General features: G+C 44.4%; 3 protein-coding genes across 5 annotated transcripts; all 3 read left to right on the top strand.

Annotated features, from left to right (window-relative positions):
- The first annotated feature begins 2,098 nt into the window (after positions 1-2,098).
- Positions 2,099-24,013, top strand: LOC117354487 (zinc finger protein 184-like). Its single transcript, XM_033932125.1, has 4 exons — positions 2,099-2,343; positions 9,204-9,330; positions 17,542-17,661; positions 22,211-24,013. The coding sequence occupies exons 1-4, from the start codon at positions 2,320-2,322 to the stop codon at positions 23,557-23,559; spliced, it is 1,620 nt and encodes a 539-aa protein (XP_033788016.1). The 5' UTR covers positions 2,099-2,319; the 3' UTR covers positions 23,560-24,013.
- An 8,769-nt stretch (positions 24,014-32,782) lies between these two features.
- Positions 32,783-40,594, top strand: LOC117354485 (gastrula zinc finger protein XlCGF57.1-like). 2 transcript variants are annotated; one of them, XM_033932122.1, is made up of 4 exons: positions 32,783-32,925; positions 35,374-35,500; positions 36,984-37,097; positions 38,340-40,594. In XM_033932122.1, exons 1-4 carry the CDS (start codon positions 32,902-32,904, stop codon positions 39,815-39,817), a joined length of 1,743 nt encoding a protein of 580 aa, XP_033788013.1. In that variant the 5' UTR covers positions 32,783-32,901; the 3' UTR covers positions 39,818-40,594. The 2 variants fall into 2 exon arrangements, with proteins under 2 accessions (XP_033788013.1, XP_033788012.1); XM_033932121.1 differs by having other exon boundaries at positions 36,978-37,097.
- A 6,065-nt stretch (positions 40,595-46,659) lies between these two features.
- On the top strand, positions 46,660-68,647 carry LOC117354486 (gastrula zinc finger protein XlCGF57.1-like). Of its 2 annotated transcripts, none has more exons than XM_033932124.1 (4): positions 46,660-47,149; positions 52,810-52,936; positions 63,202-63,315; positions 66,977-68,647. In XM_033932124.1, exons 1-4 carry the CDS (start codon positions 47,126-47,128, stop codon positions 68,374-68,376), a joined length of 1,665 nt encoding a protein of 554 aa, XP_033788015.1. In that variant the 5' UTR covers positions 46,660-47,125; the 3' UTR covers positions 68,377-68,647. The 2 variants fall into 2 exon arrangements, with proteins under 2 accessions (XP_033788015.1, XP_033788014.1); XM_033932123.1 differs by having other exon boundaries at positions 46,661-47,149; positions 63,196-63,315; positions 66,977-68,646.
- The last annotated feature ends 2,653 nt before the right edge of the window (positions 68,648-71,300 follow it).

Here is a 71,300-nt window from a genome sequence, read left to right as displayed (position 1 = left end):
TTCCATACCACGTTGCCCCACCACCCTTCTGTACCATCCTTCTCACAACCCTTCCATACCACCCTGCCCCCTTTCTCTTCCTCCACCACCCTTCCATACTACCCTGCCCCCTTTCTCTCCCTCCACCACCCTTCCATGCTCCTTTCTCTCTCCCCCTCCAAACACTGCAGCTGCTGGCTCTGCCCTCCTTTGCAGAAGGCAAAAGGTTATCAAGTAATTTAATGTAAAAAAAAAGTTGACCGATGAGGGAGAGAGAAACTGGGGCAGGGACAGCAGAAAGGTAGTGGAAGGATACTGATTATTAGGGCGACAAAGTTTCTTCTCTGCGAAGTGCTCTGTAATGGTGATCAAGATAAGAACTTACATAGCTGATGCACCGCGAGCATGAATGAACAAGTATAGAGGGGCGTGTGATTAGACTTGGCACGAGCCCCAGAACGTAGGCACAGCACTTACAGACGCAGCTGGATCTGTTACAGGAAGGACCCGCGATGACTGCATTGCCGGTCCAGCCCCCTCCGACATCACTTCTTTCGGAGCAAGTAAGTGACATCGGAGGGGGATGGACCGACATACGTAGTCATCCCGGGTCCTTCCTGTAACAGAGCCAACCGCATTGCCGTCGATGTGGGGTGGGCCGTTACTGTTGATGCCGGGGGGGAGGGATTACCGTTGATGCCGTGGGGGGGGGGGGGCGTTACCATTGATTCCAGGGGGGGGAGGCCATTGCTGTTTAAAAAAGATGGCAAGGTGAGTTGTCCTCCTTCAGCGGGCCCCCCTCACAGTTTCGGGCCCTAGGCATGTGCCTACTGGGCCTATTGATTAATCCGGCCCTCCAAACACCAGGACTTCTGGAATAGTGTTCAATGGACAGATGAGTCTAAAATTGAATTTGGACACCAGAAAAGAGGACATGTTTGGCATACACCAAATGCAGCTTTCCAGGGAAAGAATCTCATACCAACTGTGAAGCATAGAAGTGGAAGTGTCATGGTTTGGGGATGCTTTGCTGCAGCAGGACTTGGCCAGCTCACTATCATAGAATCCACCATGAATTTTACCATGTATCAGAGGGTGCTTGAGGAACATGTGTGAGACCATCTGTAAGAAAATTAAAGCTGAAGCAGAACTGAACCCTGCAACATGACAATGACCCAAACAAACCAGTACATTCACCGAGGACTGGCTGAAAACTAAGAAATGGAGAGTCTTGGAATAGCTGAGTCAAAGCCCTGATCTTAATCCCATTGAGATGCTGTGGGGTGATTTGAAACAGGCTGTATATGCAAGAAACCCCTCTAACATCTCACAGAAGAAAGAATTCTGCATTGAGGAGTGGGCCAAACTTTCCTTAAACCGATGTCAGATTGGTAGATGGCTACAAAAAGCGTCTCACTGCAGTCATTTCAGCCAAAGGGGGTAACACTAGCTATTAGGGTGTCCTAATTTATTCCTTGGTTAGAATACACATTTTTGTGGATATCTTTTGTTTCATGAGTAAATCAAGGAACGGTTTTGTTGTTTACCTGCAATTACATCACTTTCTTTTCCAGAGATAAATAAAAAAAGATTTGATATCAATATGACATTTCTTAAGAAAGAACTGAATATTTCATGGGGTGTCCTAATTTTTTCACATTACTGTATATTGATGATTCCTTTGAGTTTGGTTGGCTGTCTACAGCTGCTATTTGTTAACCCCCCACCCCTACCCCCCAAAAAAAAAACCCTGCTTCCCTAGGCTATTTTGTCCAATGGTTGTGCCAGCAATGGGGGGTCAACCTTAACAGATCAGTCTGGAGCCAACTGGAAACCCGAGAGAGAGAGGGAGATGCAGAGATTAAGGGAGAAAATTGTCTTTTTGCCCTGCAACCTCGCACAACCCACCTAGTAGCAGAGATCTCGGAATCTATAAAACCAATAAGTATAAAAATGATAGGAAATCATACAAGAGCGGAGGAGAAGCATAAGCGTCCCCTTTTTTGCGCACTTAAACCTCCCCACGAGCAACTCAGAACCTGCAGTCCACTCAAAGCAACGCCCCGCAGCGTGAAGCCCCGCCTCCGAGTGATGTCATCAATCTGCGTCGAGGAAGCAGGGGCATCGATGACACGTGATTGAGACGGGCGGAAACAAAGGGGCTCGTCCTTTAACCTGCAGAGAAAGAGCGAGAGGAGCAGTTGCAGTTTTGGAAGCCAGAAAATCTCGATCCGCCGCAGCCTCTGCCTTTACTCATGTGACTGTTTCTGGGCTGTCGTCTTCAACAGCTGGAGAAAGGGCTATCGGTTCATTTTTGAATCCTGCAGAGCAGAGTGGGAAATGCCTGCAGGAGCTTCTGCGCAGGTACGAAACTGCCCTCTGTGTACTAGAGAGATGCGCGGAGACAGAAATCCCAACCGTCCCCGCCAGGATCTTCTCCGTTCCCATCAGGATCCTCTCCGTCCCCACCCATCCCCATCAGGATCCTCTCCGTCCCCGTCAGGATCCTCTCCATCCCCGTCAGGATCCTCTCCAACCCCGCCAGGATCTTCTCCGTTCCCATCAGGATCCTCTCCGTCCCCACCCATCCCCATCAGGATCCTCTCCGTCCCCGTCAGGATCCTCTCCATCCCCGCCAGGATCTTCTCCGTTCCCATCAGGATCCTCTCCGTCCCCACCCATCCCCGTCAGGATCCTCTCCGTCCCCGTCAGGATCCTCTCCATCCCCGCCAGGATCTTCTCCGTTCCCATCAGGATCCTCTCCGTCCCCACCCATCCCCGTCATAGAAACATAGAAACATAGAAAGATGACAGCAGATAAGGGCTATAGCCCATCAAGTCTGCCCACACTATTTACCCACCCTCTTAAGTCTACTGACCCCCTAAAGTATAATTGTAATTATAATTGTAATTATACTGTCACTCTACTGACCCGCTCATTCAAGTCCTAGTGACCCTATCCCTTAGCATGACCTCGTAGGGATCCCACATAGGTATCCCATTTGTTCTTGAAGTCTAGGATGCTGCGTGCCTCGACCACCTGCACTGGAAGCTTGTTCCAATGCTCAATCACTCTCTCCATGAAGAAGTACTTCCTGGCGTCTCCACGAAACTTCCCTCGAGTTTGAGCGGATGTCCACTTGTGGTCGAGGGTCCCTTGAGAAGAAAGATATCATCTTCCACCTCGATCCGTCCCGTGATGTACTTAAATGTCTCAATCATGTCTCCCCTCTCCCTACTCTCTTCGAGAGTGTAGAGCTGCAATTTGCTCAGTCTTTCTTCGTACGGGAGACCCTTTAGCCCCGAGACCATCCTGGTGGCCATCCGCTGAACCGATTCAATTCTGAGCACATCCTTACGGTAATGTGGCCTCCAGAATTGCACACAGTATTCCAGATGAGGTCTCACCATGGCTCTGTACAATGGCATCATGACTTCAGGTTTCCTGTTGATGAAGCTTCTCTTGATACAACCTATCATCTGCCGTGCTTTAGATGAAGCCTTCTCCACTTGAGTGGCTGCTTTCATGTCAGCACTGATGATTACTCCTAAGTCTCGTTCTGCCGTAGTCCTGGTTAAAGTTTCTCCATTCAGGGTGTAAGTTCTGCAAGGATTTCTGTTACCGAGATGCATGACCTTACATTTCTTGGCGTTGAAGCCCAGCTGCCAGTTCAAGGACCAACTTTCTAAAGTATGCAGGTCTTGCTCCATAGCATCCTGTAGATTATAGCCGTTTACTATATTGCATAGTTTGGCGTCATCAGCGAATAAGGTTACTTTGCCTTGAAGCCCTTGAGTCAGATCCCCAATGAATATGTTGAAGAGGAGTGGGCCCAGGACTGAACCCTGTGGCACTCCGCTAGTCACCTCCGACATTTTAGAGAGGGTACCGTTAACCACCACCCTCTGAAGTCTGCCACTAAGCCAATCTTTAACCCATGCAGTTAGAGTCTCTCCTAATCCCATCGATTTCATCTTGTTCAGCAGCCTGCAGTGTGGGACGCTGTCAAACGCTTTGCTGAAGTCCAGGTACACGACGTCCAAGGACTCTCCTGAGTCCAGTCTTCTTGTTACCCAGTCAAAGAAGCTGATTAGATTGGACTGGCATGACCTACCCTTGGTGAATCCATGTTGGCTGGGATCCCGGAGATCTTCCTCGTTCAGGATGGTATCTAATTTATACTTAATTAGTGTTTCCATGAGTTTACACACTATTGAGGTGAGGCATACTGGTCTATAGTTCGCAGCCTCAGCCTTGCAACCCTTTTTATGTAGAGGAACGACGTTGGCTGTTTTCCAGTCTAACGGAACTTTCCCCGTACTTAGTGAGAGATTGAAGAGCATTGCCAACGGTTCCGCCAGAACATCTCTCAATTCTCTGAGCACTCTTGGGTGTAAATTGTCCAGTCCCATGGCCTTGTTTACCTTTAGCCTTGCCAGTTCGTTGTAGATGTCCCCAGGTGTGAACACAAAATTCTGAAATGGGTCATCCACGTCTTGTTTTATCATCAACTGTGGTCCGTGTCCCGGTGCTTCGCAGGTGAAAACTGAGCAGAAATATTCATTTAGTAGTTCTGCTTTTTCTGAATCCGCCATCGCGTAGTTTCCGCCCGGTTGTCTAAGGTGTACTATACCGTCTGTGTTCCTTTTCCTATCGCTGATATACCTAAAGAAGGATTTGTCCTCTTTTTAATGTTTTTTGCCAGAGTTTCTTCCACTCGAAGTTTGGCCTCCCTAACTGCTGTTTTAACTGCTGCAGATCTGGTCTTATATTCTACTTTAGTTTCTCTTCTCTGTGTACGTTTGTAGGAAAGAAATGCTTTTTTCTTCTCCTTAATGAGGTGCGAGATCTCTTCAGTGAACCATTGGGGTTTGTCGTTTATATACTGATTTTATGTAGCGATTAGTTGCTTCGTGTATGGATGATTTCAGGTACGACCACATAGTTTCCACATTGCCGGTCTCTGCTTGGTCCTGCAGCGTCTGATGAACGAAATCTCCCATGCGTGCGAAGTCGGTGCCCCGGAATTTGAGCACCTTTGTTTTTGTAATTGATTTAGGGGACCCTTTCCCAAGGTTGAACCATACCATGTTATGGTCGCTGGAGGCTAGCGTATCTCCTGCCGAGACCTCTGAGACGCTTTCCCCGTTGGTGAGTACCAGGTCTAGGATCGCCTGGGCCCTAGTGGGCTCCTTTACCATCTGTCTGAGATGTACTCCTTTTATGGAGGTCAAAAGCCTCCTGCTCGTAGAGTTATATTCTCTATGTCTTCAATTAATTCTGCGTCCATGTCTTCCGGTTGTCTTGGAGGTCTGTATACCACATCAAGATACAGGCATTTTTTGCCACCTCTTGCCAGGTTTACCCAGAGGGACTCCCCGGTATACTTGACATCAGTGATCCTGGTGGTTTTGATGTCCTCTTTAATGTATAGTGCTACCCCTCCACCTAACCTGCCCTCTCTGTCCTGACGAAGTAGATTGTACCCAGGTATAGCCATATCCCACCCATGTGTGTCCGTGAACCAAGTCTCGGATATTGCCACTATGTCCAGGTTGGCATCCCTTATTTCAGTTTCCAGTTCTAGAATTTTATTGCCTAAACTGTGTGCATTAACATACATGGCCCTCCACACTTTGTGTTTGTGTTTGCTGAGTCCCTGTAAGGCTATTCCTGACTGAGTCTGTGTGGCTCCTAGAGAACTGTTTGCAAATTGGGTCCTTACTTCGGAAACAGAGTATCGACTCGTCCCATCAGGATAGTTCCTTTCCACACCAGTATATGAGTAGGTCCCCTCCCCCAACTTACCTAGTTTAAAGCCCTGCGAAGCAGGCGGGCTAGTCGGTGTCCGAAGATGTTCTTACCTCTGCTGGTCAAATGGAGTCCGTCTGGTCCCTGTAGTCCCTGTAGCGCCTCTCTATGATCCAGGAATCTGAAGTTCATATCTCGACACCATCCTTGTAGTCATTCGTTCGTTCTCAGGATGCATTCATCTCTGGCTCTTCCCTTGCCTCTAACTGGGAGGATTGATGAGAAGACTACCTGCGCACTTGTCTGCTTCAGCCTCTCACCCAAGGCTCCGAAGTCTCTGGTGATGGTCTCCGGGGTGTTCCTGGCAGTGTCATTCGTACCTATATGGATAAGAAGCATAGGAAAATGGTCATGAGGTGTAAGTAGTTTACCCAGGCTGGTGGTGACGTCCCGTATTTTGGCTCCAGGCAGACAGCAAACCTCTCTTGATTGTGCATCCGGTCTGCAGATTGGTCCCTCGGTGCCCCGTCAGGATCCTCTCCGTCCCCACCTGTCCCCGTCAGGATCCTCTCCATCCCCGCCAGGATCTTCTCCGTTCCCATCAGGATCCTCTCCGTCCCCACCCATCCCCGTCAGGATCCTCTCCGTCCCCACCCGTCCCCGTCAGGATCCTCTCAGTCCCGGTCAGGATCCTCTCCATCCCCGCCAGGATCTTCTCCGTTCCCATCAGGATCCTCTCCGTCCCCACCCATCCCCGTCAGGATCCTCTCCGTCCCGGTCAGGATCCTCTCCATCCCCGCCAGGATCTTCTCCGTTCCCATCAGGATCCTCTCCGTCCCCGTCAGGATCCTCTCCGTCCCCACCCGTCCCTGTCAGGATCCTCTCCGTCCCCGTCAGGATCCTCTCCATCCCCGCCAGGATCTTCTCCGTTCCCATCAGGATCCTCACATTCCCCACCCATCCCCGTCAGGATCCTCTCCGTCCCCACCCGTCCCCATCAGGATCCTCTCCGTCCCCGTCAGGATCTTCTCCGTTCCCATCAGGATCCTCTCCGTCCCCACCCATCCCCGTCAGGATCCTCTCCATCCCCGCCAGGATCTTCTCCATTCCCATCAGGATCCTCTCCGTCCCCACCCATCCCCGTCAGGATCCTATCCGTCCCCACCCGTCCCCGTCAGGATCCTTTCCATCCCCGCCAGGATCTTCTCCGTTCCCATCAGGATCCTCTCCGTCCCCACCCGTCCCCGTCAGGATCCTCTCCGTCAGGATCCTCTCCATCCCTGCCAGGATCTTCTCCGTTCCCATCAGGATCCTCTCCGTCCCCACCCGTCCCCGTCAGGATCCTCTCCGTCCCCACCCGTCCCCGTCAGGATCCTCTCCATCCCCGCCAGGATCTTCTCCGTTCCCATCAGGATCCTCTCCGTCCCCACCCATCCACATCAGGATCCTCTCTGTCCCCACCCGTCCCCGTCAGGATCCTCTCCATCCCCGCCAGGATCTTCTCCGTTCCCATCAGGATCCTCTCCGTCCCCACCCATCCACATCAGGATCCTCTCTGTCCCCACCCGTCCCCGTCAGGATCCTCTCCATCCCCGCCAGGATCTTCTCCGTTCCCATCAGGATCCTCTCTGTCCCCACCCATCCCCGTCAGGATCCTCTCCGTCCCCGCCAGGATCTTCTCCGTTCCCATCAGGATCCTCTCCGTCCCCACCCATCCCCGTCAGGATCCTCTCTGTCCCCACCCGTCCCCGTCAGGATCCTCTCCGTCCCCGTCAGGATCCTCTCCATCCCCGCCAGGATCTTCTCCGTTCCCATCAGGATCCTCTCCGTCCCCACCCATCCCCATCAGGATCCTCTCTGTCCCCACCTGTCCCCGTCAGGATCCTCTCTGTCCCCGCCAGGATCTTCTCCGTTCCCATCAGGATCCTCTCCGTCCCCACCCGTCCCCGTCATGATCCTCTCCGTCCCCACCCGTCCCTGCAAGGAATCACCTCCATCTCCGCCCGTCCCCATAAAAAGCAGCAATTACTTCTGACAGGATCATCAATTCCACAGTTTATTTTGTTTTGCGCTGCTGTTTTCCTTGTGGAATGTCTTTGGTGGAATCCTTTTTTTTTGTTTTCTGTTCAGATAATTAACTTATAAACCCCCTCTTTTACTAAGGCTGACGTGTCCATTATATTATATGGATGAACCCTGCTTCCAAAGCCTTCCATTCCCGTGGGAGTTCCAGGGGCCAGAGGGGGGTCCCCATGGGAGTCCCGTGGGTTAGGGGGGATTCCTGCGGGACCCCCGCAGGAGCCGCGGGATTCCCACGATCCCTTTTCCTGTGCAGTGTGTACAAATACTGCTGCAGCTGGCCTTAATAAGACCCTGAGCTGACCTGGGGCTGAGAAAAGGAGAGAGTTCAGGCATCTCAAGGAGCGATTTGTTTGTGTCTGAGGTTCTTTTCTGTGTGTAATTAGTTTATCGGTGATATTAATTTAACTTGAAGTAATAATTATTGCACGCTTCTATAGATCTGAGGTGGGCTATAGCACATAAAAATATAACATTTACAAAAATAAAAATGAATGCCTTTTTAACGTGTAATAGACTATAATATATAATAGACAAATATAATTCTGCTTTAGGGTTACCATATTCCTGAAGACAAAAAAGAGGACAGGTTACCAGATGTCCAGGTTTCCCCAGACATGTCCTCTTTTTGAGGACTCTGTTGGGAGTCAGGGTGGCTTTTCAATTTTACAATCACTTTTCTGGGGAAACTGGACATCTAGTAACCCTACAGCAGCTGGTGCACCTATCCGGAGTCCTCCCCCCCCCCCCTGCAGGATCCTGTGTTTGCTCATCCAGTACTACTGTAACTCTTCATGCCGTCGGCGGCATGAATGAACTAAACACGCTGCCTTCGGCGACCCGGAAACTTTCTCTCTGCGGAGGAAAAGAGAACATGTCCAGGTTTTCCCAGATGTCTGATAACCCTAGCTTTAAGATTGATTTTTATCATGAAATATGAGTGAAATGGTGTGGTGGCTGCGTTAGTCCACTTTCCAAGGTAGTGTAAAGAAATAAAACAAAGGAAATATCTTTTTTATTGGACTAACTCAATGCATTTTATGATGAGCTTTCGAAGGTAACCCTTCTTCAGATCAGAAAAAAGCAAATGTTGACAAATATCAGTATATATAAGGAAAACATGAAAGCATTTTGGGGATAGGAAGAGGAATGGGTGGGCAGGAGACAGAAAGGTAGTAGAAAAAGAAGGGTTACCTTTGAAAGCTCATCATAAAATCCATTGAGTTAGTCCAATAAAAAAAGGTATCTCCTTATTTCCTTTGTTTTTTTTCTTTATATTATCATGAAATATAAAATCCCCAAAACTTTCCGCTTTCCCTGATGCTAAGCCCCAGCCTCGAGGGCTCTCCTGCTACATGTAATACCAAAAGTGCTGAAAGCATTTGTGTTTTAGGTTTCAGTAACCTTTGAGGACATCGCCATCTATTTCTCCCAAGAAGAGTGGGAGGATTTAGAAAAATGGCAGAAGGAGCTTTACAAGGATGTGATGAAGGAGAATTATGAGATCCTGATCTCGCTGGGTAGGAGATAATTTTATATATCATATGCTATGAGTTTATCTTGTTAGGCAGACTGAATGGACTATATAGCTCTTTTTCTGCCATCATCTGTTAATTTAATTATCATATTTTATGCTCCATAAGACGCACCTGACCATAAGACGCACCCTAGATTTAGAGGAGGAATCAAGAAAAAACCCATTCTGCACCCTGTCTCCCCTCCCTGCCAGGCTCTCTATCTTGTCCCCCTCCGAAGAAGGAAGGCTGCGTGATTTGGTGGTGGGCGAGCTCACCGGTTTGATGGGAGGAGGGGGAGGGTGTTTTAAAAAGGTACCGGGGGGGGGGGGGGGTAAAAATTTGTATCTTCGCTGCATAAGACACACTGATATTTCCACCCACTTTTGGGTGAAAAAAAGTGCACCTTAAGGAACAAAAAATACAGTAATAGATTTACGTCATTATGAAACAAGACAATGTTGAATGTCAGGGATTCTGACTGTGATTTGGTTTAAAAAAATAATGATATGGGTACTTTTTATTGGACCAACTTAATACATTTATATGTAGTTTTTATGAGCTTAACAGTCACATCTTAGATCACAAACAGCAAATGTAACTTGACTAGAGAGTAATATGTTTATTGAAAGCTTCTATACCACTACTAATTACTGGGGAGTCAATTCACAGCAGTTTACATGAGCTTCTGTAAAGATGTTACAAAACAAGAGTTAGCATGTTTTTGAGATGGTTTTCATTACATACCCATTTATACCATAGTCAATCAACCTACGTATATACACATACAACACTAATATTGTGTACTAAGTTTATATGAAATCCTATTTATTTGCACACATAATACCTGTATCGTGTTCTGTGTTGTGTCCCTAATGGGGACTAGCCAGCTATCTCCTCTATGTTGCTTTATTAGTTAAACCAATCTGTGAAGAGGATTTTCTTTATTCCTAATTCACCTTGGAGCCATTCTTGTCCCAACACTTCGGTATTTGATGTCTCTGAAGAAGGGTATTTTTGGCTTGAGTGCACATGCTGGTGTATGGTAACGCAGTCTGGCCGCTAGATATTGCGGTTCTGAGAGATGAATGATTTTTGTGCTAATAGGCAGACTGGATGGACCATTCAGGTCGTTATCTGCCGTCATTTACTACGGTACTATGTGCGTTGGCAATAAGATCTTGAATTTCACCCTGTTTTCAATCAGGATTGTTGAGCTGATAGAATGGATGTCGTTCAGGGCAGTGTCTGTGGGCTCTAAAGAGAATGGATATCACATGGAGTGAATCTAGAAAGGGTAGAATACACATCATATAGGATATATATTGGTCAAAGAGCAGGTAGAATGGATGTCACGCAGGGTGGTGGAGATTAGGGGTCGCCTCACATTTTGTGTTTCAAATTGCAGAACGGGGCCAGTAAGCTAGGAAAGGCTGGACACAGGTATAGTGGGTATAATGTATAAAATACATCTTTACTACTGCTGGTTAGGAGGGAGTGTAGGGCACTGAAGAGGAGAAGTGACGGAGAATTGCACTTTGGAAAGAACGAGAGGATATGGGGTTAGGACTGGTAGGAGGAATAGAGTGGGGATTGAGTAGATGGAATAGGTGGAGAGAGAAAAGTAGCAGCTAGGCTTTTGGGGAAGGAAAGGCAAGAGAATAATGAGGTTAATCTACTAGGAAGGGAAGGGTGAACATGTTGGATGGGCAGATAAGACTCAGGAGGGGTCCAAAGTGCCTCTTTGCAGTCAATATAAAGATAAGCTGCAATCTAGAGAATGACATGGGGAAAAAATGTATCCCTGTCTCTGCCCCGTCCTCGCAAACTTGGTCCCTGTGAGCTCAGGCCCTGTGCCAGCGAGCTCGGGTCCCATCCCCGCAAACCATCTGATTCCATCTGCACAAGCCTCAAATGGTTTTATACTGAACTTATTTTAATAAAGTATAAAAAAGAAACAACATTCTGTACAATTGTTTTATAAATCAGAGTTCTGGCTGCTGAACTAGAGGAAGAGATCTTCAGCTGACAGGGCTTTGTTCATAAACGTTTATCAACACAGCTACAATACTACTTTATCCTAGAGCAAAAAAGAAATAGAAATTTTTTTTCTACCTTTGTTGTCTGGTTTCTGCTTTCCTCATGATCTCGTCATTCTCTTCCTTCCATCCACTGTCTGCCTTCTCTCTGCCTCTTCCATATGGCATCTACTCTATTTCTATATCTCTACCAGAAACTGTTTGCCTCTCCCATCCATCTCTCCTTCCCCCATTGGTCTGGCACCCATCTTCTTCCCTTCCCTCCCCCCATGGTCTGGCATCTCTGTCTTCTTCCCTTCAGATCTGGTATCTGTCTCCTCCTCCTCCAATGCTCTGGTATCTCTCTCTCCTCTCCCTTTCCCTTCCTTTTATTTTTTGCTCTTCCTTCTCAATTTGTTTTCCACGTCTTGACTACTTACTTTCCAGTCCTCAATTTCCCTTTCCTTATGTCTACCTACAGCTTGCCACCTCTTTCCCTCACTCCTTCCAGTATCTCACTAAATCTATCCTCTTTCCCCCAATCCAGCATGTGCTCTTTTTCTTTATCCCCTCCTTCCATCCAGTATGTGCTCTCTCTTCTCTCCGGAGTCTGCTACCCTTTCTCTCCTCTCCCATCCAGAATCTGCTCCCCTGTCTCTCTCCCATCCCATCCAGTGTCTGATCTCCTTTCTCTCCTGCCCACTTTCTTCTACCGTCTGCTCCCTCCCTCTCTCACTCTCCCCTTCCAACCAGCATCTTCTCCCCTCCCCACTTCCATTCAGTTTCTTGCTCTTCCCTCTCTCTCCCCTCCTCACTTCCTTTCAGTGTTTGTTACTCTTCCCCCTCTCCCTCTACTTCCCTTCAGCACCACTCAACCTCTTCCCCTCTTCGGGCCACCTGCCTCCCTTCCCTTAACCTTCGCGGGTACTCTTCAGAGTTTTCTCTTTCTGAGGTGTCTGGGTGCGCAATGTTCTCACAAGTCCCGCACAACTGCCCCAAAGCTCTCGCAAGTCCCGCACAACTGCCCTAAAGCTTCTTCTCTGACTCAAGACGCCTAGGCAGAAACAGGAAGTGTGTCGGAGGAGAAGCTTTGGGACAGTCGCGTGGGAATTGTGAGAATGGTTACCATGTCTGGACACTTCAGAAAGAGAAAATTCTGAAGAGCGCCCACGAAGGTGAGGGGAAGGGAGGGAGATGGCTAGACGAGGGGAAGAAGTGCCCGGATGTTTTGTTTTGTTTTTTGTTGCCGGCAGAAGGGAGCAAGTGTTACGATCAAGAGTAGGGCTGCTGACTAGGAGGGGTGGGAAGGGAAGCAACGCGGCAGATACTTTACTGCAGAAACAAGGTCATTCACCGCTCCACAGAGCGGTGAATGACCTTGTCCCCGTACCTGTGGCGACCAGTTTATTTTCCTCTTCCTTTCCACGGATTACCCGTGGCTAGGCACAGGTAACAGTTACCATGTCATTCTCTAGTCTGACATTCCTCAAAATGAGCATATTTATTAAGATGATTTCCAAATCTTTTTCCGAATGTCAAGTCCCAACATCATGGAAAACTGCACTAGTTTTCCCTAAAATCAAACAATATAACGCTGATCCCTCTTTACCTAATAACTATCGTCCAATCGCAAATCTGTCTCTAATCTCTAAAGTTACTGAAAAAATTGTTCACACTCAACTATCCGATTATTTTGATCAAACACATGCCCTTCATCCATATCAGACAGGCTTCCGCTCTTCACATTCCACCGAGCTATCATTACTAGGTCTCATCTCAACCATACATTACTTTCACGACCACTTAAAATCAGTCATATTAATCTCTCTCGACTTATCTGCGGCATTTGATACCATCGACCATTCTCTATTACTATCTAGACTGTCAGAATGTAACATCACAGGACACGCTCTTAATTGGTTCATATCCTATTTTCATCAGCGAAACTCCAAAGTTTATGCAAAAAACCAAATCTTCTCTTCAGTAACTCAAAATTTCGGAGTCCCTCAGGGCTCCATCTTATCTCCACTATTATTCAATATCTTTCTATCCCCTCTTCTTTCCCTCGCACAATCACTAGGTTTCTCCATTTTCGCCTACGCTGACGATATACAGTTGCTTTACCCGATTAACACCTCAAACCTTTTAGATATTACCGATCTAAATGCCAAACTGGTTACCTTAAGCGATTGGCTCTTCTCTAACAAACTCTCACTCAATGTCGACAAAACTTGCGGCCTTCTTCTCCCCATTAAAAAATCTAAAATAATACCTGGAACAATTTACATCAAATCTACACCATTACGTATGGAGACTAAAATAAAATTATTAGGCGTCTTCCTAGATAGTGAACTTACATTTCACGACCACATCAGCTCCGTTGTAAAAACTTGTTTCTTCAAACTACGTATCATTCGTTCCCTCAGACCTATTTTAACTTCCGACTCGATTAACATACTAATTCATTCCCTAGTCATCTCACACCTAGACTATAGTAATTCTCTTCTCTATGGACTCCCCCAAAAAGAACTTCGACGGCTTCAACTTATTCAAAATACCGCTATTAAACTCATTTACAATGTCGGCAAGTTTGAACATGTCACTCCTCTTTTTAAAGAGGCTCATTGGCTCCCCGTCACTCATCGGATACTTTATAAAATCATACTACTTACTTTCAAAATCAAACACTCTCACCTGCCCCTATTTCTTGATAAACTTTTAATCCCCCAAAGTTCTTCTCGTTCTCTAAGATCATCTGATCAAAAACTCCTTTTCATTCCTTCTCTAAAAGAATCCTTTTACACCAGGAATACTAACTTCGCCATAACTGCACCCACATTATGGAACTCTCTACCCCAAATTCTTCGGGATGAAAGCCAATTACCAAAATTCAAGACTATTCTTAAAACTTATCTATTTAAAGACGCCTATACCATTTCTTAATCTTTTCCTCGTTCACTTGTCGTTTTCTTTTTCAATCCAATTATCATCCTAAGAGCATATCACTCATACCAGGCACCCCCGCCCCCTGTGTTATATCCCTTCCCTCTATCTCATTTCTCCTAAGATTATGTAACTTTCTCCCAACCTTCCCACTCACCCTCACTGTCAGGTCTGTCCATACGTCTTAAATGTTTCCATTTTTCTCACTAATTTCTCTAAACACATTTAAATACTTCTTTCTTTCCTATCTAAATTTTATTGTTAACCGGTCAGATATTTGTTTTATGATCAGGGTATAAAAAACCAATAAACTTGAACTTGAAGAAGATACGTATTTCTTACGAAGTGGGATTTTTTCCCCCTCATCTTGTATGGGTATTTCCTATATGTCGTAGAGTTCCTTTCTTACCTCTATTGAATATATGTTTTAATTATTAGCCATAGAGAACTTGTAAGCATCTGTGAGGTACCAAATTTTAATAAACATAATCAATTCAAATGTGCTTGCATCTCTTTCAAAATTTTACATGGCATTTTTATTCCCCTCATTCCCTTACTATGGAAGGCTTACAGATTTTCCTTTGCAAGAGGCAACCAACAATTCAAACTCTCCCTTCCTTCTAGAAAAGGAATTAAAGGAGTTAAGATCTTCAGTCAATCTCTGGCTTTCAAATTTTCTCAACTTTGGAATGAATTCCCCTTAATTCTGAGGAGCTTGTTCCAATCCTTCCGTAAATCTCTAAAAACTCTTCTGTTCACCAAACATTTTGGAAAGCAATCTCTTTGAAACTTCGCGGTTACCTTCTCTAGTTTTTATTTAATCATTGTAAATTTGTTTCACCTTCATCCAATTGCTGTACACTGAGTCGAGCTTTTTCAGAATGATGGCCCGGTATATAAAGTTAAGCTTTAGTTTAGTTTAGTAAAGGATTGATACCTAGTGGCTGGACCTAGGGCCCACGATTGCAGGTTCAGGAAGAAGCCCCTGGTGGAAGACCCTGTTAAAATGACTCAGGGGGAGATGCTCAAAGGTTATAGCCAGTCTTACTTATTCCACCTCCAATGCTCAAAAGGGTTCTCAGGGGCTTTTACCAATTGCGGTAGTAGCCACCGAGAACCCTATGCAAATTCATTACAGGCAGCAAATTGGTATTTTAAGTGAGCACTCCTGGTAGTGCACAGGAGGGAAATGCCCACCTCTTAGCATGCTAAATTTTCCGGTAGGTCTGGAACTATTTGTTCTTATTGTATGTATGTCCCATGCCTAACAGCTGCAATCTGACCGCAAGCACGGGACTCGCACATAAAACGAGCACAACGGCTGCATCCAAATCACATGTGGAACAAAAAGAAATACATAAACTTGCTCGAGAATTCCGGCGATCACAGGAACTGTTCTGGACCTGCACACAAGACTTGTGCCTACCGCGCAGCTCTTGTGCGCGGGCACTAGAGAATGACACGGGGAAAAAATCTGTCCCCGTCACTGCCCTATCACCGGACCACCGTCTCCTTCACCGCCCCGTCCCCGCAGCATCTACCCTTCCCTCTCGCCACCTCACTGCCCTTCAGCGGCCCGAGAATCTTCCTCCCTCCCCCTTACTTTCGCAGCGCATTAGTAAATAATTGAAACTTAAGGGAGGGAAGGCGCGCGGTCACCGATCACGCGTGGCCCCCTCCCTCCCTATTGACAAATCTATCTCCCTCCCTCCCCCTTACCTTCATGGCGCTTTCGTAAAAAAACTTACCGAAGCCAGCAAAGCCTGCCTGCCTGCAGTCGCGTGTGTGTGGGCGGAAGCTTCTCCTCTGATGCAACTTCCGCCCACACACACACGCAACTGCAGGCAGGCAGGCTTTGCCGGCTTCAGTAAGTTTTTTTACGAAAGCACCATGAAGGTAAGGGGGAAGGAGGGAGGGAGATAGATTTAGCCAGAGGGAGGGGGCCGCGCGCGATCGGTGACTGCGCACCTTCCCTCCCTTAACTGCGAGGACAAGGCCATTCACCGCTTCATGGGGCGGTGGATGGCCTTGTCCCCGTGCCCACAATGAGAACTTCTCCTCTCCCACCATTTCGGCGGGTTACCTGCGGCTGCCCGCAGGTAACTGCCACCATGTCATTCTCTAGCGGGCACCAGGTACAGTTCCTCCCCTTTTCACTGGGGGTACTCGGCACAAATGGCGTGCATATAATTTGCATGCTATTTGCGCTGAGCATATCCCGGCTAAAGAAAACCACTCCCAACCCGGTGATTTCTACTAGGTTGCCAGAGCTTTGTGCATCCTGCCCTCAGTTAACTGAATTAGAAAGTTGTAAATGAAGGCTCGTAGCACCAAAGTTTAACGGAGGCTTCTGTCGACTGAGCTATTCACTTAAAAGAGCCGGAGAAACGTGTTGGGCCTAAATTAAAGATTCCAAGCCATCAGCGTGTCACGCTGATTCACTCGGCATGAGTCAGTTACTTGATCCCGTTCATTTGCGAGCAGGGAGTGGACTAGACAGATGCTGGGTTGCATCTGGAGAAGTTTCGTCAGCCGTAAGCCCGAAGTGGTGATGCCGCTTTACAGGTCAACGGTGAGACCACATCTGGAATACTTTGTTCAATTTTGGAGGCCACATTATCGAAAGGATGTGCTGAGAATAGAGTCGGTTCAGAGATTGGCTACTAGGATGGTCTCGGGACTCAAGGATCTCCCATATGAAGAACGTCTAGGTAAGTTGCAGCTATACTCTCTCGAGGAACGCAGAGAGAGGGGAGACATGATAGAGACGTTCAAATACGTTACTGGCCGTATTGAGGTGCAAGAAGACATCTTTTTCCTTACAGGACCTACGGCGACAAGAGGGCACCCGCTAAAAATCAGGGGTGGGAGATTTCATGGGGACATTAGGAAGTATTTTTTCACCGAAAGGGTGGTTGATCATTGGAATGATCTTCCACTTCAGGTAGTAAAGGCCAACAACGTGCTCGATTTTAAGAATAAATGGGATAAACGTGGGTTCACTTCGAGGAAGTGCTCAGGGGGGTGGGTTATTCGAGTGGGCAGACTTGTTGGGCCAACGGCCCTTTTCTGCCGTCATACTCTGTTTCTATGACTAATCACAATTCGTAAAAATAGTTTGTACAACTTTACTGATGTACTTGTGGCTGTTAAGCCAATGATCTGAACAATTTGTTCCATGCATTTCATGAATATTGTTATGCAGAAAAAATTTGAAAGCCTATAGGAAACTTAATGCATTGTTCTTAACCCCCAGGAACCAGCTCTGTGACTGTCACCCCTGATATCATATCCCACATTGAACAAGGGGAAGAGCTGAACATTAGGAATGAGCCGGGATCAGAGGAAAGAGAAACTGGGAAAAGCAGCTGCTCAGGTGAGTCCAATAATAAGAGCGGCCGATAAAAAAACAACAGCTAAGCACAGGAAGGGGGATGTTTGATAGAGATACCTTCTGCACACTTATTCATTCTCTGTTTATGACCAAGATGGATTAGTGCAACATCATTTATGCTGGAATTTCACAAACTCTGATTTGCAAATTATAAACTGGGGTATTTTGGTTTTTTTAAATAATTATCGTGCCCAGCAGTCCGCTCATACAGGGGCCCCAGGTCAAAGATCATTGCCCTAACAGACTAGCTTTACCTGCATTCATTCAGGTTCAGCAGGAACTTGTCTAACTTTGTCTTGAATCCCTGGAGGGTGTTTTCCCCTATAACAGACTCCAGAAGAGCGTTCCAGTTTTCTACCACTCTCTGGGTGAAGAAGAACTTCCTTACGTTCGTATGGATCTTCCACATTTCTACAAGAAACAAAAAAAGACATGGAGGATAATAATAATAATTTTATTCTTTTATACCGCCATTACCAGGAGTTCTAGGAGGTTAATAACAATAAGAGCTGGACAATCAGCAAAGTAAAATCATTACCATAGAAATACAAATAGTAAAATAAAATATAGTCAGTCAGAGAATCCCAGTGTTAAGTAATAAATTTGTCAAAGAGAGTGGTCTTAACTAATTTACGGAAAGAACAGTAATTCGATGCTTGATGAATACATTCACCTAACCATACATCATTAACAATACTCGATCTCTATTTAGTCCACGTTGCCAATCGATGCTGGAGGGGCCCATCGCCGTTTGGAATAGAGAGCTGCACGGGAACGGGGATGACGGGAATCCTGCGGGTTCCCCCTTTGGGTCACGGGGATCCCGTGGGGATGCCCCCTAGGGTCGCGGGGATCCCGTGGGGACACCCCCTAGGGTTGCGGGGATCCCGTGGGGACGCCTCCGAGGGTCGCGGGGTTCCTGCGGGGTTGGATCGCAGTGCACTCGAGCTGCGAGGGTAGTCTCCTTCTCCTTACCTGCCCTATCACAGCACACAGCTGAACGGAAATCTTCCCGATGTCAGCGCTGACGTCGGAGGGAGGGCTTAAGCAAAGCCCTCCCTTCCTCCGACGTCAGCGCTGACATCAGGAAGACTTCCAGTCGGCTGTGTGCGGCAGGGCAGGTAGGGAGAAGGCAATGGCGTACGAAAGAGGGGGGAGGGGGCGGTCCGCCCCAGAGAATGTGCACAGCCGGTCAGGTCCCCCGATCGGCCGACAACAGGCCCAGCCGACAAATCTCCCTGCCCTGTAGCCGCAAATCTAAATTACCTCTTACAGCAGCTTCACTACTCCAGCTGCTGTAAGAAGGTAATTTAGATTCGCGGCTACAGGACAGGGAGATTTGTCCGACCGGGCCTGTTCTGTTGTCGGTCCGGTGCAAAAGCGCCACAAAGGTGGAGGCAGGGAGGGAGGAAAGGTGGAGTGGAGAAGAAAAGACGCTTAAGGGGGGAGAAGGCCGCTGAAAGCACTGGGGAAGACAAAGGGGTGGAAAAGAACGCTGAAAGGACATGGGGTAAACGGGAGGAGGGGGGGGAAGGACCCTGAAAGCACTGGGGAAGACAAAGGGGTGGAGAAGGCCGCTGAAAGGACATGGGGAAAACAGGGGTGGAGAAGGACGCTGAAAGGACATGGGGAAGACAGAGGGGGGAGAAGGACGCTGAAAGGACATGGGGAAGACAGAGGGGGGAGAAGGACGCTGAAAGGACATGGGGAAGACAGAGGGGGGAGAAGGACGCTGAAAGGACATGGGGAAGGCAGAGGGGGGAGAAGGATGCTGCCCGACAGGACATGGGGAAGATGGTGGGGGAGAAGGACACTGAAAGGAAATGGGGAAGAGGGAATGGGAAGAAGACGCTGGCAGGGAAGAAGGCAGAGGTGCCAGATTATGGGGGGAGCGGAGGGAAAAAGATGGGTGCCAGACAAATTTGGGAGGGGGAGAAAGGGAGAGGAACAGTAACAGAGCAAATGGAAGACACAGAGAGAAGAGAGGCAGTGGATGGAAGGAATTGAATGATAACATGAAGAAAGCAGAAACCAGGCAATAAAGGTAGGAAAAAAATTATTTTTTTTTTTTATTTTTTTGCTTAAGGATAAAGTAGTATATTAGTTGTGTTGATAAAAATTTATAAACATTAGAGGCTCTGGTAGAAATCCGTTTACAAAGTATGTATTCTTCCCAATTAATATTTCCAAATTAATAAAGTCTTTTTGCTTATTTTTAAATGGGTTTCTACCAGAGCCTTTAATTCAGTAGCATAATTAAATGAAATAACTATTTCTGTAGTTTATAGGGACGGGCGGGGACGTAGGGGATACCTCGCGGGGACGTAGGGGACGGAGGGGATTCCTCGCGGGGACGGGTGGGGACGGAGGGATTCCTCACAGGGACGGGTGGGGACGGGTGGGAGTCCTCACGGGGACGGGTGGGGACGGGTGGGATTTCTGTCCCCGCGTAACTCTCTAGTTTGGAAAAAACAATGTTGATGCCCTCCTTCATCGGGCCCCCCCCTGACCATTTCGGGCCCTAGGCATGTGCTTACTTGGCCTATTGGTAAATCCTGCCCTGACAATTATAGCAAGTTTATACAAGTACACTGCCTTATCTCTGAGCAGAGGAAAATACTGAATTCTGCCCCCAAAATCACTCAGGGAGACCATTCCAACTCAGTGCTACAATAATCAAATAAAGTCACTGAGGCTAAATTAAGGCCTAATTAGTTCTTTATTAATTTGCAAATGCATCAGAAGAATTTTGATTACAAATCCTTTTCATGTCTAATTTCAAAATGTGAAAGCGATACAGGCAGGTTAAGAACGAGTTAGGTTTTTAAAGTGTCACACCCCACAAGCTCCTGTTCACAGCAGCAAGCTGTGGACCCCGTGACTGTAATTGTCCAAACGTGTACCCTTTGACCAGGGTATCCTTCAGGCCTTCTTAGGCGCATGCCTAAGGTACAATAACAGGTTCTGTGTCATTACAGAAACCAGGCAAGGGAAAAGAAATTCACACAAGATTAGCAGAATAATAAAGTTGAGTTTTATTCTTATGTTTCCGGATTATTTTGTACAGTTATTCATAGCATCTTGCAACAATTCTCACACAGGTTGTAGAAAACATAAAACTTTAGGTTAAGTTGAACACTCTGGTTTTATGCATACCAGCCTGACTCTCATGTCCAGCAGATAAACTCAAAATAAACCCTTTAGGCTGGACTCTAGTCTTTGTAACATAGTCCTCTTCACCAGCCTTTTGTGTGTCAAGGATGGCCTCAGCAAAATTCCTTCTCCATGCAAAGGCAGAAAAAACCCCCAAAACTACTCCTGCAGTCCAGGCAAAATAAAGCTTTTACAAAAAAAAAGTCAAAAAGAAAACAGCTAACGTTGCAGCACTGCCACGGAGTGTCTGCAGATAAGGACCCCTCCTTAAAAGAAGCTCCCCTGTGCTTGCCGTTCCAGCAAAGCTTTATCTTCCTTAATTAACCTCCAGCTGGGCTGAGAGGGAACCAACAAAGTGCTATAGTGAAATTCCACAGTTCAATTATATCAGTGCTTCTGAAGATAAGCTTTGCTAAGCTCCCCAGCGTTTGGCATACAAGCACTTTTCACTCAAACCTTTAAGCAAAAAACAAAGCCATTCACTTCCCACCTTTTCTCAGTTTGTGTCCATTGCCTCCAAGCATTCACTAGGCAGACTAGATATTCCAATGTCCATGGGTTCATAGCTTTGAACTTGTTCCTCTGCTTCAATCTCCAGCACCTCAGACAGCTTCACAATTAGGGCTAAGTTCCCCACACCTCCGTGGAGGAGCAGTGTGCCCTCCTGGGCTCCCGGGCTACCCACTCTGTCTCAGCTGCTCACTTTTAACCCCAATCAACTCGCCCCTCCCTGCTCTGAAGAGGGGGGAAGGGAGAGAAAACTTTCTGCAGCTGAGCTTGCCTCAGTGACAACTTCCTGTGCTGAGGCTGGCCTTCTGGGAGCTGTAGTTTCTTAACCCCCTGAGCTAGCCCGAGTGAAGTCAGCGCTTTCAGTAAACCGTGGAGCCCACCTGGACAACTCTCCTGCCTCAGGGTCTCCTGCTCTTCTTCCCTAAATCCTGTGCCAAAACTAGGAAGAGAGCTAGATTTGTCACAAAAGCTGTTCTCGAGTCGGAATTGTATGCAACTCGGAACTTGTAGATTTTTAAGATTCTTGCTGCTTACCTCTGCTCCCAGCTGACAAAAGGGCCGACTGGCCCTACCACTGTTTCCTCTAAGGTACAGCCTGCACAACCACACACTGTTGTTAATGCGGCCATGCATCATTCCTGAATCTGCTACAGGAGAAGTGTAGGAGTCTATGCCACTGGAAAGAATGCTCAGTGAAATCAAATGAAGACACAAGCTCATTCTTAAGTATGAGTCATACTTAAGTCGTGCGTCTAACTTGGGGACTGTCTATACTCAATGATTTTTTAAAATTGTGTTATATCAAGACCTTAAATTTGTATGGGATGCCATTCTATGCCTAACATGTGTCTGTTTTCTTCTTATCTAGAAACTGTTGCATCCAAGAATAAGAATACACAAGTGCATCACTGGGAGCTCAGGAAGAATACAAAAGGGAACAAGATCTTAGAGGAAGAGGATATTTCTTTGTGTTGTGACAGAGGAAAAAATGGTACAGATGGACGCATGCCCAAAAAGAAGCAAATAAATTCAACAGAAAGCTCAGGTGAAAATGTTTGCGAGCAAAGTGCCAGCAATGTCCTACTTATAGGAGCAGGACAGACAAAGCAAACAGCAAAACAAAGATGTTTATGTGAGATGTGTGAAATTTATTTCAAAGATGCCGTAACTCTGAAATTACACCAGAGATCGCATGTGAGAAAGAAAGCGTCTATGTGTACAGATTATGAGAAAACCTTTAGCCAGAAGGGAGTCGTACAGAAAGAAGAGAAAATTCGAACAGGAGAGATGCCTTTTACGTGTTCTGAATGCGGAGATGGTTTCACTACTAATGGACATTTGGTACAGCACCAGGCGGTCCACACCCGCGAGAGACTCTACTCTTGTGCTGAATGTCGTAAAATCTTTCAGAAGGAAAGTCTCGTAATGTACCAGACAGACCACACCGATGAGAGACCGGTGTCATGTTCCGAGTGTGATAAACATTTCTGGCAACCTCAAGTAAAGCCTTTCCAGTGTACTGAATGTAAAAAGCGTTTCTTTTGCGAGCAGTCCTTGGTAGAACACCAAACAATACACCAGAATATGCAGGCAGGAGAAAGCACGTTTTCATGTTTTGAAAATGGGAGAAGATTTTTACATGAAAAAGTACACAAAGAGAAGCTGCTTGTATCAGCCGAGTATAAAAATAATTTTACTCAGTTTTCACCGCTGAAAAAGCACTCGTGGAGCCACAGAAAATCATTTAGAGACCCTACCCCAAGACAGAGAACTTTTACATGTGCTGAGTGCAATAAAAACTTCAAAAGATTGACATATTTGAAAATCCATCAACGAATACACACTGGAGAAAAACCATTTAAGTGTTCTGAGTGTAATAAAAGCTTCAATCAGTCATCTTCCTTGAAAATCCACGAATGGCTTCATACGGGAAAGAAACCCTTTACATGTCCTGAGTGCAATAAAAGCTTCTCTCTGGTAACAAATCTTAAAACACATCAAAGAATCCACACAGGGGAGAAATCTTTCACGTGTGTTAAGTGTAATAAAAGCTTTAGTCAGTCTTCATATTTAAAAATCCATCAACGTATCCACACAGAAGAGAAACCATTTTCATGTATTGTGTGTGATAAGAGCTTCACTGTATTTCGCTACTTGGAAAGGCATAGAAGGATCCACACAAACACACTCGCAGATCAAAAATCTAGCCAGGAATGACTAAAGAAAGAGAACTTAAACCAAAGATATTAGATGGATAATTGAAACACAGGCCAATGTTGTACATTCGGGCCTCGAACCACCCCACTGGGGCATCTGTCACTCTTCCTCAAACTGAAACAGTTATACTTGGTATATCTTTTACCCTTTGCTTATGCTTAACTCCTTTTATGCTTGCGATCTATATTTTCACTCTATTTTAAACTGATAATGTTATTGTACATTTAGCCATTATATTTTTAATTTAAGGATAAAGCAACTGCCGTACTGGAACAGACCAAAGATCCATAAATTCCAATATCCTGTTTGCAGCAATGGCTAATCCCAGTGACTAGTACCTTGCAGGATCTCCAAAAGTAGCAGGATTCCATACAATTTACCCCCCCCTCCCCCAATCTCTCTTGATAACAGTTTATGGACTTGAATTTGTCCAATTCCTTTTTTTTTTTTTTTAAACCAAATACACCAGGAGGAGCTCGAAAGAGAAAAACATCCAAAAACCGGCCTGTCAGCACTTGGATGAACATTTCCCAAATATGTCCAAGTGCCGATAATGAAAACGGGTTTTGAATGTATTTCTAAACGACCTAGGCCTTCATAGTGCCGCTGAACGACCAAAGCTAAACGGGGCGTTTCGGGAGGAGTATCGAGGGCGGGAGTTGGGCGGGACGTAGGCCGGCTTAGACTTAGTCGTACAGCATGCATAACCAAAAGTGATACAGCCCACGATCGACGGAACTTGGACGTTGTGACTTAGACCATGTAAAACATGGTCTAAGTCACAAAAAACCACCTAAAGTCACCAGATAAGCACTGCAAACACATAAAACAGACTCCCACACACTACCCCAGTGATCACTGACCCCCCCATAAAAATATTAATCGTACCTTTAAAATTCAGCCTCCAGACCATCATCACCTGGCAGCCTGACACAGGAAAGCCTAGTCGTCCAGTACAGAGGCGGCTTAAGCCGTCTTGAGGATGGGTTAGGGACTCATGGAGAGGAGGACCCATGCCCATAAGCCCCTGTAATCACTGCATTGATACTTAAACATGTGCACTCCCCTGTATACCCCCAAAACCCTTTTGTACTGGCATATAAGTGACTCCTGCAGCCATAAGGGCTATTGGGGTGATAGATAAGTGTGTCTAGGGGATTCTGGAGGTGGTTTTGGGGGTTCACCATGACCTATAAGGGAGCTGTAGTGAGGAGAAGACATGGCACCCTTTTTGTGAAATTCACAGCAGTGCCATGTAAGGTACCCCACTATTTAGGTGCCATGTCTGAGTGTTCAGTCCATCACTTTGCAGACTCCTCCCACGTCCAACAGGGCTTTTTCTAGGCATTTTGAACTTGGACGAAAATGTGCAACAAGTTATAAAGTTTAACTATACACTGAGTGAAAAATATTTTCTCCATTTTGTTTTAAAAGTATTACTATGTAACTTCATGGAGTGCCCCTAGGCTTTGTACTTTTTGAAAGAGTAAATAATTGATTTTCAAATTTACTTAGAGAATGACAAGGGGACAGATTTTTCCTCGTCTCCGCGGGAACTCGTTTTCCCGTCCCGGTGAGTTCTTTTCCTGTCCCTGTCTTATTCTTGCAAGCTCCATCCTCATCTGCACAAGCCTCAAACACTTGAAAATCATAAGTGTTCGAGGCTTGTGTGGTTAAGGGCACAGCTTACAGGAGTAGGACAGGGACAGCAATAAAACTCACGGGGCGGGATGAGGAAATTGAGTTTCCTTGGGGACGGGGTCAAATTCATCCCCATGTCACTCTAAATTTACCTGTACCACATCTTTCTCTTCTCTTTTGGTTTATGTTTTTCCATTGTTATTTTATGTGACGTCGCCTCATTTATTTTGTACACGGCTTTGATATTTCTGATGAAAGATGGTTAATCGGTCACGAAACCTTGAAATGCAAAAGGTGTGTTACAGCAACTGATAAGTAAAATAATAACTTTAAAATCTGTATCATTTTTATATAGCGTTTGATACGAACTGCGAGCCACCAGCTCGTGCTTCTCTTTGTATTTCCTCCGATATGTTCACATAACCCACTCAGACTTTCAGAAGGATCAGATAAAGAACTTAGCTTTATTGCACACTGGTCTGGTGAAGCAGATAAGAACAGCTGTCAATGATCACCTAAGCATTTTTTTTTTTTTTAGTTCAATAATTTTATTGAATATTATAAGTAATATACAGAAAGCAGTTCAAATACATAAAAATTGAATAAGATATAGTGATGTAGAACAAAAGAAATCATAATTGCAGTCATTTGCATATAATAGATTAGTAAGAAGAATTCAGAGTATTTGAAACTGCTAAGAAAAGAAATAGAGAAGATAGAGAAGCAAAGAGGATGAGGTAAAAAGAAAAAAAGAGAGATGAAGAAAGAGAGAGAGAAAAAGAGAGAGAAGCAAAGGATGAGGTAAAAAGAAAAAAGAGAGATGAAGAAAGAGAGAGAGAAAAAGAGAGAGAAGCAAAGAGGATGAGGTAAAAAGAAAAAAGAGAGATGAAGAAAGAGAGAAAAAGAGAGAGAAGCAAAGAGGATGAGGTAAAAAGAAAAAAGAGAGATGAAGAAAGAGAGAGAGAAGCAAAGAGGATGAGGTAAAAAGAAAAAAGAGAGATGAAGAAAGAGAGAGAGAAAAAGAGAGAAGCAAAGAGGATGAGGTAAAAAGAAAAAAGAGATGAAGAAAGAGAGAGAAGCAAAGAGGATGAGGTAAAAAGAAAAAAGAGATGAAGAAAGAGAGAGAAGCAAAGAGGATGAGGTAAAAAGAAAAAAGAGAGATGAAGAAAGAGAGAAAAAGAGAGAGAAGCAAAGAGGATGAGGTAAAAAGAAAAAAGAGAGATGAAGAAAGAGAGAGAGAAAAAGAGAGAGAAGCAAAGAGGATGAGGTAAAAAGAGAAATGAAGAAAGAGAGAGAGAAAAAGAGAGAGAGGCAAAAGTGTCTACAAGGCAGAATGAACATATGAATCTAAGAATGACCAAGGTGATTTATTTCGCACCAAATTTGTAGAATAACGGGATATCATGTTCTTTTCATATGCATATGATTCGAATTTGTGGTACATGCTCAAGGAGTTCACCTAAGCATAAACACTGCACTAAGGTACATTTTGCTTTCTGATCTTTTCTTATTTGGAAAGGTAGATATGAGAAAGAATGTACAAATTGGAACTGTCAATGGGTCGGTGCTTGTCAAATTCCAGCTTGGGGGACTAGAGCCCGATACTGGACAGTCTGTGTGCCCCACAAGTCACGAGAGGCAGGTGAAGGTTTGATAACACTAGTGGGTTGATCATCTTCTTTTCACATACTGTGAGTGAGAGAACGGTGCAGCTTAGGAGTTAGGCGGACACATCTTGACTGGTAAGTTGAATATTGTCAGCAATATACCATGTATCATCCCCAATAATATTTGGCTGCCTATAGGAATGGAATGGTGCTGACTTCACAATCAGCATTTAAACATGGGTGACCTGCGCCTACATGGAGTGGTGGTGAGGCTCTGGTCACCTTGGATGGACCGTGAGGGTTTTTTTCTGCTGTCATTTACTATGTTTATTTTAGAAAAGGATGTGCCTTTTCTAAAATATCCACACTTCATACCCATAAACATATCTATATCTATGGTTCAAACAATTTTTATTGATGCAAAACAGAGTAAGCAAAACAGTGGCATAGAAGGGTTCTCATCAAAAACAAAGCATCGTCCTCAACACTAAAACAGGCATCAACAGTTTAGGATTAACATCAACAGACACCCCCCCCCCCCGCCAACTCTGCCCAAGGGCAAGCGAGGCAAGAGTCAGTGGCATGGCGCCCCGAGGCCTTGGACCCATAAACATATCTAATCTAATTTTCAGTTTATATACCGCGTCATCTCCCAGAGGAGCTTGACTCATTTTACAGTTCATTAAATTAGAATAACATAAGAGCAAGCCTATAAAGTAGAAACCTAAGAGTAGAATACCCATTTTCTCACTCCCAAGTTAAAAAGCAGGGCTTTGAAAATGGGTATGTATATATACACACACGTATTGGGAGTGAGAAAATGGGTGTATATATATATATATATACACACACACACATATGAAGTGTGATATCTTTGAACCCCAAGATAAGAATTGTGCCAGAATTGAAGGTTTTCTAAAATATCTACCTAAGAACATAGGTCTATCAAGTCCAGTATCCTGTTTCCAACAGTGGCCAACCCAGGTCCCAAGTACCTGTCAGAAATCCAAAGAGTTGCAACATTCCAGAAGTGAGATTGTGATGTCATAAAGCCTCATTCAACCAATGCCTAAGACTCAACCTCATCAGTGATGTCACAATGGCTTGATTATCTTATACTTGGCTCACATAAAAACATAAGAATTGTCCCATAGAGCTAGAAGTTTTGTTTTGAACTTTAGACACGGGAGGGGGGGGGGTCTTTTGGTGAGGGATTTGGATCCTTTAGGTCTTCGTGAAGGATTAACACGGAAGACCTTACTGGTTCTGCTATTGTCTTTGCGTTTGTTCTTGATGTGTTGTATGTATTTTACAGAACATTTAATAAAAATTATACAAACCCCCCCCCCCCAGCAACATAATTGTCATACTGGGACAGACTGAAGGTCCATCAAGCATAGTATCCTGTTTCCAATTGTGCGTCAAAATTGTTAGCTGAATGAGAAGCATAGCACACCAAGTATTTCAGGATCAGCATTCTTAAATAAACATTGATAAACAGGAAAATCTTAAGTGAAAATGGTTCCAAAGGAGCTCACCAATGAACAAAAGCAAAGGAGAGTCGAAGTTTGCCAAGACCTTTTGGATAGGCAAGACGATGTTTTAGTCCGTGTTATCACTAGTGATGAAACATGGTTGTACCAATACAACCCTCAAACAAAGCATCAAAGTGCACAACAGAAGTCGATCAATTCTCCACTACCAAAAAAAGTTCCATTAGTTCAAAGCAAGAGTCAACACTTGCTAACCTTTTTTTTATATCAGAGGGGTTATTCATTATGAATTTGTACCATCTGGACAAACAACCAAGTTTACTATTTGGAAGTGCTGAAAAGGCTGTGTGAAAAAGTTAGACAAGAACGATCTGAACATTTCGCCAACAACTCTTCAAAGTCTCAACCATGTAAACAGCTCCCTAAATTGTAATTCTCCTGGAAATGTCCAGTTATCTTTTTTGTAATCCTAAATTGTAATTTTCCTGGAAATGTCCAGTTAGTTTCTTATGTAATCCGCCTAGAACTGCAAGGTACGGGCGGAACAGAAGTCACTAATGTAATGTAATGTAATGTAACTCATGACTCTTGCATCACGACAATACACCAGCTCACATGGCACTGTCTGTGAAGGAGGTTTTAGCCAGTAAACAAATAACTATATAGGAACATCCTCCCTACTCACCTATGGCACCTGCGGTTTCGATTATTTGTGGTTTTTGGTGCCAGGACCCTCCCCCATAGTGAATCGCCCTCACCTGGTGGTCTAGCGGTGACGCGGGGCAGGAGCGATCTCATGAAGCTACAACGGGAACTCATAGCAGCCATTTTTGATGACGGCTCTGCACGGGGCAGGAGTGTAGGAAGATCGCTCCTGCCCCACGTCACCGCTAGACCACCAGGTAAGATTCAGGACGGAGGTGGGGATGGGTCAGAGTCGGCCCAAAAGTTATTCTTGAATTTTCTATAGTTGCAGGTCGGCTCTGCCCCTAACCCCCGCGAATACGGAGGGAAGAGTGTATTACAAAGCATGGCTAATATAGTATGACATGACTAGTAAAAATGGTTAGGCAAACATCCATGATGAAACATAGCATGGAAGACATGGAACGGCAAATGTGTGGCAAAAATGGTATGAGAGATCGTAGCGGGGCCAACATAGTATGGTAAATATGGCGTATAGTAGAACACAGATAGCTTCATAATTTATTAAAATTTTGATTCAATGCAAATCATAACTTGTCAGGAGAGAGGTTCCTGCTCAGTTAAACCATGGGGGGTGGGGTAATTGAAGCGCATAATTAAGCAGTACCCCTGAATATTTTCTCTGACCACTGTGGCGTTGTCCAGGGCAGAGCCAAGATTGGCCCAGTTGGCAGCAATATCCAGTTTGTTAACCAGACAAGTAAATAGATAAAGTTAGGATGTCAAAAAGACTATTTGACACCACTCTGAATGTTGCTGGTGTCTGGGTAACTTCCAGGTAGCTTCTGGACATGGCCTAATATTGGATATTTAAGCTTAATTCAGCCTCTGGCTGTCAATGGCTTAAAAAAATCACTGACTACCGTGAGCCGATTCTATATATAACGCCTAAAGAAATTTGGCACCAATCATAATGGGGCTTAGTGAAATTCTGTAAAAGGCACATGCCATATATAGAGTCACACTTAGCGGCCACTTCAAACCAAGCCACTGGAATTGACTGTCCCCGCAGCTCAGATCCCTGGAAGGGCATACACATGTTAGCAACCTATGTTATAAAATGGGCCTAATAAAATTTTCATGTTGAACAGCTGGATTTTTGTCATAAGAACATAAGAAGTTGCCTCTGCTGGGTCAGACCAGAGGTCCATCGTGCCCAGCAGTCCGCACCCGCGGCGGCCCATCAGGTCCATGACCTGTCAAGTGGTCCCTGAACTCATCCTATAACCTATTACTACTTCTATCTGTACCCCTCAGCTGATTTGGCTTTTTCTTTGCATAATGATCTCTGCGTCAGGTGGAACATATTAGCCAACCTAAGACATTGGTACTTAACCATAAATGTTTTGCATGAACAAACTTAAAAGAATGTATTTTAAGATACATAGTTTCATTATTTTTTTGTAGATTTTTAATTTCATGGTGGAAAATCGCACCGAGAGAGACCCTGCCTTGCCCTGCCCCACCCAATCTGGGTGTTCCAGATTTGCAAAACAACAACCTAGTAACTTTAAAGCTTTGCGTTTATATTGCTGCTGCTACTACTGCTATTAATTATTTCTAGAACACTATCAGAGTACACAGCACTGTAGAGTCATAAAGGAGACAGTCCCTGCTCAAATGAGCTTACATAGGGTTACCAGACGTCTGAGAAAACCTGGACATGTCCTATTTTTTGAGGACTGTCTGGGTTCCTGGATGGTTTAGCCAGCTCTCTTGACTCCTCCACCTATCTTCTCCTCAGGCCCAGCCACTGTGATTGAGCCTGCTAATGCCAGCCTGTCCTGGAAGTCGCCTCTCTGCAGTGATGTCCTGTTCCTGCACAGGCGGGACTTGCAGAGATGTGGCTTTCAGGACAAGTTGGTGATAGCAGGCTCACCTTGCTGCTGCCAGCTGCCTGAATATTCAATCACAGCAGCCTGAAGGAGATAGGTAGGTGAGTTGGGAGCAGAGAGGTTGTGAGGAGCAGCATTGAAAGAAGGAGCGGGAGAGGACTGGAGAAACAGCATGAAGGAAGGGAGGGAGGGCTGGAGAAACAGCATGGATGAAGAAAGAGAGGAAGGGAGAAACAGCATGAAGGGAAGGAGGGATGGAGAAACAGCACAGAGGGATGGAGAAACAGCATGGAGGAGGGCTGGAGAAACAGCAGGAAGGGAGGGAGAACTAGAGAAACAGCATGAATGAAGAGAGAGGGAGGGAGATACAGCATGGAAGGAGGGGGGGAATGGAGGGATGGCTGGCGAAACACTATGGATGAAGAGGGAGAAAAAGAATGGAGAGACGAGGAGGAAGGAAGGGACTGGAGAAACACCATGGATGAAGAGAGAAACAGCATGGATAGAGGGATGAAGAAACAGCACAGATGGAGGGAGAGAAACAGCATGGAAGGAGAGGGAGAAAGGGAGGGAAGGCTGGAGAAACAGTATGGAGAGAGAGAGGGAGGAGAATCATTATAGAAAGAATGCTAGAGAAAAGAGCATGGAGTAGAGTAGTGCTGGATGGGAGGGGAGAAACAGCAGAAGAGGTTTGGAAGAAAAGAAAGAAGCACCCGTGGGGGAGGAGGGTTGGAGGAAGGGGGAGAGTGAGAAGCACTAAAAGTGTACAGAGCGCTGGGAAGGGAGATCAAGGAAGTGGGCGGGGTTGTGTTGTGTCCTCTTTTTTTTTTTGTCTTCACTAATATGGTAACCCTAAGTTTATAATCTATTCTAAACAATCAAGACAAAACTGCTGACTAGGGTGATGAGTTGAAGGCTGCCTCAAAAGTGGGTTTTCTGCCTACTTGTGCTCATGTAAATACATTACATTACATTAGTGATTTTTATTCCGCTTGTACCTTGCGGTGCAAAGCGGATTACATAAGAAGAGAGCTGGATATTTCCAGGAGGGTACATGACATTAGAGAATACAGATTGAGGGTGTAGACTTAATAACAGAATGAGTGTGTAGACATAATAACATTGGAAGATAAATCAGGTTACATTACATTACATTACATAGCAAATTGTCTGTTTCCATACGTTGGTAGGTAATCGGTTTCGGTAGGATGAATTAGGTTCCAGGTAGTATTTTTTTTTTTATTGGTTGATTGAGGGTATGGTGCCAGGGAGTGCGCAGAACCTGGTCGGTGTAAGTGGAAGAGGAGAGGGAGATTAGGAAGATTGTAGTAGTATTGAACTGTAGTGTTTTGATTTCTAGGGGAAGAGGAGAGGGAGATTAGGTAGATTGTATATACTTTTTGAATAGTAGCGTTTTGATTTCTTTACAGACTGCTTTGAAGTCTGATGTTGAGGTTAACAATCTGGTGATGGAGGGTTCGAGTTTTGCTACATGCGTTGCATATAAATACCATTTATATGCATATAAATACCATTTATATGCATAATTAGTGTGTAAATATTAACACTCATATTAGAATTCCCCTTGTGACCTGGGACAAGCTAATCCTCTTTTGCATGTAAAACATTTCTGGCTTCTTTGCTTTATTGTAGAGGCTTATACATCCCCTTCCCCACATTCATTTTTGAAGGGGGTTGTTTGTTTGTTTTTTTAACATTGCTTCTTCTTGACTTTATTAACTTTTCTGACATAACCACAGGACAGGGTGGAAAACAGTGAAACTTTGTTCCCTTTTGAGTAGATCTCAGCACAGAATCTACAGTAGTGCTTCTGTTCAGAAGCAACACAGAACACATTTCCAGGACCTTTTCTGACGTCATCTGTATGCGTCAGGGAGAGGGGGGGGGGAGGGAAGGAGGAGCTGCTCTGCTTCCAGGGAGTGGAAGGGTAAAACAGAGTCTCTCTCCTGGCTGCAGTCTTCCAGCTGGAGTTCCCTCTCCCAAACGCTCAGCCTGAGATAGAGCCCACAGGTCATTTCTAATACTGCAAAGCAGAGAAAAATGCCTGCAGGAGCTGTTACTCAGGTAGGAGATTGCCTGCCCATAATATTTTTAGGGTAAAATCAGCTATTGAGGCTTTATTCTGGAAACAGCTTGATTTCTTTTATTATTGAGACCCCTCCCAGAAGAATACCTCTAGTACAGAGCAGGAGGGGAGAGATTCTTCTGGTAAGGTTACCATATGGCTCCAGAAAAATGAGACATCCAGGTTTTACTTCCATGGAAAGCAATAGAAGTAAAACCCAGACGTCTAAAATTTAAATCCATCCTCCTTTTTCTGGAGATGGAGTCACTAAGAGAAGTGCATGTTGGAGTGTTTAAGTGGGTGGAATTGGAGGACCCAGCCTACAGAGGAAGGATGGAAAAGGAAATAAAAAGGGTTGTGCTAAGAGAGAACTAGGCTTTTGGTTATCTGGATCTCCTGCCAGAGTTTCAAGTACTGAGGGAGACTCCGGGAGCTATCAACTGCCTGTGGGGGCCAGTGTGCAATACTGTGGTATGATTAAATCAGCTTGGCAGGGAAGAAGTGGCCAAGAGAAAAGTTAAGGGGACTTTAAGCGAGCAGCCCCAAGCTCGGAACACCCGCACTATTCTATGCAGTGCAAGCGAATATCACAGGTGTAGTGCTGAAAAATAACGTCCTAATGCTTGCTATTAGTGTTGAGCATTGGGACGTTATTTTTCGGAACCTGCTTGGCTCATGCACACAAGATGCTGCGCAGTTAGCAAAACTCTTGTGTGCATACCCAGGTGGTGGTAGGGGGCGGAGAGCGAGCTCGTATGGCAATGATGCTGCCACCATGTCAGCCAAACCCTTCAGTCCTGGCCTTTTGCTCCACCATCCCCTTTACGGCACTCCTTCACTTCAGTCCTGCATGGCCCAGACTGACCAGGATCAAAGGAGACCGGGTCGCTGCAAAGGGAGGAGGGCTCGGGGGCGCAATGAAGTTTCTGGCACTGGCTACAAGCACACAGGATGAGCCGGAGAGCATCCGATTCTGTTTGCCAGAAGTTAGACAAATGCCTAACACCAGCTCCAGGCTAGCGTTAGGTTTCCTGCAGGAGGACAGAGTTTTGTAAGGATGCTGTTTCTGAGCATTGGGAAGGAATGGCTAAGTAGCTCATGTTTTGATTTATTTATTAAATCAAAAAGCAGTTCTTAAATGGCTAAACCATGTCATACCTATTTGATACAATGCCATTGCACATAAACACAACCAGCAACCCCCTCCCCCCCTGCATAACACAAACAAGGGTTGTAGATGGCTAAGTAGCTTGTTTGATTGCATTTACATGCTCTTTGCGCTGATCTTCAGCACTCATGTGCTCATGCCTTTGAACATATGTGCAGTCTAGTGTCATAGAAACATAGAAAGATGACGGCAGAAAAGGGCTATAGCCCATCAAGTCTGCCCACTCTACTGCGCTAGTCCAACGCTAATTGCCTCTACAACCGGTGTTAGGTTCTGAACATTGACCTGCAAGTCTGTTGCCAGGAGGGGACAGAAGACACTGTGTGGATACTAATCTCTGTGGGTCAAAGAGAGTGATTGTGACTGCTTCCAGCTGAGCCCAGACCAAGGGTTTCAGCTTGGCATGGAAGTAGTGACCCCGGGCTGAGGAACAAGGGTGGATCTGGAGTGGCTCACCACAGGTACAAAATGGTTTTGTGTGAAGAGATTGGGAACACAAAGAGGGATTTGTTGAAATTGACTTTATCACTGGAAGAAATGCGTTGAAAGACCTTGTAAATTGCTTTGAAAGTTGGAACTGCGACTCAGATTTTCAAGTAAAGTTCAGGTTTTTTTTATTTTAAAACATATTTTATTGAAAAATAGCACAGCACAACAAAGAGAATACCACAGCAATCACATCATTGTAGCCATGAATACACATAAGTCCACTCAGATACCAACCCAGCTTTTCAAATTCAGAAACAATCGCTACCTGGATAGTCACAAGTTCAACAATCTACTCCGAGCAACCGGAGTTAGGGAATTCCAAAATGGTTCCCACATGTCTTGCAGTTTTCGCCCTTTAGGAGTGTCTAAGTCAGGGATCCGTAGTCGTTCATTTGGAGATGTTGAATAACCAGAGCCCTCCACTGAGCCAGCGTAGGGAACTGCGAGTCAAGTTCAGGTTTTTAATTTTTCATCAGTCTGTTTGATTTCATTTTAATTAAGTAAAAAAAGACTGTACGAAGTGATTGCATACTAAGGAAAATTATCCTTTGACTTACCGGAGTAAGTTCAAAATCTGAACCTTGTTTTGTAGCTCCTGGTCAGGGTACCTGACCCAAAGAACTAGTTGGTGCACCAAAGGCATTTTAAGTGAGAACAGGGTTACATTATTATTACATTAAGGGTGATAATGATGGAGGTGATTTAAGGGGAAGTAGGGACACTTTTCAGGGAGATCTCCTGAAAGAGATGATGGAGAAGGTGCTGACTACGGAAGGGTTTGTGTTTTCAGATCCCAGTAACCTTTGAGGACACCGCCATCTATTTCTCCCAAGAGGAATGGGATGATTTAGAAGAATGGCAGAAGGAACTTTACAAAGATGTGATGAAGGAGAATTATGAGATCCTGATCTCACTAGGTAAAGGACAGTCTTATATTTTTATTAGCACCCTGAATGTGAGGAATTTGGGCATAAACTGAAAACCAAAACAAAACAAAACACGAGAAGCTTGAATGAGTGTTGTAATGATCACTCATTCCTCTCAGCCATAAATAGGCAACAGATGCAAAAAGACAAGGAAATAAAAAAATAATGCTTAGACATTAGAGTGAAGGGAGAAGGAGGTTGGAATGGATTTCACACAGGCCTATGGCAGTGGGATTATAGTTAGGGGAGAATGGAGGTCCCATGTGGCTGCGGTCAGTGAGGTTACAATGAGGGGAGAATGGATGTTGCACGGGACTGGAACTCATCTCATAAGGAAAGGCTAAAGAGGTTGGGACTCTTCAGCTTGGAAAAGAGATGGCTGAGAGGGATCTACAAAATCCTGAATGGTGTAGAATGGGTAAAAGGGAATCAATTTTTTTTTTTTTTTTTTTTTACTCTTTCAAAAATTATGAAGACTAGGGGTCACGCAATGAAGTTACATGGAAATACTTTTAAAATAGGAGGAAATATTTTTTCACTCAAAGAATAGTTAAGCCCTGGAACTCATTGCCAAAGGGTGTGGTGACAGCGGTTAGCACATCTGGGTTTAAGAAAGGTATGGACAAGTTCCTGGAGGAAAAGTTCATAGTCTGCTATTGAGACAGACATGAGAGAAGCTACTGCTTGCCCTGGATCAGTAGTATAGGATTTTGCTATTGTTTGGGTTTCTGTCAGGTACTTATGACCTGGATTGGCCACTGTGGAAAAAAAGATACTGGGCTAAATGGACCATTGGTCTGACCCAGTATAACTCTTCTTTATGTTCTTAGTAAAAGTAGGAGAAAACTACAGGGTCTCGCAAGCTTACTAAATCCAGTGCCCTGGCTAGAAGGCACCTGGAAGTACGCGGAAGCCGATCTGGCATGACCTGCTTCGGTGGAGGGATCTCGGAGGTGTGGGGTGAGGGGGAGAGATGCCAGCCTGGAAGAGAGTCATCTGCACTGGCTGACTTCTGATAGGATGTGCCTCTCGCCGAGAGAAGCACGTCCTGTAGGCAGTCGGCCAGCATGGACGATTCTCCTCCTCATCAGTGTGTCGTGGCACACCTGAAATCTCAGAAGGCCCACAGTTTGCGATACACTGGTCTAAACTAAAGGAAATCCCACAGTGCTACGTAGCATAAGGGGCTGTTTGACTGAACACAACATAGCGATGGTCCTCCTAAACATGGTTCTTATTAAAGACTGAAGGAGATTTGTATCTTTTTATAGAGGTTGATAATGCATTGCAGCATTTCAAGAAAAGGGTGAAATCAACATGATATGCAAAGTGGATATATATGATTTTCTTGAGGTATTTTGAGCTGCTTCCCCCTTAACTAAGGGGTCAACTATTTCCTTTTGCTCAATTCTTAAAAGTTCTGAATTTGGGCGATTTGGGGAACCTAATGCATTGTTCTTATCCCCAAGAGCAGGATCTCCAGCTGTTACCCCTGATATTATATCTTACATTGAACGCGTGAAAGAGCTGTACATCGGAGATGAGCTGGGATCAGAGGAAAGAGAGACTCGGAAAAGCAGCTGCTCAGGTGGGTTCCGTACTAAGAGGGACTAAGGTGAAACTGCTGAAAAGAAGACTGGAATGAGTAGCAGGGAACTGCAGAGACCCCTTCAGAAGCTACTCTGGAGAGAGCTCTCTCATCCCTCACAGAGTTCCTGACTGTCATAAGTACTGTGCATACAGGTTTCATTTTCCAAAGTCCTTAGACCAGTGGTTCTTAACCTGGGTTCGACTGAACCCCAGGGGTTCGGTGAGTCAGTCTCGCGGGTTCAGCGGAGGTTAAAACACACCTCCGACTCTTATAGCGCTTCGGTCACGTTCAATCATCTATCAGTTATTCAGTGATTTTGATCAAGACTGATCGTGTACTCGGTTTCTTGATCTATCAATCAACAGCAGAAGTCACACTGATTTGCAGTAAATTTCATTATTATGTTATTATTATTTGAAATATAGGAGAACTTTTTTGTTTTCAAAATTGATATTATTTTTTCCCTCACTGTATACCTATGTTTTGAATTTGTAAAAATCATATTTTATTTTTCCAATAAAGAAGGGTTCGGTGAACACGCATATGAAACTGGTGGGGTTCAGTACCTCCAACAAGGTTAAGAACCATTGCCTTAGACCATCACTGTGCCATGTAATGTATCTCACTTACTTTGGGTCTAATTTTAACTTCTCTGACCTTTCCATTTTGGCCTCTGATCCTCTATTGACTTATCTTCTTAACAGCTCTTCTCTTGGGCCTGCTTCCTTGGTACTGGATCCATAATTAGTAAGAACTTAGCTTTGTTCACTTTCCTACCCCTTGTAGGCAAGCTGTAGTACGTCCACAGATTAATACTTAATTCTGTCAAAGAAACAACAACTGTTTAGTGGAATTAGAAAAGGTACTATTGCTTTAATTTATTACTGCTCTTTACATTATATTCTAAACTGTTATGGATGACAGTATAACAAAAATTACATGTAAAATAATTTAGATGTTTTGTTAAATGCAAAATCATCAATCCAACTGTGTTCGCGAATCTTTTCATGTCAGTGTTACAAGTGTGAGTGGATCAGCAATTCTCCTACATCCTGTAATGAAAAATTAAAAATATCGTCTCATGAGATCAGTGAATTTCTGTTTCATTCATTGTGGGCCAGATTCTTCAAAAGCTGCCAGAAGTTAACCCGTTTTGTAGGTGCCTGCCACAGTGTGCGCCACTTACAGAATCAGGGCTTTTGTGTCTAACATTTGTCCATTTTCTCTTACTTTATCCAGAAACTGAAGCACCTGAGAATAAAAATACAGACACACGTCACCATGATGTCATCAAGACTCATGAAAAGAGCAAGATATTATTAGCAAGAGATGGAGAGGATATGTCATGTTCTGACAGGGGAAGAAATATATATACCTCCGAAAAGAAGCAAAGAAATTCAACAGGAGACTCAGCTGAGGATTCCAGTGTATGTGAGCAAAGTGCTAGTGATATCACATACAGAGGAGAAGAGTTGAATAACCACATAACGGAACAAAGGTGTGCTTGCGATATATGTGAAATATACCTCAGGGATCTTGTAACTCTGAGATCACATCAGAACTATACTGAAGAGAGACCATTTAAGTGTACAGATTACGGGACAGCCTTCAACCATAATGGAAACATATGGGAACAAGAGAAAACCCACACAGGACAAATGCCATTTATATGTTCTCAATGTGGGGATGGTTTTACTAGGAAGGTAAATTTAGTACAACACCAGGCAATTCACACCCGAGAGAGGTTGTCTTCTTGCACTGAATGTCGTAAAATCTTTCAGAAAGATAGTGTTATAATGTACCAGGCAAGCCATGCCAATAAGAAACTATTTTCATGTTCTGAGTGTGACAAAAGTTTCTGGCAAACTCATGAGAATCCTTTTCAATGTGCTGATTGTAAGAAACGTTTCTTTTGCAAGGAATCCTTAATAATGCATCAAAAAATACACCAGAAAATGGTGACAGAAGAGAGAACATTTTTATTTTCTGAACGTGGAAATAACTTCCTTCATAAGGAAGACCCACTACAGCAAAAAACACTCAAAAAAGAGAAGCGATTTACATGCACTCAATGTAATAAAAGTTTTTCTCAGCAAGGGAACCTGAAAACACATGAAAGAACACATACAGGGGAGAAACCTTTTGCATGTACTGAATGTAATAAATGCTTCAATCATTTTTCATATCTGAAAATCCACCAAAGCATCCACAGAGGAGATAAGCCTTTTAAATGTATGGAATGTAACAAAAGATTCAATCAGCTATCTTATCTGAAAATTCACCAGACTATACACACTGGGAAGAAACCTTTCACATGTAATAAGTGTGATAAAAGTTTTGGCCAGAAATCAAATTTAACAAAACACCAGAGAGTCCACATGACAGAGAAACCATTTATATGTACAGAGTGTAATAAAAGTTTCAAAGAGTCGTCATCCCTTAAAATTCACCAAAGACTTCACACGGGAGAAAAACTTTTTACGTGTTTTGAGTGTAATAAAAGCTTCACTCTGCAAAAAAATCTGAAAACACACCAACGGATCCATATGACAGAGAAATCATTCACATGTGATGTGTGTAATAAAAGCTTCAACCTGTTAGCATATCTGAAAATCCACCAAAGGATTCATGCTGAAGAGAAACCATTTTCTTGTGCTGTGTGTAACAAGAGTTTCACTCTAGGTCGATACCTAAAAATTCATAGACGGATCCATTAAAACCTGTTTGGAGACACTTCCCCAAGAAAGAAATTAGCTACTTCAATAACCATAAAACCAGACCAGAACTGTATAAAGAGAAGGAATTAAAACCTGAAGGTGGTATGTTTATAATCATACTTCTATTTGAAAAAACTTTTATAAAGGTAAATTTGTTAAATACAACTTCAAAAATCAATTTCAATCTTGACAAACTTCCCACACTGTGCTGGAAAAGGCACAAGCCAAAATCTTAAATATTACTGAAAATGAGCCTCAGAAACCAAGGTGAAGTAAATCAAACTCTCACCAGGCCTCATTCAGCCATCATGGCTGCACAGGCCACAAGATGTTAATCAAAGGCTCCTCGTGCAGCCGAGAGCCACAGCAATAAAAAACTCAAACTTGAGAAAAACCTGCGTTTGTCTCAGTTATAGAGCAAAACTACACTGCACCTTAGCACAGCACAGTGTGGAAAAACGTGGTCACTCAAAAAACACAATACATACACACAAAAAGCAAAAAACAAACAAAAATCCACATAATTAAGCCAAGTACTTAGCTGAAGCCTGTTGGAGTGCACTCCCATAGAACCCTGCAGGCAAGCTTGCCTCTCCCAAGTAGATTCCACCATTCAGAGCACAAACACTCCTATAAGATTTCCTCTAATATAGTCTAGAAACATAGAAACAGACGGCAGATAAAGGGCCACGGCCCATCTAGTCTGCCCACCCCAATAAGCCTCCCCTACCTTTCTCTGTGAAGAGATCCCACGTGACGATCCCATTTTGTCTTAAAATCAGGCACGCTGCTGGCCTCAGTTACCTGTAGTGGAAGACTATTTCAGCGATCAACCACCCTTTCGGTGAAGAAGTATTTCCTGGTGTCACCGTGCAGTTTCCCGCCCCTGATTTTCCACGGATGCCCTCTTGTTGCCGTGGGACCTTTGAAAAAGAAATCCTCTTCCACCTCGATACGGCCCGTGAGATATTTGAACGTCTCGATCATGTCTCCCCTCTCTCTGCATTCCTCGAATGAGTATAGCTGCAATTTATCCAGCCGTTCCTCATACGGGAGATCCTTGAGTCCCGAGACCATCCGGGTGGCCATTCGCTTGACCGACTCAAGTCTCAGCACATCTTTGCGGTAATGCGGCCTCCAGAATTGTACACAGTATTCCAGATGGGGTCTCACCATGGATCTGTACAATGGCATAATGACTTCGGGCTTACGGCTGACGAAACTCCTACGTATACAACCTATGATTTGTCTAGCCTTAGATGAAGCTTTCTCCACTTGCTTGGCAGTCTTCATGTCCTCACTGATGATCACCCCTAAGTCTCGTTCTGCTACAGTCCTCGCTAGGATCTCACCATTAAGAGTGTAAGTCTTGCATGGATTTTGGCTGCCAAGGTGCATGACATTACATTTTTTGGCATTGAAACTTAGTTGCCAAGTCCTGGACCAGCGCTCCAGTAGGAGTAGGTCGTGCACCATACTGTCGGGCATTGAGTTTTCATCAGGCACTGTGCTTTTGTCTGATTAGTTCTTGCCTACTACATTGCATAGTTTGGCGGCGTCGGTGAATAGTGTTATTTTACCTCGAAGCCCCTCAGCCAAGTCCCTTATGAAGATGTTGAACAGGATCGGGCCCAAGACCGAGCCCTGCGGCACTTCACTGACCCCCTCGTTTCGGAGGGGGTGCCGTTCACCACCACCCTCTGAAACCTACCTCCAAGCCAGTCCCTAACCCATGTTGTCAATGTATCTCCCAATCCAGTCTGGTAGGTATAGTTCCGCAAGTTAACTCTTGCTGCTTTACCCCCAACAAAAGGGATTCCAATCCATACCGGCAACAAGTCACACCTCTTGCACTCCAACACATGCTACAGCAGCAAAAGTACTTCCTGGCTCCTGGTACAGAAAAACAGCCAACAAACAGCCCTTCCTCGACAAGAGTCTTGTTTCACATCATCATGCTGCTTCAGGAGAAAAGGGCTTAAAGCTCAAAACAAAAATTAGCACACAAGCATTTCCCATATCACCACGACAACGGCTACAGGCAGACTTAAATACACCCCCCTTGGAGCATATGCAGCGTAATAGCAGGCACAAGTTCAAAATCAAAAACTTTATTTAGAGGCATACCAGCACCACAGGCATTAATAGGAAGCAATGCCATTCAATGGCATTGTTCAAATGGTCCTCAGAAATCATTTCTACAAAATAATACCATAGCTTTGCATAGTAAAGATCATGAATAGTTCATCAACTCTGCCCAAGAGGAAAATTATTGGCTAGAGAAAGGCATCGACAAATAACTACGTCTTAAGTAATTTTCTAAAACATGCCCTTTTCACGGCAGTTTCATATCTGACCCACCAAGGAGTCCCATATCAAAAAGTCATTTTACCTGTCTCAACAAGCCTTGGATTCACAGTCGTCTCCAATCTCCCATCCCCAATTGTGGACCTCTGTAGCACCCAGGAGCACTGATTTGCATGCAGGAACGCAAGGATATATGTTAGTAGAGCAAAGAGAATGATAGACAGACCTGGAGGGCTAATATTAAATTTTACAATTCAACATTAAAAAAAGCCAGGAAAAACTTCTTTGGAGACAAGATCTCCAGATCCAACAACCAGATCAGTGCGCTGTTCAACATCTGGCGCTCCCTAACTATAAAAAAAGACCCGTCTTTGCTTCCGCCATCTCTATCAGCCGAGGCCCTTGCAAATTTCTTTAATGAAAAGATTACCACCCTAAGATGCTCCTTCCCCCCCTCAGTCTCCTACAATTCCCTGACCTCTATGGTTCCCAACTCTACCTTACCGGTATCCATCCCTGCCGACAGATCCTGGACCACCTTCGAGCTTGTCTCTGAACCGCAAGTCTCCAAACTCTGCCTCAAACTAAAAACTTGCAAGTGCATTTTGGACCCTTTCCCCTCCTACCTATTCGAGAATATCCCTACACAGGCCATCGCTTCCCTCACCGAACTTATAAACTCTGCCCTAACATCAGGCCTTTTCTCCCCCGACATGGGACACATTTCACTGTCCCCTCTACTGAAAAAGGCCGACCTCGATCCCTCCATTCCATCAAATTACCGTCCTATAGCAAATATCCCTCTCCTAACCAAGCTACTAGAATCCATCATATCCACCCAACTCTCATCCTACCTAGAACGATTCTCTATCCTCCTACCCCACCAATTCGGCTTCAGACCCAACTTTAGCACCGAATCCCTCTTGGCCTCACTAATCTCTAAGGTGCAACAACTCCATTCTCGCAACAAATTTGCTGTTCTTCTTCAATTCGACCTCTCCGCAGCCTTTGATGTCGTTCACCACGACATCCTAATCTTCCAACTCTCCGAAATAGGCATAAGCTCCACAGTTCTGGATTGGTTCTCGAAATTCCTACGCTTCCGCTCCTACACCGTTAACACAAACGGTTCCTCATCCCCCGCCTGGAAGCCAAAATGTGGAGTCCCTCAAGGCTCACCCCTCTCCCCTATCCTTTTCAACATCTACATGTCCTCTCTGAAACTCCTTCATTTATCCCCACTAGAAACTCTCTACTCCTACGCCGATGACATCCTCATCCTCCTCGAAACCGACTCGAACCTCTCGAACCTCGCTGAGAACATTTCCACATGTATCACGAACCTCCAATCCTGGGCCCAATCTGTACAAATGAAACTGAATGAGTCCAAAACCAAACTACTTTGGCTCGGCCCAACCTTAGACCATTTACCCACCTCCATCCCTCTATCTTCCGGCCCCACTCTTCAGCTTGAGTTTTCAAGCAAAGTCCTTGGCATCATCTTAGATTCCTCTCTCTCCTTCAACGATCACCTCAACTCCCTAGTAAAAAAATGCTTCTTTAGCCTCCATATGTTGAGGAAAGTAAGATCCTGCTTTCATCATTCTCATTTCGCCATCCTCGTTCAATCCACCATCCTTTCTAGACTGGACTACTGCAACTCCATCTATATAAGCCTAACAAAGAAAAACCTCCATAGACTTCAGCTAATTCAAAACGCCGCGGCCAAGCTTATTTTCGCAAAAGGCAAGTTCGACCACGTTTCCCCACTCCTCTCCAAGCTTCACTGGCTCCCAGTATACTCCAGAGTCCTCTATAAATGTGCCTGCATAGCCTTCAAGATTCTACATGGCGTCCTTCCTCCTGTTATCCCACTCTTCTGGAATTCCTCAAACCCGCTCTCGACTAGATCCTCCCAAAAATTGAAACTATCTTTCCCTTCTATAAAAGGTATATCCCGCGCAGGAAAACTTGGAACATCCCTCCCCTTTAGAACCACAGAACTCTGGAACAACCTTTCTTCCCCGCTCAGAAATTCTAGCTCCTTCCAATCCTTCCGTAAACACTTGAAAACTTGGCTCTTTTCAAAAATCTAATCACCTCCCGTGCTCTAGTATCCTGTCCCCCTCTATCTCCTCAGTCCCTCTCCTATTTCCTTTCCTTGTAGTTCCTTTCCTCTCAACCTCTGTAAACCGTGCCGAGCTCTGCGCATGCGGAGATGGTGTGGTATACAAACCTAAGGTTTAGTTTAGTTTAGTTTAGTTTAGTTAGAGGCTAGGGCTTGCTGATAAAGAATAGTTTTGGGATTGTGAAGATTGTTTCATCTTCTGCTGGAATTGACTGTTAAGACTGATTAAGTCCCAGATATTGTTTTGAAATGTGTTTTCTTTTGCCTGTATGAAACCTATAAGGCAGCCCGATTATTTTTACTGGTGATTTCAGTGGGTGGGGAACCTAAAGTTCAGGTTCCTTTATGGGAGGTGAAATCCCAAGCTTGGGGAAGAGTTTTTTTCTTTGTCCCCCCCCCCCCCCCCCAAAGCACTGGCAATTAAACCCTGGGCACAGAAGCTGAGCTTCAAGCAACTTATGTTTTGTTTTGGGAATGTTTATGACTTACCTGGTTTAAATTATGTGGCAAAGCCAGAAGCAGCAGAAGGAAAAGAACTGTTTGTTCTTGTTTTTGCACCATTATTGAACCTTGTGAAGCTGTAACAAGTGCTGAACTGTTTATGCAAATAAAGCACATTTTCTTTTTCACCTTAACACCTGTGTGTTTGCTGCATTTTCCTCCACTTCACACACCCCAAGCCTCGCCTTACCGCTCGGCCGAGGTCTGTGTGCTCCAGGCAAGGCCCTTCCTATGGCCACGCCCAGTCACAATATACTTGCCTCTGGAACATCACCCTAGTAGGGCTACACAGAGGTGGCTGAAGTAGTCTGGGGAGTGGGCTAGTGAAACAGAGAGGAGGACCTAGGCCCATAAGCCACTCTAACCACTACATTCATGGTGGAAAATGTGAGGCCACCAAAACCGCATTCTACTGCCATATAGATGGCACCTGCAGCCATAAGGGCTTTTGGGGTTGTAGACAGTTGGGTATAGTGGGTTTTGGGGGTGTTCTGGGGGCTCACCATAACCTATAAGGGAGTTCTGATAGATGTTCACAGCAGTGCCTTCTAAGGCGCCCCACTGCTCTGTTGCCATGTCTGGGTGGCCAGTCCATCACAATGCTGGCCCCTCCCACATCCAAATGGTCTTGTTCTGGGCGTTTGGGACTTGGATGAAATTTTGGTTGAGAATGTGGCATAAAGATAGACGTCCCTTCCCATGTCCTTGGTGCCTCCAGTGCCTCCTTCCTATGTCCTTAGTGCCCCTTCCTGTGTCCTTAGTGCCCTCAGTGCCTCCTTCCTATGTCCTTAGTGCCCCTTCCTAAGTCCTTAGTGCCCCCAGTGCCTCCTTCCCATGTCCCCCTCACTGCCTTTCCGACGTTGTCTCATCCCCACCCCTGAAGCCAGCCTGCCTGCCTCCCTCCCTGCCGCGCCAAAGCCAGCCTGCTTGCCTACCTCTATCCCTCCTGTGCAAAAAAAAAAAAGCCTCCCTCCTTCCTCCCCCCCCCCCCCACCGGGTCTGCAACCACCACTGCTCTCCTTACCTCTCTACTGCTAATCGCCATCCAGTAGCCTTCTTCCTGACATCAATTCTGACATCAGGAAGAAGGCTTCTGGGCGGCGATTAGAAGTAGGGAGGTATGGAGAGCTGGGGAGGTGTTTAAATTGGGCGCTGGAGGGAGGCTTTTTTTTTTTTTTTTGCGCGGCAGGGAGGTACAGGAAGCGATTACCTGTCCCGTTGTCCCCACGCACAGCTTTGGGACGCTGTCCCTGAAAACGGGACATTGCCGTGTCCCGAAGCTGTGTGTGGGGACAACGGGACAGGGGATCCAAAAACGGGACGGTTCCGTTCAAAATGGGACATATGGTCACCTTAGTTAAGGGGAACGGTTAATCAGCTGGCTGGGTTGGAGGGCAGAGGGGAGTACAGGACAATCAAGCCATTGTGACATCACTGAGGCATTATGACATCACAATCTCAACTGTTTCCCAAAGATTGAAACGCTACACATTACTATGAATTATTTTTATAGTGTTAACAGGCGCACGCAGCGCTGTACAGAGTCACAAAGAAAGCAGTCCCTGCTCAAAAGAGCTTAAACAAACAAGACAGACAAATAGGATATCATGGATACAGTTAAGGGGAACAGTTAATCTGCTGGCTAGGTTGGAGGGCAGATAAGCAGGGTTAAGGATTGAAGGATTGTTTGTCTTGTCGATTTAGATCAGTGGTTCTCAACCCTGTCCTGGGGGACCTTCAGCGAGTCGGGTTTTCAAGATATCCCTCATGAATATGCATGAGAGAGATTTGCATATAATGGAAGTGACAGGTATGCAAATCTCTCTCATGCATATTCATGAGGGATATCTTGAAAACCCGACTGGCTGGGGGTCCCCCAGGACAGGGTTGAGAACCACTGATTTAGATTGTAAGCTCATACGAGCAGGGACTGTCTTTCATCACTGTACAGCGCTGCGTACGTCTGGTAGCGCTACAGAAATAATTAGTGGTCGTAGTAGTTAAAGAGCCAACAGTTAGAAGAAAAGCAGCTGCGACTGAAGCTAATAATGCCCTTTAAGACTATATAAGTGATAATATTGGCGATTGCGATCCAGAGGATCTGGTTTTCACACAGGCCCACATAATGCTATGCCTTACACGTGACGTCATCAATCTGCGTCCACCTGGAAGAGGTGGAAATCTGCGCGGGCAAGAAATCCCAAAGTTCCTCCCTTTTTTTTTAAGTTTGCAGATTAAAAGCAAGAAGTCAGAAATTTACAGTTTCCCATCTCAACTTCTCCCCGAAACGTTATAAGAGGCAATCAGCTGTTCCCCTGCAGCCACCGAAAGAGCTGTCAGTTCACGTCTATTCGTCCAAAACAAACTGGAAAATGCCTGCAGGAGCTTCTGTCCAGGTAGTAGATTCCTCCGACTTCCTGTTCTTTCTCGATAAACACCGCTGCAGTTGGATGTATCCTGGGCATTGATATAGCTGCCAAGTTACCCATTTCCAGGAGGGAGACTTATATCAAAGCTGCTTACTAATTGTAGTCCACGATTCTGCCCATCGAGATCGATGCTGCAAGTCCTATAATGCACCAGGATGAGGTTGGCAGAAAGACTGTCCAAAAAGTATCCCTCCTGAAATAGGTTACTAGGCAGCTCTGGATTGAGACACTACAAAGGAGCTTTAAAATGGCTAGTTCAACATTTTGCCTGTATGTTAAAATGTCTCCAATATCACTTACCTGCCTATGTTTCTAAGTAGCAACTTCATTAAAGTGCTAGAAACTAGGAGGATGTGTGCCTTAGCTTCATACTTGCAAAATCTCCCACTTTGGAAGTCAGTTTTCCACATAAGTGCAGTAGAATCCTGTCAGATGAGGGTGGTTTTCGTGGGGCAACACAGTACAGGGAGAATATCTTACTGTCATAGTCCAGAGGAAGTATACAACAGCAACATGAGCTATTAAGACACTGAAGGTATAAAGGGGGTTTCCTATCCTCTATCTCTATGCTTCATGTTCCTTGCAGAAAGGTGGAGGTGGGCTGTGGGATCATCATGCCTCATGGATAGCTTCAGTTGGACAGTATATATTGTAAGCCTTTCAGGAAGTTTCCAAGTTTATTGTAATTTGATATCCAGCCAATCATAAAATGACTAAGCGACTTAACAGTATAAATTAAAAAGATAGAAGTGGGTAAAAACATGGCATGAAAATGTGGGAAAGCAGAAGAACTACAATATAAAAATAAGGAGGGAAACACAAGAGGAGGGTCCTAATGCTCCAACCGACAAGCTACTCTACCTTGAACTATTGAGAAAGATGTAAACCAAATCCTAATCCCTTTCCCAAACTCAGGGTATGAGGGAGGGAAAACAGAGGATGGAAGGGAGGGGAAAAAAATATATATATATACTAGCTGATGCCCCGGCGTTGCACGGGTATGTAATTATAGCAATAACACTGTAAATGGATTCAAATAAAGATACTTTATAGTGGTGAATGAAATTATTTTTTTACAGCTTAATAAAAAGTACAATATTCAAATTATAATGTGAAATATTTGACAAAATGAATACAATACAACTAACGCAAAACGTGATTATAAACAACAATTTTAGTTTCACCTCATGGAGCAAGAACATATAAATTATTGGGTGAACCCACCCTTGAGCAAGCAACATAGAGTTGTGGGCCGCAAGACCCCCAGAACATATCACCCCAGGTAGTGAGGGATCTGCATACCAAGTTTCGCTCAAATCGGTCAAGCCGTTTTTGAATTACTGTGAGAATGGCAGCTTTTTACATTTTTTCCATTGACATGAATGGGTGAAATCTGATTTTATGTTTGTAGCTCCGCCCACGTGTGCAGGTGGGCCGCGAGACCCCCAGAACATATCATCCCAGGTAGTGAAGGATCTGCATACCAAGTTTCGTTCAAATCGATCAAGCCGTTTTTGCGTGATCGCGGCACATACACACATACATACCTCCGATTTTATATATATATAGATATATATTTTTATTTTCCCCTAAAATATTTATATCCTGCAAATCCAACAATCCCTCCCTCGTTTCTCCTTCTCCCCTTCTGATCACCAACTTCTACCCCTCCCTTCCATCCTCTGTTTTCCCTCCCTCATACCCTGAGTTTGGGAAAGAGATTAGGATTTGGTTTACATCTTTCTCAATATATATATATATTTTTTTCCCCTAAAATATACCCTAAGTATACCCTAAGTGGTTTAGCCAGTGAGCTTCCAGCCCTTTCTGGAAACATACAGTTCATATCAGCTATCTGATCTCTGAATAGAGGTTGCATAGTAAATTATGTGTGATATCAGCAGACATGATAAAAGATCCTGTTTTAGGCGGGAAATTATCTTTTGCCACTCTCCACCATTAGATCTGGATTCCCGTCTAACCAATTGGGGATTAAATTGTTTATTTCGTGGATGTCTTCATTTTTAGCAGCAAGAATGGCCCTCTGTATGGGACTGAACTTGGACTTAAGCGTCATTGGGAGTGTCAGTATTAATCTCAGGGAGCCCGAAAACTATGGATTAGACACTAATATCTGTCATTTTTGATTATTTTTATGTCACCCCTTCCCACAAGAATTTTCCTCTCTATGGGGCTGAACTTAGACTTAAACGGCATCAGGAGTGTCAGTATTAATCTCAAGGAGCCCGAAAACTATGGATTAGACAGTAAAATCTGTTGTTTTTGATAATTTTTACGTCACCCCCTTCCCACCCCCACAGTATTTTTTCCACAGATAGTAAGTCATATGTATACCAAGTTTGGTTGAAATCTCTCCATGCATTTCAGAGTTATGCTGGAACATACATACACACACCCACACAGATACATTCGATTTTATATACTGTATAAAAGTGTCTCTCAAACAATTTTAGCTCTGGCACACTAAAGGCTCCTTTTACAAAGGTGCGCTAGTCACTACCGCCTCCTTTTAAGCAGGTGGTAGTTTTTCGGCTACAGCGCACTATAGCACGCGCTAATCATGTGCGTGCGTTAAAAACGCTAGCGCACCTTCGTAAAAGGAGCCCTAAATGGAACAAATGTTTTTCACGGCACACTATAATTGAAATTATAAAACATAGTAACATAGTAGATGACGGCAGATAAAGACCCGAATGGTCCATCCAGTCTGCCCAACCTGATTCAATTTAAATTTTTTTTTTTTTTTTTTTTTTTCTTCTTAGCTATTTCTGGGCGAGAATCCAAAGCTTTTCCCGGTACTGTGCTTGGGTTCCAACTGCCAAAATCTCTGTTAAGACTTACTCCAGCCCATCTACACCCTCCCAGCCATTGAAGTCCTCCCCTGCCCATCCTCCTCCAAACGGCCATACACAGACACAGACCGTACAAGACTGCCCAGTAACTGGCCTAGTTCAATCTTTAATATTATTTTCTGATTCTAAATCTTCTGTGTTCATTCCACGCTTCTTTGAACTCAGTCACAGTTTTACTCTCCACCACCTCTCTCGGGAGCGCATTCCAGGCATCCACCACCCTCTCCGTAAAGTAGAATTTCCTAACATTGCCCCTGAATCTACCACCCCTCAACCTCAAATTATGTCCTCTGGTTTTACCATTTTCCTTTCTCTGGAAAAGATTTTGTTCTACGTTAATACCCTTTAAGTATTTGAACGTCTGAATCATATCTCCCCTGTCTCTCCTTTCCTCTAGGGTATACATATTCAGGGCTTCCAGTCTCTCCTCATATGTCTTCTGGCGCAAGCCTCCTATCATTTTCGTCGCCCTCCTCTGAACCGCCTCAAGTCTTCTCACGTCTTTCGCCAGATACGGTCTCCAAAACTGAACACAATACTCCAAGTGGGGCCTCACCAATGACCTGTACAGGGGCATCAACACCTTCTTCCTTCTACTGACTACGCCTCTCTTTATACAGCCCAGAATCCTTCTGGCAGCAGCCACTGCCTTGTCACACTGTTTTTTCGCCTTTAGATCTTCGGACACTATCACCCCAAGGTCCCTCTCCCCGTCCGTGCATATAAGCTTCTCTCCTCCCAGCATATACGGTTCCTTCCTATTATTAATCCCCAAATGCATTACTCTGCATTTCTTTGCATTGAATTTTAGTTGCCAGGCATTAGACCATTCCTCTAACTTTTGCAGATCCTTTTTCATATTTTCCACTCCCTCTTCGGTGTCTACTCTGTTACAAATCTTGGTATCATCTGCAAAAAGGCACACTTTTCCTTCTAACCCTTCAGCAATGTCACTTACATACATATTGAACAGGATTGGCCCCAGCACCGAACCCTGTAGAACCAACAAAAAACTGAACCCCCCTGTTTTACGCATAGTGCAGGTTTTAGGCCTGGCAGCGGCGGTAACTGCTCCGACGCTCATAGGAATTCTATGAGCGTCAAAGCAGTTTACCGCCGCTGCTGGCATTAAAACCCACACTATGTGTTCGTAAAATAGGAGGTAAATTTGAAAGTTATTTATTTAAGGTTCTTTAAGCTAAGTATGGGTAATTGTAACAACAGTGAAACTAAAGTAGATAGAATAGAATTGCTAATCAATGTGATGGATGTGCTTGTTTTTGAGTGCAAATTAATGCAAAATGCAGCTCGATAGTTGACAAGCAAACACGCATTTCATCATCCACCATCTGCAGTCATTTTCTTTTTTTAATTTAATTTCTGTCAGAGATGAAAATCCAAGTTCGCAGAGATAAGAAGATCCAGACAGTAACAAAGCCTCGATTGCTTCGTTGCTCAAGTTAGGATAACTATTGCATAAAAAAAAAAAAATTAAAATTACTTGCTGTTAGTTTTCAAGGGCCAATCGCGTCAAAGAATGATGCTTGTGTGGGCGGTTGTATCCTTACACACACAGACGCTCATAACATTTACAGACTCTTTCGTATGCGACGTACACATCATCTATTCTAGTATATACTTATGAAAGGAATTTTTTAAAAACAAAGTAAAATTCTGGAATCTCTCGTGGCACACCCGGCATCTCTTCGGGGCTGTGAAGCATCCTCTTAAAATACTTCTTAACAATCACTCTTTGGTTACAGTTATTGCTACTTTGGAAAGTGTAAAGGCAGAATAATAACTCTTAAACTAAACCTTAAGTTTATATACCACATCTTCTCTATAGCGATGGAGCTCGGCACGGTTTATAGCAGGGGGGTCTCAAAGTCCCTCCTTGAGGGCCGCAATCCAGTCGGGTTTTCAGGATTTCCCCAATGAATATGCATGAAATCTATTAGCATACAATGAAAGCAGTACATGCAAATAGATCTCATGCATATTCATTGGGGAAATCCTGAAAACCCGACTGGATTGCGGCCTTCGAGGAGGGACTGAGATCCCTGGTTTATAGGAACTTTAATATAAAGAAGGAAAAACATAATAAGAACTAGTGATTATAAAGAGGGTAGCGAGATTTACATTTTTGAGAATAGCCAAGTTTTCAGATCCTTTCGAAATAATTGGAAGGAGCCCAGATTCCACAGCAGGGCAGGAAGCTTATTCCAAAGCTCAGTGATTTTGAAGAAAAGAGATTTCCATAATTTTCCAGCATAGATAACGCCTTTTAGTGAGGTGAAAGATAGTTTAAGTTTTTGAATGGATCTGGTAGCGTCAGGTCTCGTAAAATTCCAGGAGAGTGGAATTAGAGGAGGAAGAATGCCATGCAAGATCTTGAATGTTAGGCAGGCACACTTAAAGTGAACCCTAGAAATTACTGGAAGCCAGTGAAGCTTTGACAGAAGCGGGGAGACGTGATCAAATTTACTTTTTGCGAAGATCAACCTAGCCGCAGTGTTCTAGATCTGCTGAAGTCTTTGGAGACTTTTCTTGGTTAGACTTAGATGGAGTTGCAGTAGTCCAGCCTGGAAAGAATGATTGATTGTACAAGGACAGCAAAATGTTGTTGGTGGAAGCAGGATCTCACCTTTCTCAACATGAGACTTTCCCACTGCCCTGCTGAACCCCAGTACTGGGAGAACTCCTGATAAGATGGTGGTACAAAAGATGCTGAGTGTGGAGAGGTTTCTGTTTCAGATTCCAGTAACTTTTGAGGACCTCGTCATCTATTTCTCCAAAGAGGAGTGGGAAGATTTAGAAGAATGGCAGAAAGAACTTTACAAGGAGGTGATGAAGGAGAATTATAAGAGCCTGATCTCGCTGGGTAAGGGAAAATTCTATATTTATTTATTTTTTATCAGTAGTCCTGCGCTATCATGAAGAGCACAGTTTTTAGCATGGTGGTTCATCATAGCTAACCTGAAAACCAGATGGGCTAGGGCGAGAGCCGGAGCCAGGTCAGGTTTTCAGGATCTCCACAATAAATATGCATGAGATAGATTTGCATCTCAAGGAGGCAGTGCATGCAAATCCATCTCATACATATTCATTGTGGAGATCCTGAAAACCTGACCTGGCTCCGGCTCTCGAGGACCGGAATTGCCTACCCCTGGGCTAGGGGAACACCTCTCTCTATTATCTCATAAGAACATAAGTGTTGCCATATTGGGACAGACCAAAGGTCCATCAAGCCTAGTACCCTGTTTCCAACAGTGGCCAACCCAAGTCACAAGTACGTGACAATATCCCAAAATAGTAAAACAGATTTTATGCTGCTTAGCCTAGAAATAAGCAGTGGATTTCCCCAAATCCATCTTAATAATTGCTTATGGATTTTTCTTTTAGGAAATTTATCCAAATTTTTAAAATCCCCGCTAATCTAACTGCTTTTACCGCATTCTCTGGCGATGAATTTCAGAGATTAATTACAAGTTGAGTGACGGAATATTTTCTCCAATTTGTGTTAAATTTACGACTGCATGGGGGAGAGTATGGTGCAGTGGTTAAAAGCTACAGCCTCAGCACGCTGGGATTGTGGGTTCTAACCCACGCTGCTCCTTGTGACCCTGGGCAAGTCACTTAATCCCCCCATTGCCCCAGGTACATTAGATAGATTGTGAGTCCGCCGGGACAGATAGGGAAAAATGCTTGAGACCTGAATAAACTCATGTCAACCGTTCTGAGCTCTTCTGGGAGAACGGTATAGAAAATTGAATGAATGAATAAATAAACACCTCCTAGTCCTTGTATTTTTGGAAAAAGTAGATATCCCTGTTGCACTCCACTCAATCATTTTATATGCCTCTATCATATCTCTGTCTTTTCTCCAAGCTGAAGCGCCCTATCTCACACTGAAATATTAACTTAAATATTTAGAGGGGTGTACCGTATTTTCACGCATATAACGCGCGCGTTACACAAGATTTTACAAACCATGCGCGTTATATGCGTGAGCGCGTTATACAATTGTTTTCTGTCTTGCTGGCGCCCTCCTCCATCTTCCTGCAGCGTTCGCTGAAAGCTGCAGCAGCGGCTTCCATGCGCCTCCTGCGACTGGGAAGCGTTCCCTCTGACGTCGTGACGTCAGAGGAACACTTCTGGGTCAGCCGCAAGAGGCACATAGGATCCGCTGCCCGCGGCTTTCAGTGAACGATACAGGAAGATGGAGGAGTATACGCGTGGGCGCGCTATACCAAAATTTTCTTACATAAATTCCTTGTTCCCGTGCGCTATACCCATGTGCGCGTTGTACACGTGTGCGCATTATATGCGTGAAAATACGGTAATCAAAACAAACGTCTAAGTCTGTTTTGGGCCTAGGGCGCTAGTTGCCCAAAGACGGCAGCATCCAAAGTCCATTCTTGAAAAATACGTCTAAAATTTTTTTCCCCGAAAATTGTCTACTTCTACGCCCAGCTGTTTGATCGCCCAGATGTAGGAATGAGGCTTCACACAGGACTCAGATCGGGATGAGGCGACCCCAATGGATGGTCTCTCAACCTTTTACTGAGTATCTTAACTCCCTTAATTACTTAGCTCATGCTTTGCAAGGTTACAGTTTCATCATGCATTTAGAGTGCGGATTATAACAAGGTAGCTCACTTGTTTACATATCTAAAGTGATTCTCAAAGCTACTATGTCACGTGACATATGAATACATCATAACGGTTACAATAAAGTGATTTCCTTGTGTACACTTCTAATATGTCTAAAAGCTTATTATATCATGTGACATTCCACTGCAAATTGGACACATGCCCACCAAATATCATGAAAACGGCACCCCCCTACTTCAAAGCAAAAATGATGACATGGGTTAATTTTCTATTATCCTCAGGAAACTTCCCGTCTGAGCAAGGCCATATTATGATCACCCCTATTATAAAAAATGCGAATGAACCACCCAATTCCCCATCTAACTATAGACCGATCGCCAGTATCCCCTTATTCACCAAAATAGCGGAGGGGCTGGTAAAGGCGGAACTCTCTGCATACCTAGATAAATTTAACATACTTAGCGACTTCCAATCAGGCTTTCGCACAGACCACAGCATCGAAACCATCTTAGCTTCCCTTCTCGACCACCTCCACACGCTCTTCAGTCAGGGCTCAAGTGCCTTAATCATACAACTTGACCTGAGCAGCGCTTTTGACCTGGTAGACCACACCATTCTCCTTGAATGCCTGGCTCACATCGGCATCTCAGACCAGGTCCTTAACTGGTTTCAGGGGTTCCTAAGAAATAGATCCTACAAAGTATGCAAGAACAACTCTTTCTCTTACAGCTGGGACAACACCTGCGGGGTTCCGCAGGGCTCCCCCCTATCCCCCACCCTATTCAACATCTACCTGGCCTCCCTAGGCAACCTTCTTCATAACCTCAAGCTCAAATTCTTCATTTATGCAGACGACATCACAATATCCATCCCACTAACCAACTTTTCACATGAAATACTCGACCACACTACAAACATTCTCAACCAGATCGAACTCTGGATGCTAGCATTCAGACTGAAACTAAACCCCGATAAATCTAAATTCTTCCTAGCCACCCCCAATGACAAAATCAAAGAAACTACAATTCAACTGAAAGGAATGACCTTCCCCCTCGAACCAACCTTAAAAATCCTGGGAGTCACGCTGGACAAAAATCTTTCCTTAGAAAATCACACCGACCTCGTCATCAGGAAAAGCTTCTCTGCACTTTGGAAACTTCGCACTATAAAAAAATACTTCAATGACACTTCCTTCCGCCTTCTTGTACAATCCTCCATCCTTAGCATTCTAGATTATTGCAACATCATATACCTTAACGCCACGAAGAAAACAACCAGGAGACTAAAAATAATCCAGAATACCGCCGTGCGCCTCATCTTTGGCCTAAAGAAATGGGAACACGTCACCCCATTCTACCACCAACTCCACTGGCTGCCTTTCGAGTCTAGAGTCCTTTACAAATTCGCATGCTTCTGTTACAGGGCTGTAAATGGTTCCTCACCAAGTTACATCAACCCTCACTTCAACCTCTACCGCACCAACAAGAAATCCCGTCGTATTCAGCTGTTCGCCTTCCCCTCACCCAAACTTTGTCACTTCAAAAGATTCCTTGACAGAACTTTCGCCTTCCAAGCAGCCAAGCTGAACCCATGGCTAGCACAAATGATACTAGAGGCCCCCACTTACCTCGGGTTCAGAAAATCACTTAAAACTTACCTATTCAGCAAACAAGACCCGAATTGTTCCCCCCCCTGACAATAACTCCCCCCTCCCCAACCCGGCCCCCTCATGAGGCCTTCCCCCTTTTTCCCCACTTTCCTCATCCTCTGTCTAGTTCAAATAAAGCTGATAAATAATTGAAATTCTGTTACTCTGTAATTCTAATAACAAATCTGTAATTCTGACAAATAATTGTAAATCTGCCTGTCTATGCAGACCCTAATATAACTCGATGTAAACCGCCTTGAACTCGCATGGGTATGGCGGTATATAAGAATAAACTATTATTATTATTATTATTCCAAAGGTTATAATGCATGCTCCTTAAACTCAGCGCGTGACAAGAGGCCTGCTTTTGCACGTAGGCAAAGTCTGTTTGCTGCCCATATAAGGAATACTTAAACAAGATAAGGAATAAGATAAGGGTAAACTTATGTCAGGTTGATATGTGACAAGAGTCTTGTGACAAGAGAAGGGAGGGGGGCGCACGGCAGGATTTAGAGGCCTAAAAATTCTCTGGATACGTCTAAAAAACCTTTTTCGATTATCGGCGGGGACTCATTTTCCCGTCCTATCCCAGCAAGTTCTTTTCCTGTCCCTGCCCCATTCCTGCAAGCTCCGCCCTCATCTGCACAAGCCTCAAACACTTTAAAATCATAAGTGCTCGAGGCTTGTGCAGTTAAGGCAGAACGTACAGGCATGGGGCAGGGTCGACAAAACCCGCGGGGACAGGACAGGGAAATTGAGTTCCTGAGGGTACAAATTTGTCCCCGTGTCATTCTCTAGTCTGCTAGTTCAAATTAACTACCAGCTTCTTTAATTCATTCAAAAAATCATATTATTTTGCTTGTTGTGTATTCGATTATATTTTGTATACACTCTAACCATGATATTAAATGTTAAAATATTAAAATTATTTCTTCCTTCTATTGAGTGCTCAGTCTCTTATCTCCTGCATAGGAGCCACAGTGAGATCACGTAGGGACCATCCTCGCACTTATGGGTCCCTAATTTTTTGTTGTTTAAGATCTCTAAATTGTAACATCCAGCCTGTGCTCTTATATTTCTATTAGAAAATATAGCACTTATCTTATCCAGCATGGATGAGTTAGTCTCGTGGCTCCACAGGATTTCTTCTCCAATGTGAATTTGTGCAAAGATGTGCAAATGTGCAATTATGTGGACATGTGAACTTAATCCTATCACTGCACCACATATCTTTGAAGTGCAGAAGTGACAGATAGGTAGGCCAAGTTTAACTTGGGACCGTACAACCTGATATCTTTTGATCTTGCAAGGTAATGGCGGAATAGAAATCGCTAATGTAATGTAATGTAAGATAAGGGTAAACTTGTGTCAGGTTGATATGTGACAAGAGTCTTGTGACAAGAGAAGGGAGGGGGGAATGCCTCAGCATTCTGTCACAAGGTGCTAACATTTTCCCTTGCTTAGAATGTCTATGTGGCAAGAGGAGAAGGAATGAGGAATGAGGAATTACAAGACTTCTTTGGCTCAGTCCAAAACTAGATCATTTACCCACCCCCATCTCACTACCCTCTGGCTCCTCTCTGCAGCTTGAGTTTTTGAGCAAGGTCTTGGGCATCATCATTGATTCCACATTGTCCTTCAATGACCACCTCCAATCCTTGGTAAAAAAAATGCTTTTTCAGCCTTCACATGCTGAGGAAAGTTAGATCCTGCTTCCATCAAAAACATTTTACCATCCTTGTCCAATCCATCATCCTCTCCAGATTGGACTATTGCAACTCTATCTACTTAAGCCTAACTAAGAAAAACCTCCACAGACTCCAACTGATTCAGAATGCCGCGGCCAAGCTCATCTTCGCTAAAAGTAAATTTGACCATGTCTCCCCGCTCCTGGCCAAGCTTCGCTGGCTTCCGATAATCGCCAGGGTCCACTATAAATGCGCCTGTTTAACTTTCAAAATCCTATATGGTATCCTCCCTCCCTTTATCCCTCTTTCTTGGAATTCCTCAAACCCTAATACCACCAGATCCTCCCACAAATTAAAACTATCCTTCCCCTCGCTAAAAGGCATTTCCCACACAGGAAAGCTAGGGACCTCCCTCCTCTTCAAAATCACTGAGCTCTGGAACAACCTTACCTCCCCTCTTCGGAACTTGAGCTCTCTCCAAGTTTTCCGCAAACATCTGAAAACCTGGCTTTTCTCAAAAAATGTAAGTCTCCCTCCAACTTAGGAATCAAGGAAACTGTTATATCTTGGCATCCCAAGTCCTCTAAATTTTCTTCACACTTCTACCTCTAACCCTCTGTTGTAGTTCCTTCCTATTTCTCCTACTGTAAACCGCGTCGAGCTCTATGAACGTGGAGATGATGCGGTATACAAACCTAAGGATTAGATTAGATTAGATCTAGCTGGGAATAGACTAACTGCTAAAGATTGTGCTGGTAACTCGGGGGAGCCAGATTAGAGCCTGGCAGTGTATGCTGCTTTGTTGAGAGACAGCCAAGCATGCCATGGCCCTACAAAAGCAGGCCACAAAAGGACATTCATATCGAAGGACTAGTTTTCTGTTTACTTTTCTTCCCCCACCTGTGAATGACACCTTACATAAATATTATTTTGTTCACCTTAACCCTCTGTGTGGCTCTAGTTTATCCTGGCTTCAAGTCCTGCCTTTGTTCTCGTTACCTCAGTGACGTGACCACATCACACCATTTTTGTAAACACTTCACTGGATATAGTAAAATACAGGGCTAAATTTAAAATTCTGTGTCCAGGGCACTTGAAGAACAGGATTCTCTACATTCCTTCAAAGTCACTAAGGTCCTCCCAAGGAGTATCCCTACCTACACCCTCTTCAGAGGACATCACATGATGTGAAACCTGCCAGTGAACCTTCTCTGGAGTAGCCCCCACACTCTGGAATAAAGGCTGATCTAATTTCAATTTCAGTTCAGGTTTCAGCTGAAAATGTCTGTGCAGTTTTAGTGGAAGATGAACCCTTTCTCCCCTCTCCTTCCAACGATCGCTCTTCTGCTCCCCACCTTGCTGCCCAACTGTGCGTAGACCCTCCCTGGGCCTGTCTTAGTTAACCCTGGTGGTGCACACAACCCCCCCCAACCCAGACCTTGTACCTTTTTTAGAAGACTCGGCGGGAGGGATGCTCACTGGTGGGTTTTTCCCTTCCCGGTGCATTCTGATTGGCTTGGGTGCCTAAGTCCCTACCTGAGCCAATTGAGGCCTTAGGCTTATACCCGGTGCATCCTGGGATGCATTGGAAAGGATCTTAGGTGCTTGAGCCAGTGCAATGTGTCTAGTGGTTCTGAAAACTATGGTTATGCATCTAAACCTGCAAGTTGCTTACAGAATGCTGTCAGTCATTTTTTGAACTCCACCTCCTTCCCAGGGAGCTGCTCCAGCCCCTTCAGATTTTTTTTCAGCAAGTAAGTTGCACAGAAGTATTTCTGCTCTGCAGTTTTATTATTTTCGGGTACTTTTTCAAAGTGTTTGGTTGGAGGCTTAGTGCCCAGAGGTTCCCACTTGTGGGGACCTCTGCCTGGGGGAAGATACAGACTCGCACTCCAGAAGTCTGCTGCTAGCAGGATCAGCCCCAGAGGATACCTAGCTAGCCAGCCTGCTTTTGTATTTTTTGAGCTCGGGGGCTGTCCCCTGCGTAGCTGCTTGCATCCCTGATTTAACGGGATGTTGAGCACAGGCTGTTTGGCTCCATCCCAGCTTGGCCAGGCTTAATAGCGGGCTGGTGATAAGGTCCTCTTCCCTTTTGTGGCACAAGGTTTTCTGGGGGTTGAGGCTCAGTCTGACCTCGGTCTGAATGGCAGCCTGAAGACCAAGTTTGTGTGGTAAACCTGTGAGGCAGGCAGGCACATGGCACAGTGAGTAAGGTTATTATAGCCTATGGGGAAAATCAGGGGGGGGGTCTCCAAAAGTGAAATTTAAAGGTTTCTTCAGCCAGAGACAAAGTCCCCCACCTTTAAAATCTTTTCTCTGCAATTTTTGTACTTCAGGAAAATCCCCTCAGGCTGTTTTTTGGTGTGATTTTACTGGCGGTGGCTATCTTGGATTTTAAACAGTTGTTTGTTTTTTTCTAAAGCCTCCATCTGCCTCAAAACCCCTTGATATTTACCTAAAATTGACAGGGTGGACCCCTCAGGCCTTCCTACCCCTATATCACATCAGGTTTGTACTGGATGGCCGGCTGAAGAGTGTCCAGGTCCCGTGTATGTCAGAGCACACGGGAAAGGGGTGAGAGCCTTGGGCTTGGCCTCCCCTGAGTCCTCCAGGGCTGGGGATTTGCAGAAGGCGTGTTCCCAAGGGAACACACCCTTTCCAGATCGCTCCAAAGGTGCATTGGCCAAGTGCAGATACGTGTTTGCCACGTATCCCACGAGGACCAGCAGGAGGGTCCATCCGGGATCCTCAACACTCTCAGTACAAGGCTTCACCCTGGATTTTGTGAGCCTTATGTGGCATGCCCATTTGAACTGCCAAGGATCCTCAGCATCTGTGTCAGCACGACAAGAGGCAGTGGCACAGGAGAACTCCCCTCAGCCTGGGCCCCGCCAGATGAGGACACAGACCTGGACCAGGAGGTTCAGTCTGACATAGACTGGAAGAATGGAAAGTCCAGTTCTATGCCAACATTGTCCCAGGATGCAGTTTCTCTAGCATGAGAACAGTGGTCAAGAGGCGGTAGACCAGGGGGAAGACCTTGCGGTGTGCTGGCTGTTCAAAGCTTCTGCGCTCTCGGGCATTATTTCTACCTCACTACGAGAATTGAAGCTGGAAATTTCCCAGCCCCCTTGTTGCTCAATTATAAGCAGCTCAGTTGCTCTGACCGCATTTTTTTCATCACATCCGGACATCACAAAGCTGGCCATGGACCACTGGGAGTTACCAGAAGGGTCCCTGAGTGTGGCTAAGACTGTGGCCAAGCTTTACCCAATGTCTTCAGATTTCTAGCAGCTGTTCAGCCAGAGATGAAAAAGAAACAAGCCTATAGCTCTTCTCCCTCCACAACCTCTAAGAAATCGTAGTGACACCAGGACATGGGCCGAGCCCCCCCCCCCAGCTGCCTATGCCAAGGCCTGGAAGTCTTTTCAGCATTGGTGTGCTGTGGATGATGTAGTGCCCTTATGAGCTGTGATTCAGTTGTCCTGGACTTTTTGTAAGAGTGACTTCAGAAGGGTCAGTTGGTCGGATCGCTGAAAGTGCAGATAGTACGCATTCCCTGTTTCCAAGCTTGGGGAGAAAGAGGCTGCCTGACCTCTCATCCAGATATTGCCTGGATCATTAAAGGGGCTCTTCGGTTGTGCCAATCTTGGTGTGGAATCTTAACACTGTACTATAAGGTCTTAGTAGATCTCCATATGAGCCCTTACAGGAGGCTTCCCTTCTGGATCTTACAGTCAAGATGCTGTTTCTGATGGCGATTACGTCAGTGAGACGAGTTTACGAGTTACAAGCTCTGTCCTGCAGGGAACCATTCCTTAAGATTACAGAAACAGAGCTTTCCTTCTTACCAAAAGTAGTCTCAGCCTTCCACGTCAATCTGGAAGTCCGTTTGCCCGCTTTTCACCCTACAGGCTCTAAGAAAAGGAATAAAGTGTTGCATTTGCTGGATGCCAAGCGAGTGCTTCTCCGGTACCTCAAAGTTACCAGTGAGTTTCGGGCATCGGATCATCTTTTTGTTCTGACCATTCATGCCAAGAAAGGGAGGCCAGTGTCTAAAGCCTCAATTTCCAGATGGATTAAAATAGCCATTTCCTCCTCATATGTGGGCTGTGGTAATTGAAAGTGAACACCACTAGAGGAGTTGCTAGTTCATGGGTGGAAACTTGGATGGTTTTGCCCGAGGAAATTTGTAGAGCAGTTACTTGGTCTACCCTTCATACCTTTACCGGGTTCTGTAGGGTGGACGTAGCAGCCAGGAAAGACGCCGCTTTAGGTTCCTCAGTTTTAAAGGCAGACTCAGCAGGCCCATCCTAGACGCCGGGGACTGCCTTGGTATGTTCTTACCGTTCAGGACTACTAGATATATTGCACTAGAAAGAAAGCTTTAGTTCTTACCCCCATAACCTTTCTTGTAGATATTTCTAGTGGTCTTGAAGCATTGCCTTGTCAGTGCCTTCTGCCTTAAGGTGGTCTTTATTTGGAGTATTCTCTGTCTGTTAGATGAATTGAGAGGCTATATTTAAAAAAAAAAAAGGAAAACACTTGAACATAAAGTCTGGTTTACATTTCTGCTTGATAGCAGGACTTATGAGTTGTTTTTGTATCTGGTTTGAGCAGTTATTTGAATGTTATAATGTTAATTGATATGTTTGTTACAGAGCTGAACAGAATTGTAGTGTCGGAGATTTTTCCCCATTTCCCTCCTTCTGGTTATGTCTTTCATTATGGTGCTACTTGACTGCTTTTGTACAATCTGAGGGGGTAGGAACAGCTCTCTGGGAAGGAGGCGGAGTTGAAAAGCATTCTGCAAGCAACTTGCGGGTTCAGATACATAACCCTAGTGTTCAGGACCATTAAACACATCTACAAGAGTATTATCGAGATAAGAACCTAATCTTTCTTTGATCCATCAAAAGACCACCCCATACAGTATACAATTTTTTTAAAAATAATCAGTTTTGTAGATATAGAAATGAGGTGGATAATGTATCGTACTGTTCAGAGCAGGGGCATGGACTATATCTGTTGCATAAAGAGGGTTGATAGGATTTTCTGCTCTGTAAATTGAGGATATGATTATTTTTCAAGTTGGTGAACATCTTCGTATTATAATTTTTTCAAAGAATAAAACTTGGGTGAAACAAAGAATGATTATGGGGAAACCTAATGCAAATGTGTTTATCCCAGGAACAGGTTCTCCAACTATCACCCCTGATGTTATATCCCTTATTGAACGAGGGGAAGAACCGTACGTCAGGGATGATCCGGGATCTGAAGAAAGAGACTCTGGGAAGAGCAGTTGCTTGGGTGAGTCCTGTAGGTAGAGATAATGAGGTAAAAACTGCTGAGCTGAAGAGTGGGATGGGCTGAGAACTGCAGAGACCCTTTCAGAAGCTCCTCTGGAGAGCTCTGTCATCACTCACTGGGTTTCTCATAAGGTGCTTTAAAAAAAAAATAATAATAATTTATATTCCCCATGATTACAAATTATTCAGGTACTTAAGCATTTTTACCTAACTGTCCCGGTGGGCTCCCACTCTATCTAATATACCTGGGGTAATGGGGATTAAGTGACTTGCCCAAGGTCACAAGGAGCAGTGCGGGATTTGAACCCACAACCTCAGGGTGCTGAGGCCGTAGCTCTAACCACTGCACCACACTCCCATAGGTTAACCTTTTCATAACCCAGTCACTCAAAACCATAAATCTGTCTTAGTAATGGGGGTGGTTTCGTACGAGGACTGATCTTTGGAACTGAGATGTCCTGTCTATCTGTCCAAATTAGATTGTAAGCTCTTTTGAGCAGGTACCGTCTATTGAATGTTAAATGTAATGTACCTCACTGCATACGCCTTTCAGCACTATTAATTTTATTATTTATATACCACTTATATCCTAAGTGGTTTTACATTCAGGTATTTTATCATATGTGGTACATAGACTGAACCAGGGGTCTCAAAGTCCCTCCTTGAGGGCCGCAATCCAGTCGGGTTTTCAGGATTTCCCCAACGAATATGCATGAGATCTATGCGCATGCACTGCTTTCAATGCATATTCATTGGGGAAATCCTGAAAATCCGACTGGATTGCGGCCCTCAAGGAGGGACTTTGAGATCCCTGGACTAAACCATGCAGGATGTCAGCGGGCTGGATTGAAACACTATTTTAAAGCGCTCCGAGGGTGTGTGTGTGTGGCGGGGAACCACCCCACTTTACTTAGAACTGTTGGCACTCCCGTTGGGGGGTGTTGGGGGGGATACCCCCCCCATTGTAGAGGAAACAGCTTTTTTCCCTCATTTTTAAGGAAAAATTACAGTTTCCTCTGTAATGGGGGGACATTCCCCCCCCCACGGGAGCACCAACAGTTCCAAGTAGAGTGGGAGGGTTCCCCCCTCCCACACCCCCGTTGCAGCGGAGATTGTCTGCCCGGCATTGTCCGCGTACGATTGTCTTGCGCGGTTTTGACTCGTCACCTCATATTTCACTATCTGTCCCAGTGAGCTCAAACTCTATCTAGTATAGAAATGATACATACTAGTAGTATAATGCCTGTTTTAGGCGGATAATATGGGTGTCCATATTGTCTTGATAAAATAGGCTCTCGGAACTCTCTCAGTAGCACACAGATTTAAACTTGCTCCAGAGAAAGTGTGTGTGTGTGTGTCCAAACCGTGCTTCTGGAAAACCCTATGCACAGATCATGTGAAAGTATTTATCCTGTTTTGGGGATCTGAACTTGGGTGCATTCGTTCTCCTGCAGAGTTTTATGACAGCCATTCTTTGCAGACGTCCTAGGGGACCCCCCCCCCCAGCCAGTCGGGTTTTCAAGATATCCCTAATGAATATGCATGAGAGAGATTTGCATATAATGGCAGTGACAGGTATGCAAATCTCTCTCATGCATATTCATTAGGGATCGCTTGAAAACCCGACTGGTTGGGGGGTCCCCTGGGACGCGGTTGAGAACCACTGTTTTATGAGATTGCCCGTCTGGAAGTAGAGAATGCTGGTTCCCCCCCTACCCCCATAGCGTGAGCAATCCACACTTGCTCAATATGGTCTTCTCAATGGAGCTCCGTCTGTTCGTGTTGTCCCTCAGCACAGGAAAGGAAAATGCTTTACTAGCCGCTCCTGCTGGTTCTTCTTATGCTTCTCTGCAATGGCAAAAGGAAGGAAATCCATTTATGCTCAAAAATTATTACAAAGGGAAGGACTGCAGACAGGTATACAAGATGCAGGCAAAATTTATTATGAACAAACAAATGGTTGCATACAAATAAACCACTTATAGCAACACGGTCCATGTTTCGATCAACACTGTCTTCCTCAGGGGTCCCATAAAAAGGTAACAAATGCAACAAATATGCCTGAGCTGTATACGGTGTAGTACACGAGCAGATTGGCTTTTCAGTAGCAAGTTCTCCTCGTGCATTGCACAGTATACAGATCGGAGAAAACAAACCAAAACTGCAGACTTGTACACGGTGCAGGCAAATTTTATTTTGACAAATAAATCTTAACTAAAAACCTTTTACCAGACAGGGGACCCAACACGGTCCGTGTTTCGGACAACCTTCATCAGGGGTCCATGGTAATAAAGGTAAAAAGAAATATATCACAAAAAGAAGCCTGGAAAAATAGCTTGACGAACTTGTAGTGCATTTCAGAGATTCACTGGTGTGCTACCAAACGCTATTTTTCCAGGCTTCTTTTTGTGATATATTTCTTTTTACCTTTATTACCATGGACCCCTGATGAAGGTTGTCCGAAACACGGACCGTGTTGGGTCCCCTGTCTGGTAAAAGGTTTTTAGTTAAGATTTATTTGTCAAAATAAAATTTGCCTGCACCGTGTACAAGTCTGCAGTTTTGGTTTGTTTTCTCTGGTCTGTTTTTTCACTGCAGACGAAGTTGGACCTTTGGTTCTTTTGTTGTTTTGTTACAGTATACAGATCGGGCATATTTGTTACCACCTTTTTAGGGGACCCCTGAGGAAGACAGTGTTGATCGAAACACGGACCGTATCGGCTATAAGGGCCTGCATCTTGTACACCTGTCTGCAGTCCTTTTGTCTGTGCTTGGTTTATCGCTCTTCCCTGCACATTTGTTGGGTCTTCTTTTTGTCTTCACAAAAAATTATTACAACCGATGAGCACCTGCTGAGAAATCGGTTCTGGTTTTCCCCACAGGTAGTCTCTAAAGCACATATGTTTCTTTTTTTTTAGGTTTCCTAAGACCTCTTGGAATATTTGTTTGTTTTATTTATTTATTTATTCAATTTTATATACCGTTCTGCCAGGGGAACTCAGAACAGTTTATGGGTGTACCTGGGACAATGGGGGGATTAGGTGACTTGCCCAGGGTCACAAGGGGCAGCGTGGGTTTGAACCCACAACCCCAGGGTGCTGAGGCTGTAGAAATCAAAATGTAGTAAAAGTGAGCGAAGTATAGGTCAGTCAAGCTATTGTGACATCACTGATGAGGTCGGCTCTTAGGCATTGGTGGAATGAGGCATTATGATGTCACAATACCAGCTCTGGTTATCAGAGGCTGAAGCTTTTCACACTATTGATTCATTCATTTTTCTATACTGTTCTCCCAGGGGAGCTCAGAACAGTTGACATGAATTTATTCAGGTACTCAAGCACATTTTCCTGTATATCCCAGTGGGCTCACAATCTATATAATGTACCTGGGGCAATGGGGGGATTAAGTGACTTGCCCAGGGTCACAAGGAGCAGCGTGGGTTTGAACCCACAACCTCAGGGTGCTGAGGCTGGAGCTTTAACCACTGCACCACACTCTCTGCCTTACAGCATTCGAATAAGCGCCAGAGTCTAATTTCTGTCCAACTTCGATGTTTATCCTGTGGTAAAAAGCTTAGTTATGAGGTGAGTGAATTTGTATTGCACAACTCTGTGTGTTTTTTTTTTTTTTCCAACATGTCTGTTTTCTCTTACCTTATCCAGAAACAATCGCATCTGAGAATGAAAACACAGACACATATTACTTGAAGCTCAGTGAGAACCCGGAAAGGAGCAATATATTATCAGAAAGAGATGGAGAGGAACCATCACTTATCGATAGGGGAAGAAATTGCAGGAATGGATACATCGCAGAGAAGAAACGAAATGCAAAAGACACAGCTGAGAATTCTAGTGTGTGCGAGCATTGTGCCAGGCAGAGAAATCAGACAGGAGAGCAAAAGTGTATATGCGATGTATGCGGGATACTCCTTTTGAAATCACACGAGAGATCGCAGGTTGAAGAGAGACCATTTACATACATGCATAGTGGGAAAATCTACCAGACAGAGAGAAGAGAACAACTGACAAACCAGATAACAAAACAAACCTGTTTATGTGACATATGTGGATTATTCTTCAAAGATTTTGTAACTCTGATATCACATCAGAGATACCACACTGGAGAAACACCATTTTTATGTACAGATCGTGGGAAAAACTTAATCCAAAAGGGAGAATTACTTGAACAAGTGAAAACCTATATAGATGGGATGCCGTTTACATGTCCTGAATGTGGGGACGGCTTCATTAGGAAGGTAAATTTAAGACAACACCAGACAATTCACACCCGAGAGAGGCTGTCTTCTTGCACTGAGTGTCGTAAAAGCTTTCAGGACGACAGTTTCATAATGTTCCAGACAAGCCATGCTAGTAAGAGACTAATTTGTTGCTCTGAGTGTGATAAAAGCTTCTGGCAGAGTCAAGTGAAGCCTTTTCAATGTAATGAATGTAAGAAGCGTTTCTTTCTTGAGCAATCCTTAGTAACGCACCAAAAAATACATCAGGAAATGCAGACAAAAGAGAGAAAATTTTTATGTCCTGAATGTGGGGAAAGCTTTTTTCATGAGAAAGACGTAAAAATACATCAACAAAAACACACAGGGGAGCAATTTACATGCGATGAGTGTGATAAGAGTTTCCCTCTGTTAGGAATTCTGAAAACGCACCAAAAAAGCCACAGAGGAGAAAAACCGTATTCATGTTCTGAGTGTAACAAATGCTATAAACAACTGTCACATCTAAAAATCCATAAAAGGAGTCATACTGGAGAAAAACCATTTTCATGTCCTGAATGTAATAAACATTTCAAGGAATCGTCATCTCTGAAAGTCCATCAAAGGCGCCACACGGGAGAGAAACCTTTTACGTGCATTGAGTGCAATAAAAACTTCTCTCAGCTAGGAAACCTCAGAAAACATCAAAGGATCCACACAGGAGAGAAACCGTTTGCGTGTTCTGAATGTAGCAAAAGCTTCAATCAGTCGTCGTCGCTGAAAAGCCACAAGATGGTTCACAGCAAGCATAAAGAGAATGGTGAAAACAGACAAATGCAGATTGTGTAAAACAGAACTGGAAACTGTTACACATCTTGTCAGCTGTGATATGTTGATGTTAGAAAGCATGTACCTGAAAGGTACAAAAAGAGTAGTACAGTTCATTCAATGAAAACTATGTAATACAGCAGAACCTCAATATTCACAGGGGTTATGGACAGAGCTGGCCCGTGAATATTGAAAAATCGCAGATAATTTTTAGGGCCGCTATCACCACCCCGCCTCCCTCCTGTGTCCCGAACCTTCCCTAGACCTTACCTGGTAGTCTAGCGGTGACACGGGGCAGGATCGATCACCCTACGCTCCTGCCCCGTGCAGAGCTGTCATCAAAATGGCTGCCGTGATGACGGCTCTGCACGGGGCAGGAGCGTAGGATGATCGATCCTGCCCCCGCGTCACCGCTAGACCACCGGGTAAGGTCTGGGGAAGATCCGATGCAGAGTTTTATTTTAAAAAAAACAATCGTGAATAACCGAATCCGCAAATACTGAAACTGCGGATTCGGAGGCGGAACTGTTCTACATCAAGAAAACACTGGGATTGTGACCCTAAAATGATTGTGAGGGATGGGAAGCTAGGGATCCCCTGGGATATTCAAGAAAGTTAGACATAGTGGTAAAAAAGAACACAACCTTGGCATTGATAATTGAGTTGTCAGTTTCGAGGGACTATTCTTTACAGTGTATGAAGAGAATGAAGATCCTCAAGTACCAAGACATACAATCAGAGATCAAAAAATATGTTAGAAAGTTACAGAAAATTAATACGAATTGTATTAGGCAGCCATGGCCTGATAGAATTTCCAAGTGTCCCTTGAAATGTTACCTATAATTACTGTAGTGTATCCCATGAACTCTAGAACAGTGTTCTTCAACCTTTTGACACCTATGGATCGGTGGAAATAAAATACTTATTTTGTAGACTGGCACTGGTCTGTGGACCAGCAGTTGAAGAACACTGGGCTAAGTCGAGCCCATCTCTACCCAATCTCTGCCCCAGACCCCACCCCCATAATAGTACTAATTGTAACAATTTTTTCCATTCATTTTTCATATACACACACACACAATATAATTGTATTAACAACACGTAATAGTTAACCACAAAATTAAAATACACAAAGCACACTTTAGGCTTTTCAACATTCATTTCTACCAGAAAATGCAAGACCAAAAACTAAAAGTACTAATATTTACAAACAAACCCTAAGACGTAAGACTATGCAAACAGTACAACCCCAGAGGAAAAGAAGCAAATGTATTTCTTCCTGAACAGATAGCAGATGTAAATCAAATGTTGTCTCTCTCCCTCCATGCTGTGCCGTGACTTGCCTTCTGGCCTGCCCCCCTCCCCTCGGTGTTATCTTCGTGCCAGTCCACGGTGCGATCAACACGGCGTCTTCAGGCCAGTTCCCTGAGTGCAGCATTGCACAAAGCTGTGGGCAGCGACTCCTCGCGAGTGTCCCTAGCCTCATTTTGAAGCCTTCCCTCTGACATTGCGACGTCAGAGAGGCTTCCTGTTCAGTCGCAGGACGTGCGTAGGAGCCTTTTTCCATGGCTTTGTGCACTGCAGCACTCAGGGAGCCAGCCCGAAGATGCCGCACTGATCACACCATGAACAGCGGCTAAAGAGCACTGTCTTGGGCCCGATAGACGTGCCGGCCCTGTGGACCGGCGGTTGAAGGAAGCTCCTTTTGGCACAATGCAATTTTTTGAACAATCACTAGCACAAAAATTTGAGAGACTGAGATAATATTACTTTGATTTAAGAGTGAGCCGTTATAATAATAAGACAGTGCCTCAGAGAGAAACTATATTCATGTAATTTGTATGATAAGTTTCATTCTGTTTATTGAAAAGCATGGAACGAGCCATACAAACCCACTTGAAAACTATTAAATATTTGTACATTACTGCAAGGTTTATGCAGTTATATAGAAGGACTTGTAAAACGCTTTGTATCCTGAAAAGCGTTTAATCAAATAATTTAATAAACTTGAAACTTTTGGTGAAGAAATACTTTCTGTAGTCACTATGAAACTTTCCCCCCCTGATTTTCAGCGGATGCCCTCAGGTGGTCCCAAGAGACAGAAGATACCATCTTCCGACTCGATACGGCCCGTGATGTACTTAAATGTTTCAATCATGTCTCCCCTCTCTCTTCGTTCCTCAAGTGAGTACAGCTGCAATTTACTCAGCCTTTCTTCATATGTGAGATCCTTGAGCCCCAAGACCATCCTAGTGGCCATTCGCTGAACTGACTCGACTCTCAGCACATCCTTCCGGTAGTGTGGTCTCAGTAAACACCCACGCTCCACTTTGTCAGGAGTGTTTCAGCCCAAAACAAGCCTTCCTCGGGGGACAATAAAACTGCTTCATGCTTACGCTCCAAATGCGCTCCTGCTATAAACATATATGTTATAAAAGGTTCTATGTACTGAGCTGTTCAGCCTCTATCTGATACTTCCTCCTAGTGAATTCATTATGTGGGAAAGTTTTCTTTAAATCAGGGTATCCATACCAACGGTTTGAGCAGGATGTCATTTATATTGTATTAATCTGTGCACAGGTTGATACACTTTTATGTGTAATTAAAAATCTGCAAAATAACAATGTTTTTGGGATCCAAAGAAACCCCGGTTTTTTAATGATATAAGTTGGTGTCAGGTCAAAAGCGCGCCGGGACAAAGGCGTGCCCAGACAATTGAGCGCAGCGTGGAGGCGTGCGCCGCTCAAAATTACTGTTTTTAGGGCTCCGAAGGGGGGGCGTGGGTGGGAACCCCCCACTTTACTTAATAGACATCACGCTGCGTTGTGGGGGCGTTGTGGGGTGTGTGGGGGGTTGTAACCCCCACATTTTACTGAAAACTTCACTTTTTCCCTGTTTTTAGGGAAAAAGTTAAGTTTACAGTAAAATGTGGAGGGTTACAACCC

This window comes from Geotrypetes seraphini, chromosome 2 (assembly GCF_902459505.1).
Source record: "Geotrypetes seraphini chromosome 2, aGeoSer1.1, whole genome shotgun sequence".
In the NCBI taxonomy this organism is placed as follows: Eukaryota; Metazoa; Chordata; class Amphibia; order Gymnophiona; family Dermophiidae; genus Geotrypetes; species Geotrypetes seraphini.
Note: the sequence above shows the minus strand (reverse complement) of the source record. Positions and strands in the feature narration are given on the sequence as shown.

Coding starts and splice junctions, on each gene's coding strand:
- LOC117354486 (XM_033932123.1), top strand. CDS start 47,126: ATGCCTGCAGGAGCTTCTGTCCAG. Junction 52,937..63,195: donor TAAGAGCCTGATCTCGCTGG/GTAAGGGAAAAT, acceptor TGTTTATCCCAG/GAACAGGTTCTCCAACTATC. Junction 63,316..66,976: donor TGGGAAGAGCAGTTGCTTGG/GTGAGTCCTGTA, acceptor TACCTTATCCAG/AAACAATCGCATCTGAGAAT.
- LOC117354485 (XM_033932121.1), top strand. CDS start 32,902: ATGCCTGCAGGAGCTGTTACTCAG. Junction 32,926..35,373: donor CTGCAGGAGCTGTTACTCAG/GTAGGAGATTGC, acceptor TTGTGTTTTCAG/ATCCCAGTAACCTTTGAGGA. Junction 35,501..36,977: donor TGAGATCCTGATCTCACTAG/GTAAAGGACAGT, acceptor TCTTATCCCCAA/GAGCAGGATCTCCAGCTGTT.
- LOC117354487 (XM_033932125.1), top strand. CDS start 2,320: ATGCCTGCAGGAGCTTCTGCGCAG. Junction 2,344..9,203: donor CTGCAGGAGCTTCTGCGCAG/GTACGAAACTGC, acceptor TTTGTGTTTTAG/GTTTCAGTAACCTTTGAGGA. Junction 17,662..22,210: donor TGGGAAAAGCAGCTGCTCAG/GTGAGTCCAATA, acceptor CTTCTTATCTAG/AAACTGTTGCATCCAAGAAT.